Raw genomic sequence first — 72,089 nt, 5'->3', positions numbered from 1 at the left:
AAACTGATATATAAAAATTAAAATAAGTTTACAATCCCTATAAATTACAGATACTTTTTGGAATTATTTCTCTCTACATTTGTGCATTTCCATTTTATATGTATGCTTTTTTCTTGAATCAAGACTTGAGTTTTCACCTTCGCTTCATTTCGTAGAAAAAAAAAAAGAGTTAAAAGGCAAATAAATCACAACAAAATGAAAATTTTAGAGTTTATGTATGGAAAGAATTTAAAGCGATAATAAATATAAGCGAAGAAAATTTATTCGCACACCACAAATGAACACAAAAGTTTTGTTGTCCAAGTGCGGGAAATTCCACTAGTTCAACCCTAATAGGTCAGAATTTTATAAGAAAAATATTTTTGTACACATGTTTTAAAAAATAGATATGCATGCTTGAAACATGTTTAAGATGCAATTGACCTATGGATCCAAACCTTTTAAAGAGAATAACATTAAATTCCCTAGTGAACGTTCGGTGGGATATTTACCCGAGTCAAACAAGCCATTATTTTGCCCTTTCACAAAAGTCTAACCTAACGATCAAAGATGATTGTAAAGTGATTTATCTTGCGTAACGGGCAATATTTTTGTAAGGAATACATTATGGATTGGGAGTCAACACTCAGTTAAAACTCCCCCTTTTCGCGACGATTGAAAAACCTTATATATGACAACTAAGGAGAGTTTACAATCCCACAAAATTATAGGCACTTTTATGAATTTTCTCTCTATACATTTATCCATAGTGCATTTCCTTTTTGGATGTATACTTTTTTCTTAAATAAAAACTTGAGTTCGCCTCCCCCTTTTCGCGACGATTGCAAAACCATATATATAAAAACTAAGGAGAGTTTACAATCCCAAAAAATTATAGGCACTTTTTGGAATTTTCTCTCTGTACATTTGTCCATAGAGTATTTCCTATATGGATGTATACTTTTTTCTTAAATAAAAACTTGAGTTTTCACTTTCCCTTCATCTCGTAACCAAAAAAAGAGATAAAAGGCAAATAGATCACAACAAAATGAAAATTTAAGAGTTTATGCATGGAAAGGATTTAAACCAGTAACAAATGAAAATAAATAAAATTTATTCATACACTAAAAATGAACACAATAGTTTTTTTATCCAAGTTTGGGAAATTCCACAAGTTCAACCCTAATAGTTTGGAATTTTATAAGATAGAGATTTTTCTACACATGTTTTACAAAATGGATATGCATGTTTGAAACATGTTAAAGATGCAAATGACCTATGGATCCAAACCTTTTTAAGAGGATAAGATTAAATTCTCAAGTGAACGTGCATTGAGATATTTACCCGAGTCAAACAAGCTATCAGATGATTGTAAAGTGATATATCATGCGTAATTGGTTATATTTTTGAAAGGAATGACTGATGGAATTGGATTCGACACTCAGTTAAAAATCCCCCGCCTCCCCCTTTTCCCGACGATTGCAAAACCTGATATATAAAAACTAAAATGAGTTTATAATCCCAAAAAATTATAGAGACTTTTTGGAATTATCTCACTGTATATTTCTGCATTGTGCATTTTCATTTTGGATGTATACTTTTTTCTTAAATCAAAACTTGAGTTGTCACTTTCCCTTCATATCTAAACAAAGAAAGAGCTAACAGGCAAATTGATCACAACAAAATGAAAATTTTAGAGTTTATGCATGGAAAGAATTTAAAGCAATAAAAAATGCAAGTAAAGAGAATTTATTCACACACCACAAATGAACACAAAAGTTTTGTTATCCAAGTTTGGGGAATTCCACTAGTTCAACCCTAATAGCTCGGAATTTTATAAGAATGATATTTTTCTACACATGTTTTTAAGAATGCATAAGCGTGCTTGAAACATGTTAAATATGCAAATGACTTGTGGAACCAAACCTTTTAAAGATGATAACGTGCGCTGAGATATTTACCCGAGTCAAACAATCCATTATTTTGCCCATTTACAAAGAGTTGACCTAATGATAATGAATGAATGTATAGTGAATTATCGTGTGTAACGGGCTATATTTTTTTAAGGAATGACTTAAGGATTGGGAGTCAACACTCAGTTAAAAATCCCCTCCCCCCTCCCCCATTTCCCGACGATTGTAAAAACTGATATGTCAAAACAAAAATAAGTTTATAATCCCTAAAAATTACAGACACTTTTTGGAATTATTTCTCTCTACATTTATGCATTGTGCATTTCCATTTTATATGTATGCTTTTTTCTTAAATCACAACTTGAGTTTTCACCTTCGTTTCATTTCGTAGAAAAAAAGAGGAGTTAAAAGGCAAATAGATCACAACAAAATGAAAATTTTAGAGTTTATGTATGGAAAGAATTTAAAGCGATAACAAATATAAGCGAAGAAAATTTATTCACACACCACAAATGAACACAAAAGTTTTGTTATCCAAGTGTGGGAAATTCCACTAGTTCAACCCTAATAGCTCGGAATTTTATAAGGAAGAGATTTTTTTACACATGTTTTAAAAAATAGATATGCATGCTTGAGAAATGTTTAAGATGCAATTGACCTATGGATTCAAACCTTTTAAAGAGAATAACATTAATCTCTCTAGTGAACGTGTGGTGGGATATTTACCCGAGTCAAACAAGCCATTATTTTGGCCATGTACAAAAGGCTGACCTAACGATCAAAGATGATTGTAAAGTGATTTATCATGCGTAACAAGCTATATTTTTGTAAGGAATGCGTTATGGATTGGGAGTCAACACTCAGGTAAAAATCCCTCGCCTACCCCTTTTCGCCACGATTGCAAAACCTTATATATAAAAACTAAGGAGAGTTTACAATCCCAAAAAATTATAGGCACTTTTTGAAATTTTCTCTCTGTACATTTGTGCATAGTGCATTTCCTTTTTGGATGTATACTTTTTTCTTAAATCAAAAATTGAGTTTCACTTTCCCTTCATGTTGTAAACAAAAAAAGAGATAAAAGGCATATAGATCACAACAAAATGAAAATTTAAGAGTTTATGCATGGAAAGAATTTAAACCAATAACAAATGCAAGAAAATAAAATTTATTCACACACCAATTGAACACAATAGTTTTGTTATCCAAGTTTGGGAAATTCCACTAGTTCAACCCAAATAGTTCAGAATTTTATAAGATAGAGATTTTTCTACACATGTTTGACAAAATAGATATGCATGTTTGAAACATGTTAAAGATGCAAATGACGCATGGATCCAAACCTTTTAAAGGGGATAAGATTAAATTCTTAAGTGAACGTGCATTGGGATATTTACCCGAGTCAAACATGCCATTATTTTGCCCATTTACAAAAAGTTGACATAACAATCATAGATGATTGTAAAATGATATGTCATGCGTAACTGGTTATATTTTCGAAAGGAATGACTGATGGAATTGGAGTCAACACTCAGTTAAAAATCCCCCGCCTCCCCCTTTTCTCGACGATTGCAAAACCTGATATATAAAAACTAAAATGAGTTTATAATCCTAAATATTATAGAGACTTTTTGGAATTATCTCTCTGTATATTTGTGCATAGTGCATTTCCATTTTGGATGTACACTTTTTTCTTAAATCAAAACTTGAGTTGTCACTTTCCCTTCATCTCGTAAACAAAGAAAGAGCTAACAGGCAAATTGATCACAACAAAATAAAAATTTAAGAGTTTATTCATGGAAAGAATTTAAAGCAATAAAAAATGCAAGTAAAGAAAATTTATTCACACACGAGAAATGAACACAAATGGTTTGTAATCCAAGTTTGGAAAATTCCACTCGTTCAACCCTAATAACTCGGAATTTTATAAGAAAGTGATTTTTCTACACATGTTTTAAAAAATGGATACACATTCTTGAAACAAGTTAAAGATGCAAATGAGTTGTGGATCTAAATCTTTTAAAGAGAATAACATTAAATTCTCAAGTGAACGTGCACTGGGATATTTACCCGAGTCAAACAAACCATTATTTTGCCCATATACAAAAAGCTGACCTAACGATCATAGATGATTGTAAAGTGATTTATCATGCGTAACGTGCTCTATTTTTTGTGCGGAATGACTTATGGATCGGGAATCAACACTCTGTTAAAAATCCCTCGCCTCCCCCTTTTCCCGACAATTGCAAAACCTGATATATAAAAACTAAAAAGAGTTTACACTCCCTAAAAATTAAACAAAACTTTTGGAATTATCTCTTTCTACAATTTTGCATTGTGAATTTCAATTTTGGATGTATACTTTTTTCACAAATAAAAACTTGAATTTTCATTTTCCCTTCATCTCATAAACAAAAAAAGAGAAAAAAGGTCAATAGATCAGAACAAAATGAAACTTTTAGAGTTTATGTATGGAAAAAATTTAAAGCAATAACAAGCGCAAGTAAAGAAAATTTATTCACACACCACAAATGAACATAAAAGTTTTCTTATCCATGTTTGGGAAATTGCACTAGTTCAACCCAAATAGCTCTGAATTTTATAAGAAAGAGATTTTTCTACACATGTTATAAAAATTGGATACGCATGCTTGAAACATGTTAAAGATGCAAATGACCCATGGATCGAAACCATTTAAAGAGAATAACATTAAATTCACAAGTGAAGGTGCGGTGGGATATTTACCCGAGTCAAACAAGCCATTATTTTGCCCATTTACAAAAAGCTGACCTGACGATCAAAGATGATTGTAAAGTGATTTATCATGCGTAACGGGCTATATTTTTTTAAGGAGAGACATATGGATTGGGAGTCAACACTCAGTTAAAAATCCCCCGCCTCCCCCTTTTCTTGACGATTGCAAAACCTGATATATAAAAACTAAAAAGAGTTTACAATCCCTAAAAATTACATAATTTTTTTTGAATTATCTCTCTCTAAATTTGTGAATAATGCATTTTCATTTTGGATGTATAGTTTTTTCTTAAATCAAAACTTGAGTTTTAACTTTCTCTTCAACTCGTATACAAAAAAAGAGATAAAAGGCAAATAGATCACGACAAAATGAAAATTTTAGAGTTTATGTATGGAAAGAATTTAAAGCAATAACAAATGTATATAAAGAAAATTTATTCACACACCACAAAAGAACACAAAAGTTTTGTTATCCAAGTTTGAAAAATTCCACTAGTTCAATCCTAATTGCTCGGAATTTTATAAGAAAGAGATTTTACTACACATGGTTCAAAAAATGGATATGCATGCTTGAAACATGTTAAAGTTGCAAATGACCAATGTATCGAAACCATTTAAAGAGAATAATATTAAATTCTCAAATTAACGTGCAGTGGATATTTTCCCGAGTCAAACAAGCCATTATTTTTCTCATTTACAAAAAGCTGACCTATCGTTCATAGATGATTATAAAGTGATTTATCATGCGTAACGGGCGATATATTTGTAAGGAATGACTTATGGATTGGGAGTAAACACCCAGTTAGAAATCCTCCACCACCCCCTTGTCCTGATGAATTGTAAGGAATGACTTATGGATTGAGAGTCACCACTTAGATAAAAATCCCTGCCTTCCCCTTTTCCCAACGATTGTAAAACCTGATATATATATATAAACTAAAAAGAGTTTACAATCCTTGAAAATTACAGAAACTTTTTGGAATTATCTCTCCCTACTTTTTTGCATAGTGCATATCCATTTTGGATGTATACTTTTTTCTTAAATCAAAACTTGAGTTTGCACTCTCTCTTCATCTCGTAAACAAAAAAAGAGATAAAACAAAAATAGATCACAACAAAATGAAAATTTTAGAGTTTATGTAAGGAAAGAATTTAAAGCAATAACAAATGTAAGTAAAGAAAATTTATTCACACACCACAAATGAACAAAAAGTTTTGTTTTCCAAGTTTGGGAAATTCCACTAATTCAACCCTAATAGCTTGGAATTTTATAAGGAAGAGCTTTTTCTACACTTGTTTTAAAAAATGGATATGCATGCTTGAAACATGTTAAAGATGCAAATGACATATGGATCCAAACCTTTTAAAGAGAATAACATTAAATTCGCAAGTGAACATGCGGTGGGATATTTACCCGAGTCAAACAAACCATTATTTTGCCCAATTGCAAAATGGTGACCTAAAGATTAAAGATGATTGTAAATTGATTTTTCATAAGTAACGGGCTTTAATTTTTTAAGGAAGGACTTATGGATTAGGAGTTAATACTCAGTTAAAAATCCCTCGCCTCCCCCTTTCGCAATGATTGCAAAACCTGATATATAAAAACTAAAAAGAGTTTATAATCCCGAAAAATTATAGACACTTTTTGGAATTTTCTCTCTATAAATTTGTGCATAGTGCATTTCCATTTTGGATGTATAATTTTTTCTTAAATCAAAACTTGATTTTTCACTTTCCCTTCATCTCATAAACAAAAATAGATCACAACAAAATTAAAATTCAAGAGTTTATGTTAGGAAAGAATTTAAAGCATTAAAAAATGTAAGTAAAGAAAATTTATTCACACACCGCAAATGAACAAAAAAGTTTTGCTATCCAAGTTTTGGAAATTCCACTTGTTCAACCCTAACAGCTTGGAATTTTATAAAAAAAAAGAGATTTTTCTACACATCTTTTAAAAAATGGATATGCACGCTTGAAACATGTTAAAGATGCAAATGACCTATGCATCCATACCTTTTAAAGAGAATAACATTAAATTCCCAAGTGACGGTGTAGTGGGATATTTACCCGAGTCAAACAAGCCCTTATTTTGCCCATTTAAAAAATGTAGACCTAAGGATCGTAGATGATTGTAAAGTGATTTATCATGCGTAACGGGCTATATTTTTCTTAGGAATGACTTAGGGATTGGGAGTCAACACGTAGTTGAAAATCCTTTGCCTCCCCCTTTTTCTGACGATTGCAAAACCTGATATATAAAAACTAAAAAGAGTTTACAATCCAAAAAAATTATAGACACTTTTGGGAATTATATCTCACTACATTTGTGCATTGTGCATTTCCATTTTATATGTATACTTTTTTCTTAAATTAAAACTTGAGTTTTCACTTTCCCTTCATTTCGTAGACAAAAAAAGAGATAAAATGCAAATTGATCACAACAAAATAAAAATTTTAGTTTATATATGGAAAGAATTTAAATAAATAAAAAATGTAAGTAAAGAATATTAATACACACACCAGAAATGAACACAAAAGTTTTGTAATCCAAGTTTGGGAAATTCCACTTGTTCAACCCTAATAGCTCATAATTTTATAAAAAAGAGATTTTTCGACAGATGTTTTAAAAAATGGATGTGCATGCTAGAAACATGTTAAACATGTAAATGACCTATGGATCGAAACCTTTTAAAGAGAATAACATTAAATTCTCAAGTGAAGGTGCGGTGGGATATTTACCCGTGTCCAACAAGCCATTATTTTGCCCATTAACATAAAGCTGACGTAATGATCATAGATGATTGTAAAGTGATTTATCATGCGTAATGGGCTATACTTTGGGAAATAATAACTTAAGGATTGGGAGTCAACACTCAGTTAAAAATCTCCCGCCTCCCCCTTTTCCCGTCGATTGTTGAACCTGATATATAAAAACTAAAAAGAGTTTACAATCCCTAAAAATTACAGATACTTTGGAACTATCTCTCTCTCTACATTTGTGCATTATGTATTTCCATTTTTGATGTACACTTTTTTTTGATATCAAAACTTGAATTTTCACTTTCCCTTCATCTTGTAGACAAAAAAAGAGATAAAAGGCAAATAGATCTCAACAAAATGAAAATTTTCGAGTTTATGTATGGAAAGAATTTAAAGCAATAAAAAATGGAAGTAAAGAAAATTTATTCAGTCACAAGAAATGAACACGAAAGTTTTGTTATCCAAGTTTGGAAAAATCCACTAGTTCAACCCAAATAGGTCATAATTTTATCAGAAAGGAATTTTTGTACACATGTTTTAAAAAATGGATTGGCATGTGGGGAACATGTTAAAGATGAAAATGACCTTTGGATCCAAACCTTTTAAAGAGAATAACAATAAATTCTCAACTGAACATGCTGTGGCATATTTACCCGAGTCAAACAAGCCATTGTTTTGCCGATTTACAAAAAGCTGACCTAACGATCATAGATGATAGTAAGTGATTTATCAAGCGTAACGGGCTATATTTTTGTAAGGAATGACTTATGGATTGGGAGTCAACAGTCAGTTAAAAATCCCCTGCCTCCCCCCTTTTCCTGACGAGTGCAAAACCTGATATATAAACACAGAAAAGAGTTTGCTATCCCCAAAAAATACAGACACTTTTTGGATTTATCTCTCTCTACATTTGTGCATCGTGCATTTCAATATTGGATGTATAGTTTTTTCTTAAATAAAAACTTGAATTTTCACTTTCCCTTTATCTCGTAAACAAAAAAAAAATATAAAAGGGAAATAGATCCCAACAAAATGAAAATTTTAGAGTTTATGTTTGGAAAGAATTTAAAGCAATAACATATGTAAGTATATAAGACAAGTTTTGTTATCCAAGTTTGGGAAATTCGACTAGTTCAACCCTAATAGCTCGGAATTTTTTAAGAAAGAGATTTTTTGACACATGTTTTAAAAAATGGATATGCATGCTTGAAACCTATTAAAGATGCAAATGACCTATGGATCGAAACCATTTAAAGTGAATAACATTAAATTCTGAAGTGAACGTGCGGTGGGATATTTACCTGAGTCAAACAAATCATTATTTTTCCAATTTACAAAAAGTTGACTTGACGATAAAAGATGATTGTAAAGTGATTTATTATGTCTAACGGGCTATATCTTTGTATGGAATGACTTATGGATTGGGACTCAACACTCAGTTAAAAATCCCCCGCCTCCTCCTTTTCGCGACAACTGCAAAACTTGATATATAAAAACTAAATAGAGTTTACAATCACTAAAATTTACATAATATTTTTTGAATTATCTCTCTCTACATTTTTACTTAGCGCATTTCCATTTTGGATGTATTCTTTTTTCTTAAATCAAAACTTGAGTTTTCACTATCTCTTCTTCTCGTAAACAAAAAAAAAAAAGATAAAAGGCAAATAGATCACAACAAAATGAAAATTTTGGAGCTTATCTATGGAAAAATTTAAAGCAATAACAAATGTAAGTAAAGAAAATTTATTCACACACACAAATGAACACCTTTTGTTTTCCAAGTTTGGGAAATTCCACTAGTTCAACCCTAATAGCTCAGAATTTAAAAAAAAGAGATTTTTCTACATATGTTATAAAAAATGGAAATGAATGCTTGAGACATGTTAAAGATGCAAATACCCTATGGATCCAAACCTTTGAAAGAGAATAACATTAAATTCTCAAGTGACAGTGCGGTGGGATATTTCCCAAAAAAATACAGACACTTTTTGGAAATATATCTCTCTACATTTGTGTATTGTGCATTTTAATTTTATATGAGTACTTTTTTCTTAAATAAAAACAAGTTCACTTTCCTTTCATCTTGTAGACAAAAAAAGAGATAAAAGGCAAATTGATCACAACAAAATTAAAATTTTAGAATTTATGAATGGATAGAATTTAAAGCAATAACAAATGTAAGTAAAAAATATTTATTCACACACCCCAAATGATCAAAAAAGTTTTCTTTTCCAAGTTTGGGAAATTGCACTAGATCAACCCTAATAGCTCTGAATTTTATAAGAAAGAGATTTTTCTACACATGTTCTTAAAATTGGATATGCATGCTTGAAACATGTTAAAGATGCAAATGACCTAAGTATGGAAAACCATTTAAAGAGAATGACATTAAATTCTCAAGTGAAGGTGCGGTGGGATATTTACCCCAGTCAAACAAGCCATTATTTTGCCCATTTAAAAAAAGCTGACCTAACGATCAAAGATGATTGTAAAGAGATTTATCATGCGTTAAAAGCTATATTTTTTTAAGGAATGACTTATGGATTGGGAGTCAACACTCAGTTAAAAATCCCCCGCCTTCCCCTTTTCCCTACGATTGCAAAACCTGATATACAAAAAGAAAAAAGAGTTTATAATCCCTAAAAATTATAGACACTTTTTGGAATTATCTCTCTCTACATTTGTGTATAATGCATTTCCATTTTGGATGTATACCTTTTTCTTAAATCAAAACTTGAGTTTTCACTTTCTCTTCATCTCGTAAACAAAACAAGAGATAAAAGGCAAATAGATCACAATAAAATGAAAATTTTAGAGTTTATGTATGGAAAGAATTTAAAGAAATAACATATGTAAGTAAAGATAATTTATTCACACACCACAAATGAACACAAAAGTTTTGTTATGCAAGTTTTGGAAATTCCACTGGTTCAACCCTAATTGCTCGAAATTTTTTAAGAAAGAGATTTTTCTACACAAGTTTTTAAAAAATGGATATGCATGCTTGAAACATGATAAAGAGAATAACATTAAATTCTCAAGCGACAGTGCGGTGGGATATTTACCCGAGTCAAACAAGCCATTATTTTGCCAATTTACAATAAGCTGACTTAACGATCATAGATGATTGTAAAATGATTTATCATGCGTAATTGGCTATATTTTTGTTAGGAATGACTAATGGATTGGGAGTCAACACTCAGTTAGAAATCCCATGCCTCCCTCTTTTCCTGATGATTGCAAAAAACAGATATATAAAAACTAGAAAGAGTTTACAATCCTAAACATTACAGACACTTTTTTGAATTATATCTCTCTACAATTGTGTATTGTGCATTTCCATTTTAGATGTATACTTTTTTCTTAAATAAAAACTTGATTTTTCACTTTCCCTTCATCTCGTAAACAAAAAAAAAGAGATAAAACGCAAATAGATCACAACAAAATGAAAATTTTAGAGTTTATTTTTGGAAAGAATTTATAACATTGAGAAATGTAAGTAAAGAAAATTTATTCACAAACCACAAATGAATAAAAAAGTTTTGTTATCCTAGTTTGGGAAATTCCACTAGTTCAACCCCAATAGCTCGTAATTTTCTAAGAAAGAGATTTTTCTACACATGTTTTAAAAAATGGATATGAATGCTTGAAACTTATTAAAGATGCAAATGACCTATGGATCGAAACCTTTAAAAGAGAATAACATTAAATTCTCATGTGAAGGTGCAGTGGGATACTTACCCGAGTCCAACAAGCCATTAGTTTGCCCATTTACATAATGCTAACCTATCGATCATAGATGATTGTAAAGTGATTTATCATGCGTAACGGGCTATAATTCTGTTATTTATGACTAATGGATTGGGAGTCAACACTTAGTTAAAAATCCCCCGCCTCCCCCTTTTCCCGACCATTGCAGAACCTGATATATAAAAGCTAAAAAGAGTTTACAATCTATAAAAATTAATGAAACTTTTTGGAAATCTCTCTCTACATTTGTACATTGTGAATTTCATTTTTAGATGTATACTTTTTTCTTAAATCAAAACTTGAGTTTTCACTTTCCCTTCATCTCGTAGACCAAAAAAGAGATAAAAGGCAAATAGATTACAACAAAATGAAAATTTTAGAGTTTATGTATGGAAAGAATTTGAAGCAGTAAAAAATGGAAGTAAAGAAAATTTATTCACACAAAAGAAATGAACACAAATGTTTTGTTATCCAAGTTTGGAAAATTCCACTAGTTCAACCCAAATAGCTCGTAATTTTATCAGAAAGTGATTTTTCTACACATGTTTTAAAAAATGGATATGCATGTTTGAAACATTTTAAAGATGCAAATGACCTATGGATCCAAACCTTTTAAAGAGAATAACATTAAATTCTCAAGTGATCGTGCGGTGGCATATTTACCCGAGTTAAATAAGCCATTATTTTGACCATTTACAAAAAGTTGCCCTAATGATCATAGATGATTGTAAAGTGATTTATCAAGTGTAACGGACTATATTTTTTTAAGTCATGACTTATGGATTGGGAGTCAACAGTCAGTTAAAAATCCCCCGTCTCCCCCTTTTCCCGATGATTACAAAACCAGATATATAAAAACTGAAAAGTGTATACAATCCCTAAAAATTACAGACACTTTTTGGATTTATCTCTCTAGATTTGTGCATAGTGCATTTCCATTTTGGATGTATTGTTTTTTCTTAAATCAAAACATGATTTTCACTTTCCCTTCATCTCATAAACAAAAAAAGAGATAAAAGGCAAATAGATCCCAACAAAATGAAAATTTTAGAGTTTATGTATTGAAAGAATTTAAAGCAATAACATATGTAAGTAAAGAAAATTTATTCACACGCCACAAATGTAGAAAAATTTTTGTTGTCCAAGTTTGGGAAATTCCACTAGTTCAACCCTAATAGCTTGGAATTTTTTAAGAAAGATATTTTTCTACACATGTTTTAAAAAATGGATATGCATGCTTGAAACTTGTTAAAGATGCAAATGACCTATGGATCGAAACCATTTAAAGAGAATAACATTAAATTCTCAAGTGAGCGTGCGGTCGGATATTTACCCGAGTCAAACAAATCTTTATTTTGCCAATTAACAAAAAGTTGACTCAAAGATCAAAGATGATTGTAAAGTGATTTATCATGCATAAGGGGCTATATTTTTGTACGGAATGACTTATGGATTGGGAGTCAACAATCAGTTAAAAATCCCCCGCCTCCCCCTTTTCCCGACTATTACAAAACTTGATATATAAAAACTAAAAAGAGTTTACAATAACTAAAAATTACATAATTTGTTAAGAATTATCTCTCTCTACATTTGTGCATAGTGTATTTCCATTTTGGATCTATACTTTTTTCTTAAATCATAACTTGAGTTTTCACTATCTTTTCATCTCGTAAACAAAAAAAAAAAAAAAAAAGGCAAATAGATCACAACAAAATGAAATTTTTAGAGCTTATGTATGGAAAAATTTTAAGAAATAAAAAATTTAAAGTAAAGAAAATTTATTCATACTCCACAAATGAACACGTAAGTTTTATTATCCAAGTTTGGGAAATTCCACTAGTTCAACCCTAATAGCTCAGAATTTTAAAAGAAAGAGATTTTTCAACACATGTTTTAAAAAATGGATATGAATGCTTGACACATGTTAAAGATGCAAATGACCTATGGATCCAAACCTTTTAAAGTGAATAAAATTAAATTCTCAAGTGATAGTGCGATGGGATATTTACCTGAGTCAAACAAACCATTATTTTTCCCATTTACAAAAATTTGACCTAATGATCATGGAAGATTGTAAAGTGATTTATCATGTGTAACGGGTTATATTTTTAACAGGAATGACTTATGGATTGGGATTCAACACCCCCCCCCCCCCCCCCCCCCCCCCCCCTCCTTGCCCTTTTTTCGATGATTGCACAACCTGATATATAAAAACTAAAAAGATTTTAATATCCTTAAAAATTACATACACTTTTTGGAATTATATCTCTCTACATTTATGCATTGTGCATTTTCATTTTAGATGACTACTTTTTTCTTAAATCAATACTTGAGTTTTCACTTTCCCTTCATCTCGTAGACAAAAAAAGAGATAAAAGACAAATAGATCACAACAAAATGAAAATTTTATAGTTTATGTATGGATAGAATTTAAAGCAATAAAAAATGTAAGTAAAAAATATTTATTCACACACCACAAATGAAGACAAAAGCTTTGTTAACCAAGTTTGGGAAATTCCACTAGTTCAACCCTAATTGCTCGGAATTTTATAAGAAAGAGATTTTTCTACACATGTTTTAAAAAATGGATATTCTTGTTTGAAACAAGGTAAAGATGCAAATGACCTATGGATCCAAACCTTGTAAATAGAATAACATTAAATTCTCAAGTGCACGTGCGATGGGATATTTACCTGAGTCAACAAGCCATTATTTTGTTCATTAATAAAAAGCTGACCAAACGAGCATAGATGATTGTAAAGTGATCTTTTATGAGTAACGGGCTATAATTTTGTAAGGAACGACTTATGGATTGGGAGTCAACACTCAGTTATAAATCCCCCCCCCTCCCCCTATTCCCGACAATTGTAAAACCTGATATATAAAACCTAAAAAGAGTTTACAATCCCTAAAAATTATAGACACTTTTTGGAATTATCTCTCTCTACATTTGTGCATTGTGCCTTTCCATTGTAGATATTACTTTTCTCTTATATCAAAACTTGAGTTTTCACTTTCCCTTCATCTCGTAAACAAAAAAAGAGATAAAATGCAAATAGATCACTACAAAATTAAAATTTTAGAGTTTATGTATGGAAAGAATTTAAAGCAATAACAAATGTAAGTAAAGAAAATTTATTTACACACCACAAATGAACACAAAAGATTTTTTATCCAAGTTTGGGAAATTCCACTAGTTCAACCCTAATTGCTCAGAATTTTATAAGAAAGAGATTTTTCTACACATGTTTTAAAAAATGGATATGCATGCTGAAACATGATAAAGATGCAATGACCTAAGGATCCAAACCTTTTAAAGAGAATAACATTAAATTCTCAAGTGACGATGCGGTGGGATATTTACTCGTGTCAAACAAGCCATTATTTTGCCCATTAACAATAAGTTGACCTAACGATCATAGATGATTGTAAAGTGATTTATTATGCGTAACGGGCTATATTTTTCTTTGGAATGACTTATGGATTGGGAACACTCAATTAAAAATCCCCTGCCTGCCCCTTTTCGTAACGATTGCAAAACCAGATATATAAAAACTAAAAAGAGCTTACAATTCCTAAACATTACAGACACTTTTTTGAATTATATCTCTCTACATTTGTGTATTGTGCATTTCCATTTTGGATGTATACTTTTTTCTAAATCAAAACTTGATTTTTCACTTTCCCTTCATCTCGTTGACCAAAACAAGAGATAAAACCCAAATAGATCACAACAAAATGAAAATTTTAGAGTTTATGTATGGAAAGAATTTATAGAAATGAGAAATGTAAGTAAAGAAAATTTATTCTCACACCACAAATGAATAAAAAAGTTTTGTTATCCATGTTTGGGAAATTCCACTAGGTCAACCCTAATAGCTTGTAATTTAATAAGAAAGAGATTTTTCTACACATGTTTTATAAAATGGACATGAATGCTAGAAACTTGTTAAAGATGCAAATGACCTATGGACCAAAACCTTTAAAAGAGCATAACATTAAATTCTCAAGTGAAGGTGCGGTGGGATACTTACCCGAGTCCAACAAGCCATTACTTTTCCCATTTACATAATGCTAACCCAACGATCATAGACGATTGTAAAGTGATTTATCATGCATAACGGGCTATACTTTTGTAATTTATGACTAATGGATTGGGAGTCAACACTTAATTAAAAATCCCCTGCCTCCACCTTTTCCCGATGATTGCAGAACAAGATATATAAAAATTAAAAAAGAGTTTAAAATCTCAAAAAATAAGTGACACTTTTTGGAATTATCTCTCTCTACATTAGTGCATTGTGAATTTCTATTTTAGATGTATACTTTTTTCTTAAATCAAAACTTGAGTTTTCACTTTCCCTTCATCTCGTAGACAAAAAAAGTGATAAAAGGCAAATAGATCACGACAAAATGAAAATTTTAGAGTTTATGTATGGAAAGAATTTAAAGCAATAACAAATGGAAATAAAGAAAATTTATTCGCACTCAAGAAATCAACACAAATTTTTTGTTATCCAAGTTTGGAAAATTCCACTAGTTCAACCCAAATAACTCGTAATTTTATCAGAAAGAAATTTTTGTACACATGTTTTAAAAAATGGATATGCATGTTTGAAACATGTTAAAGATGCAAATGACCTATGGATCCAAACCTTTTAAAGAGATTAACATTAAATTCTCAAGTGAACGTGCGGTGGCATATTTACCCTAGTCAAAGAAGCCATTATTAGTCCCAATTACAAAAAGTTGACCAAACGATCATAGATGACTGTAAAGTGATTTATCAAGTGTAACGGGTTATATTTTTGTAAGGAATGACTTAAGGATTGGGAGTCAACAGTCAGTTAAAAATCCCCCGCCTCCCCCTTTTCCCGATGAGTGCAAAATCTAATATATAAAAACTGAAAAGAGTTTACAATCCCTAAAAATTATAGACACTTTTTGGATTTTTCTCTCTCTACATTAGTGCATAGTGTATTTCCATTTTGGATGTATAGTGTTTTCTTGAATAAAAACTTGATCTTTCACTTTCCCTTCATCTCGTTAAAAAAAAAGAGATAAAAAGAAAATAGATCCCAACAAAATGAAAATTTTAGAGTTTATGTATGGAAAGAACTTAAAGCAATAACATATGTAAGTAACAGAAATTTATTCACACACCACAAATGAACACGAAAGTTTTGTTATCCAAGTTTGGGAAATTCCACTAGTTCAACCCTAGTAGCTCGGAATTTTTTAAGAAAGATTTTTCTACACATGTTTTAAAAAATGGATATGCATGCATGAAACATGTTAAAGATGTAAATGACCTATGGATCGAAACCTTTTAAAGAGTATAAAATTAAATTCTCAAGTGAACGTGAGGTAGGATATTTACCCGAGTCAAACAAATCATTATTTAGCCAATTTACAGAAAGTTGACTTAATGATCAAAGATGATTGTAAAGTGATTTATCATGTGTAACGGGCTATATTTTTGTTAGGAATGACTTATAGATTGGGAGTCAACACTCAGTTAAAAATCCCCCGCCTCCCCCTTTTCCCGATATTGCAAAACCTGATATATAAAAACTTTATAGAGTTTACAATCACTAAAAATTACATATTCTTTTTTGAATTATCTCTCTTTACATTTGTGCATAGTGCCTTATCATTTTGGATGCATACATTTTTCTTAAATCAAAACTTGAGTTTTCATTATCTCTTCATCTCGTAAACAAAAAAAATGATAAAAGTGCTTGAAATATGTTAAAGATGACAACAAAATAAAAATTTTAGAGCTTATGTATGGCAAAATTTAAAGAAATAACAAATGTATGTAAATTAAATTTATTCACACACCACAAATGAGCACATAAATTTTGTTATCCAAGTTTGGGAAATTCCACTAGTTCAACCCTAATAGCTCGAAATTATAACAGAAAGAGATTTTTCTACACATGTTTTAAAAAATGGATAAGAGTGTTTGAAACATGTTAAAGATACAAATGACTTATGGATCCAAACCTTTTAAAGAGAATAACATTAAATTCTCAAGTGACAATGCAGTGGGATATTTACCCTAACCAAATCCCATTTACAAAAAGCTGACCTAACAATCACAGTTGATTGTAAAGGGATTTATAATGTGTAACGGGCTATATTTCTAATAGGAATAACTTATAGATTTGGATTCAACACTCAGTTAAAAAGTCCCCCCCCCCCCCCCCGCCCCCCCCCCCCTCCCACTCCCTTTTTCCGACGATTGAAAAACCTGATATATAAAAACTAAAAAGAGTATAAAATCCCTCCAAATTACAGACACTTTTTAGAATTATATCTCTCTACATTTGTGCATTGTGGACTTTCATTTTAGATGGGTAATTTTTTCTTACATCAAAACTTGAGTTTTTACTTTCGCTTCATGTCGTAGACAAAAAAAGAGATAAAAGGCAAATAGATATCAACAAAATGAAAATTTTAAAGTTTATGTATGGATAGAATTTAAAACTATAACAAATGCATGTGAAAAAGATTTATTCACACACCTAAATTGAACACAAAAGTTTTGTTAACCAAGTTTGGGAAATTCCACTAGTTCAACCCTAATTTCTCTGAATTTCATATGAAAGAGATTTTTCTACACATGTTTTAAAAAGTGGATATGCATGTTTGAAACATGGTAAAGATGCAAATGACCTATGGATCCAAACATTTTAAATAGAGTAACATTAAATTCTCTAGTGAACGTGCGGTGGGATATTTACTCCAGTCAAACAAGCCATTAATTTGCCCATTAACAAAAAACTTGACCAAACGATCATAGATGATTGTAAAGTGATCTATCATGCGTAACGGGCTATAGTTTTATAAGGAATGACTTATGGATTGGGAGTCAACCGTCAGTTAAAAATCCCCCGCCTCCCCCTTTTCCTGACAATTACAAAACCTGATATATAAACACTATTAAGAGTTTACAATCACTAAAAATTACATAATCTTTTATGAATTATCTCTCTCTACATTTTTTCATAGTGCATTTCCATTTGGGATGTATACTTTTTTCTTAAATCAAAACTTGTGTTTTCACTTTCCCTTCATCTCGTAAATTAAAAAAGAGATAGAAGGCAAATAGATCACAATAAAATGAAAATTTTAGAGTTTATGTATGGAAAGAATTTAAAGGAATAACATATAAAAGTATACAAAATTTATTCATACACCATAAATGAACACAAAAGTTTTGTTATCCAAGTTTGGGAAATTCCAATAGTTCATCCCTAATTGATCGTAATTTTTTAAGAAAAAGACTTTTCTACACAGGTTTTAAAAAAATGGATATGCATGCTTGACACATGTTAAAGACCTATGGATCGAAACCTTTTAAAGAGAATAACATTAAATTCTCAAGTGAAGGTTCGGTGGGATATTTACACGAGTGAAACCAGCCTTTATTTTTCCCATTTACATAAAGCTGACCTAATGATCATAGATGATTGTAAAGTGATTTATCATGTGTAAAGGGCTATATTTTTGTAAGGAATGACTTATAGATTGGGAGTCAACACCTAGTTAAAAATCCCCTGCCTCCCCCTTTTCCCGACGATTGCAAAACTGTATAAATAAAAACTAAAAAGAGTTTAAAATACCTAAAAATTACGGACACTTTTTAGAATTATCTCTCTCCACATTTGTGCATAGGGCATTTCCATTTTGGATGTATACTTTTTTCTTAAATCAAAACTTGAGTTTTCACTTTGCATTCCTATCGTATATAACAAAAGAGATAAAAGGCAAATAGATCAAAACTAAATGAAAATTTTAGAGTTTACGTATGGATAGAATTTAAAGAAATAACATATGTAAGTAAAAAAAAATTATTCACACACCACAAATGAAGACAAAAGTTTTGTTATCAGACTTTGGGAAATTCCACTAGTTCAACCCTAATAGCTCATTATTTTTTAAGAAAGAGATTTTTCTACACATGTTTTAAAAAATGAATATGCATTCTTGAAACATGTTAAGGATGCAAATGACATATGGATCCAAACCATTTAAAGAGAATAACATTAAATTCACTAGTGAACATGCGGTGGGATATTTACCCGAGTCAAACAAGCCAATATTTTGCGCAATTAGAAATGGTGACCTAAAGATCAAAGCTGATTGTAAAGTGATTTATCATAAGTAACGGGTTTTATTTTAGTAAGGAAGGACATATGGATTAGGTGTTAATACTCAGTTAAAAATCCCTCACCTCCCCCTTTTCGCGAAGATTGCAAAACTTGATATATAAAAACTAAAAAGAGTTTACGATCCCAAAAAATTATAGACACTTTTTGGAATTTTCTCTCTATAAATTTGTGCATAGTGCATTTCCATTTTGGATGTATACTTTTTTCTTAAATCAAAACTTGAGTTTTCACTTTCCCTTCATCTCGTAAACAAAAAAAGAGATAAAAGGCAAATAGATCACAACAAAATGAAAATTTTAGAGTTTATGCTTGGAAAGAATTTAAACCAATAACAAATGCAAGTAAAGAAAATTTATTCACACACCACAAATGAACACAAAAGTTTTGTTATCCAAGTTTGGGAAATTCCTCTAGTTCAACCCTAATAGTTTGGAATTTTATAGGACTGAGATTTTTCTACACATGTTTTACAAAATGGATATGCCTTCTTGAAACATGTTAAAGATGCAAATAACCTATGGATCCAAACCTTTTAAAGAGGATAAGATTATATTCTCAAGTGAACGTGCATTGGGATATTTACCGGAGCAAACAAGCCATTATTTTTCACATTTACAAAAAGCTTACCCAACTATCATGGATGATTGTAAAGTGATTTATCATGCGTAACTGGCTATATTTTTTAAAGAAATGACTTATGGAATTGGAGTCAACACTCAGTTAAAAATCCCTCGCCTCCCCCTTTTTTCGACGATTGCAAAACCTGATATATAAAAAATAAAATGACTTTATAATCCCAAAAAATTATAGACACTTTTTAGAATTATCTCTCTTTATATTTTTGTGTAGTGCATTTCCAATTTGGATGTATACTTTTTTCTTAAATCAAAACTTGAGTTGTCACTTTCCCTTCATCTTGTAAACAAAAAAAGAGAAAAAAGGCAAATTGATCACAACAAAATGAAAATTTTAGAGTTTATGCATGGAAAGAATTGAAAGCAATAGCAAATGCAAGGAAAGAAAATTTATTCACACACCACAAATGAACACAAAACTTTTGTTATCCAAGTTTGAGAAATTCCACTAGTTCAACCCTAATAGCTCGGAATTTTATAAGAAAGAGATTTTTCTCAACAAGTTTTGAAAAATGGATATGCATGCTTGAAACATGTTAATGATGGAAATGACCTATGGATCCAAACCTTTTAAAAAGGATAACAATTAATTCTCAAGTGAACGTGCACTAGGATATTTACCCGAGTCAAACAAGCAATTGTTTTACCCATTTAAAAACAGTTGACCTAATGATAATAGATGATTGTAAAGTGATTTATCTTGCGTAACGAACTATATTTTTGTAAGGAATGACTTATGGATTGGGAGTCAACACTCAGTTAAAAATCCCCCCCCCTCCCCTCCCCCTTTTACCAACGATTGCAAAACCTGATATATAAAAACTAAAATGAGTTTACAATCCCTAAAAATTACGGAAAATTTTTGGAATTATTTCTCTCTACATTTGTGTACTGTGCATTTCCATTTTAAATGTATACTTTTTTCTTAAATCAAAACTTGATTTTTCACTTTCCCTTCATCACGTAGACAAAGAAAGAGTTAAAAGGCAAATAGATCACAACAAAATGAAAATTTTTGAGTTTATGTAGGGAGAGAATTTAAAGCAAGAACAAATGTTAGTAGAGAAAATTTATTCACAAACCACAAATGAACACAAAACTTTTGTTAGCCAAGTTTGGGAAATTTCACTAGTTCAACCCCAATGGCTCGGAATTTTATAAGAAAGATATTTTTCTACACATGTTTTAAAAAATGGATATGAATTCTTGAAACATGTTAAAGATGCAAATGACCTATGCATCGAAACCTTTTAAAGAGAATAACATTAAATTCTCAAGTGAACGTGCGTTGGGATATTTACTTGAGTCAAACAAGCCATTATTTTGACCATTCACATAAAGCTGACCTAACTATCATAGATGATTGTAAAGCATTTTATCTTGCGTAATGGTCTATATTTTTGTATGGAATGACTTATGGATCGGGTGTCAACACTCAGTTAAAAATCCCGCCTCCCCCTTTTCCCGATAATTGTAAAATCAGATATTTAAAAAAAAAAAGAGTTTACAATTCCTAAAAATTAAACAAATTTTTTGGAATTATCTTTCTCTACATTTGGGCATTGTGCATTTACATTTTGGATGTATAATTTTTTCTAAAATAAAAACTTGAATTTTCACTTTCCCTTCATCTCATAAACAAAAAAAGTGATAAAAGGTAAATAGATCATAACAAAATGATAAATTTTAGAGTTTATGTATAGAAAACATTTTAAGCAATAACAAGCGTAAGAAAAAAAAATGTATTCACACACCACAAATGAACACAAAAGTTTTCTTATCCAAGTTTGGGAAATCCACTAGTTCAACCCTAATAGCTCGAAATTCATAAGAAAGAGTTTTTTCAACACATGTTTTAAAATTTTGATAAGCATGCTTGAAACATGTTAAAGATGCAAATGACCTATGGATCAAAACCATTTAAAGCGAATCACATTAAATTCTCAAGTGAAGGTGCGGTGGGATATTTACCTGAGTCAAACAAGCCATTATTTTGCCCATTTACAAAAAGCTGACCTAACGATCAAAGATGATTGTAAAGTGATTTATCATGTGTAACGAGCTATATTTTTGTAAGGAATGACTTATGGATTGGGAGTCAACACTCAGTTAAAAATCCCCCACCTCCCCCTTTTCCCGATATTACAAAACCTAATATATAAAAACTTAAAAGAGTTTACAATCACTAAAAATTACATATTCTTTTTTAAATTATCTCTCTCTACATTTGTGCATAGTGCCTTATCATTTTGGATGTATTCATTTTTCTTAAATCAAAACTTGAGTTTTCACTATCTCTTCATCTCGTAAACAAAAAAAAAGATAAAAGGCAAATAGATCACAACAAAATGAAAATTTTAGAGCTTATGTATGGAAATTTTAAAAAAAATAACAAATGTAAGTTAAGTAAATTTATTCACACACCACAAATGAGCACATAAGTTTTGTTATCCAAGTTTGGGAAATTCCACTAGTTCAACCCTAATAGCTCAAAATTATAACAGAAAGAGATTTGTCTACACATGTTTTAAAAAATGGATAAGAATACTTGAAACATGTTAAAGATACAAATGACTTATGGATCAAAACCTTTCAAAGAGAATAACATTAAATTCTCAAGTGACAGTGCGGTGGGATATTTACCCGAATCAAATCCCATTTACAAAAAGCTGACCTAATGATCATAGATGATTGTAAAGTGAATTATCATGTGTAACAGGCTATATTTTTAACAGGAATGACTTATGGATTGGGATTCAACACTTAGTTAAAAATCCCCCCCCCCCCCCTCCCTTTTTCTGACGATTGAAAAACCTGATATATAAAAACTAAAAAGAGTTTAAAATCCCTCCAAATTACAGACACTTTTTGGAATTATATCTCTCTAAATTTGAGCATTGTGAATTTTCATTTTAGATGAGTACTTTTTTCTTAAATCAAAACTTGAGTTTTCATTTTCGCTTTATCTGGTAGACAAAAAAAGAGATAAAAGGCAAATAGATATCAACAAAATGAAAATTTTATAGTTTATGTATGGATAGAATTTAAAACAATAACAAATGCAAGTGAAAAATATTTATTCACACACCAAAAAAGAACACAAAAGTTTTGTTAACCAAGTTTGAGAAATTCCACTAGTTCAACCCTAATTTCTCAGAATTTTATGTGAAAGAGATTTTTCTACACATGTTTTAAAAAGTGGATATGCATGTTTGAAACATGGTAAAGATGCAAATGACCTATGGATCCAAAAATTTTAAATAGAATAACATTAAATTCTCAGGTGAACGTGCGGTGGGATATTTACTCGAGTCAAACAAGCCATTATTTTGCCCATTAACAAAAAAGCAGACCAAACGATCATAGATGATTTTAAAGTGATTTATCATGCGTAACGGGCTATAGTTTTGTAAGGAATGACTTATGGATTGGGAGTCAACACTCAGTTATGTATGGAAAGTGATTTTAGAGTTTATGTATGGAAAGAATTTATAGCAATGAGAAATGTACGTAAAGAAAATTTATTCACAACCCACAAATGAATAAAAAAGTTTTGTTATCCAAGTTTGGGAAATTCCACTAGTTCAACCCCAATAGCTCGTAATTTAATAAGAAAGAGATTTTTCTACACATGTTTTAAAAAATGGATATGAATGCTTGAAACTTTTGATGCAAATGACCTATGGATCAAAACCTTTAAAAGAGAATAACATTAAATTCTCAAGTCAAGGTGCAGTGGGATACTTACCCGAGTCCAACAAGCCATTATTTTGCCCATTTACATAGAGCTAACCTAACGATCATAGATTATTGTAAAGTAATTTATCATACGTAACGGGCTATACTTTTGTAAGTTATGACAAATGGATTGGGAGTCAACCCTTAGTTAAAAATCCCCCGCCTCCCCCTTTTCCCGACAATTGCAAAACCTGATATATAAAAACTAAAAAGAGTTTATAATCTCTAAAATTAATGAAACTTTTTGGAATTATTTCTCTCTACATTTGTGCATTGTGCATTTCATTTTTAGATGTATACTTTTTTCTTAAATCAAAACTTGAGTTTTCACTTTCCCTTCATCTCGTAGACAAAAAAAAAGAGATAAAAGGCAAATAGATCACAACAAAATGAAAATTTTAGAGTTTATGTCTGGAAAGAATTTAAAGCAATAACAAATGGAAGTAAAGAAAATTTATTCACACACCACAAATGAATAAAAAAGTTTTGTTATCCAAGTTTGGGAAATTCCACTAGTTCAACCCCAATAGCTCGTAATTTAATAAGAAAGAGATTTTTCTACACATGTTTTAAAAAATGGATATGAATACTTGAAATTTGTTAAAGATGCAAATGATCTATGGATCAATACCTTTAAATTAAATTCTCAAGTGAACGTGCGGTGGGATATTTACCTGAGTCAAACAAACCATTATTTGGCCCATTCACAAAAAGCTTACCTAACAATCATAGATGATTGTAAAGTGATTTATCTAGCGTAACAGGCTGTACTTTTGTAAGGAATGACTTATGGATTGGGAGTCAACTATCAGTTAAAAATCCCCCGCCACCACCTTTTCCCGACGATTGCAAAACCTAATATAAAAAAACTAAAAAGAATTTACTAACCCTAAAACTTATAGAGATTTTTATGAATTATTTCACTCTACATTTGTGCATTGTGCATTTCCAGTTTAGATGTATACTTTTTTCTTCAATCAAAACTAGTGTTTTCACTTTCTCTTCATCTCGTTGACAAAAATAGAGATAAAAGACAAATAGATCACAACAAAATGAAAATTTTAGAGTTTATGTGTGGAAAGAATTTAAAGCAATAACAAATGTAAGTAAAGAAATTTTATTCACACTACAAATGAAAACAAATGTTTTGTTATCCAAGTTTGGGAAATTCCACTAGTTTAACACTAATAGCTCGAAATTTTATTAGAAAGAGATTTTTCTACACATGTTTTAAAAAATGAATATGCATGCTTCAAACATGTTAAAGATGCAAATGACCTATGGATCCAAACCTTATAAAGAGAATAACAATAACTCTCAAGTGAAGGTGCGGTGGGATATATTTACTCAAGTCAAACTAGCTATTATTTTGCCCACTTACAGAATGCTGACCTAACGATCATAGATGATTCTAAAGTGATTTATCATGCGTAACGGGCTATATTATTTGTAAGGAATGACTTATGGATTGGGAGTCAACACTCAATTAAAAATCCCCCGCCTCCCCCTTTTCCCGACGGTTGCAAAACCGTATATATAAAAACTAAAAAGAGTTTAAAATCCCTAAAAATTACGGACACTTTTTGGAAGTATCTTTCTCCACATTTGTGCATAGTGCATTTCCATTTTGGATGTATACTTTTTTCTTAAATCAAAACTTGAGTTTTCACTTTCCCTTCATCGTATACAACAAAAGAGATAAAAAGCAAATATATCAACACAAAATGAAAATTTTAGAGTTTATGTATGGAAATAATTTAAAGAAATAACATATGTAAGTAAAAAAAAATTTATTCACACACTACAAACGAAAACATAAGTTTTGTTATCGGACTTTGGGAAATTCCACTAGTTCAACCCTAATAGCTCAGTATTTTTCAAGAAAGAGATTTTTCTACACATGTTTTAAAAAATGGATATGCATGTTTGTAACATGTTAAAGAGGAAAATGACTATGGATCAAAACCATTTAAAGAGAATAACATTAAATTCTCAAGTGAACGTGCGGTGGGATATTTACCCGAGTCAAACAAGCCATTATTTTGCCCATTTACAAAAAGTTGATGTAACAATCAAAGATGATAGTAAAGTGATTTATCATGCGTAACAGGCTATATTTTTGTATGGAATGACTTATGGATTGGGAGCCAACACTCAGTTAAAAATCCCCCACCTCCCCTTTTCCCAACGATTGCAAAACCTGATATATAAAAACTAAAAAAAGTTTACAATCACTAAAAATTACATAAACTTTTTATGAATTATCTCTCTCTAAATTTTTTCATAGTGCAATTCCATTTTGGTTGTATACTTTTTTCTTAAATTAAAACTTGAGTTTTCACTTTCCCTTCATCTCGTAAACTAAAAAAGAGATAAAAGGCAAATAGATCACAACAAAATGAAAATTGTAGAGTTTATGTATGGAAAGAATTTAAAGAAATAACATTTATAAGTATAGAAATTTTATTCACACACCACAAATGAACACAAGTTTTTTTATCCAAGTTTGGGAAATTTCACTGGTTCAACCCTATTTGCTCGTAATTTTATAAGAAAAAGATTTTTCTACACATGTTTTAAAAAAGGGATATGCATGCTTGAAACTTGTTAAAGATACAAATGACCTATAGATCTAAACCTTTTAAAGAGAATAACATTAAATTCTCAAGTGAGGGTTCGGTAGGATATTTACCCGAGTGAAACCAGCCATTATTTTGCCCATTTACATAAACCTGACCTAAGGATCATAGATGATTGTAAAGTGATTTGTCATGCGTAAAGGGCTATATTTTTGTAAGGAATGTCTTATGGATTGGCAGTCAACACTCAGTTAAACATCCCCCGCCTCCGCCTTTTCCAGATGATTACAAAATCGTATATATAAAAACTAAAAAGATTTTATAATCCCTAAAAATTACAGACACTTTTTGGAATTATCTCTCTCTAAATTTTTGTAATGTGTATTTCCTTTTCAGATGTATACTTTTTTCTTAAATCAAAACTTGAGTTTTCACTTTCCCTTCATCTCGTAAACAAAAAAAGAGATAAAAGGCATATAGATCACAACAAAATGAAAATTGTAGAGTTTAAGTATGGAAAGAATTTAAAGCAATAAAAAATGTATATAAAGAAAATTTATTCACACACCACAAATGAACACAAAACTTTTGTTATCCAAGTTTGGGAAATTCCACTAGTTAAACCCTTGTAGCTCTTGATTTTATGAGAAAGATATTTTTCTACGCATGTTTTAAAAAATGGATATGCATGCTTGAAACATGTTAAAGATACAAATGACCTATGGATCGAAACATTTCAAAGAGAATAATATTAAATTCTCAAGTGAAGGTGTGGTGGGAAATTTACCCGAGTCAAACAAGCCATTATTTTTCCCATTTACAAAAAGTTGACCTAACGATCATTGATGATTGTAAAAATATTTATCATGCCTAACGGGATATATTTTTGTAAGGAATGACTAATGGATTGCGAGTCAACACTCAGTTTAAAGTCCCCCGCTTGCCCCCTTTCTCGACGTTTGCACAACCTGATAAGTTAAAACTAAAAAGAGATTACAATCCCTAAAAATTACAGAAATTTTTTCGAATTATCTCTCTCTACATTTTTGTATTGCCCATTTCCATTTTAGATGTATACTTTTTTCTTAAATCAAAACTGGAGTTTTCACTTTCCCTTCATCTCATGGACCAAAAAAGAGATAAAAGGCCAATGGATAAAAAAAAATGAAAATTTTAGAGATTATGTATGGAAAGAATTTAATGCAATAACAAATATAGGTAAAGAAATTTTAGTCACATACCACAAATGAACACAGAAGTTTTGTTATCCAAGTTTGGAAAATTCCACAAGTTCAACCCAAATAGCTCGTAATTTTATAAGAAAGAGATTTTTCTACACAAGTTTTAAATAATGGATTTGGATGCTTCAAAAATGTTAAAGATGCAAATGACCTATGGATCCAAACCTTTTAAAGAGAATAACATTAAATTCTCAAGTGAAGGTTCGGTGTGATATTTACCGGAGTCAAACAAGCCACTATTTGGCCCATTTACAAAAACATGACCTAACGATCATAGATGATTGTAAGGTGATTTATCATGCATAACAGACTATATTTTTTTAAGGAATGACTTATGGATTGGGAGTCAACAACACTTAGTTAAAAATCCCCCGTCTTCCCCTTTTCCTGGCGATTGCAAAACCTGATATATAAAAACTAAAAAGAGTTTACAATCCCTAAAAATTATAGAAACTTTTTGGAATTATCTCTCTCTAAATTTGTCCATTGTGCATTTCCATTTTAGAAGTATACTTTTATCTTAAATCAAAACTAGAGTTTTCACTTTCCTTTCATCTCGTTGACAAAAAAAAAAAAAAAAAGAGATAAAAGGCAAATAGATCACAAGAAAATAAAAGTTTTTGAGTTTATGTATGGAAATAATTTAAAGCAATAACAAATGTAAGTAATTAAAATTATTCAGACACCACAAATGAACACAAAAGTTTTGTTATCCAAGTATAGGAAATTCTACTAGTTCAACCCTAATAGCTTGGAATTTTATAAGAAAGAGATTTTTCTACACATGTTTTAAAAAATGGATATGCATACTCGAAACATGTTAAAGATGCAAATGACCTATGGATCCGAAAATTTTAAGGAGAATAACATTAAATTCTCAAGTGAAGGTTCGGTGGGATATTTACCCGAGTCAAACAACCCATTATTTTGCCCAGTTACGAAAAGCTGACCTAATGATCACAGATGATTGTAAAATGATTTATCAAGCATAACGAGCTATATTTTTGTAACGAAAGACTTATGGATTGGGAGTCAACACTCAGTTAAAAATCCCCCGCCTCCCCCCTTTCCTAACGATTGTAAAACCTTATATATAAAAACTAAAAAGAGTTTACAATCCGTAAAAATTACAGATACTTTTTGGGATTATCTTTCTCTACATTTTAGTATTGTGCATTTCCATTTTAGATGTATACTTTTTTCTTAAATCAAAACTTGAGTTTTCACTTTCCCTTCATCTCGTAGACAAAAAAGAGATAAAAGGCAAATAGAACATAGCAAAATGAAAATTTTAGAGTTTATGTATGGAAAGAATTTAAAGGAATAACAAATGTAAGTAAAGAAAATTTATTCACACACCACAAATGAACACAAAAGTTTTGTAATCCAAGTTTGGGAAATTCCACAAGTTTAACCCTAATAGCTCGGAAATTTAAAAGAAAGAGATTTTCTACACATGTTTTAAAAAATGGATATGAATGCTTGAAATATGTTAATGATGCAAATTACCTATGGATCCAAACCATTAAAAGAGAATAACATTAATTCTCAAGTGAAGGTGTGGTGTGATATTTACCCGAGTCAAACAAGCCGTTAATATGCCCATTTACAAAAAGCTGACCTAACGATCATTGGTGATTGTAAAGTGATTTATAATGCGTAACGGGCTATATTTTTGTAAGGAATGACTTATGGATTGGTACTCAACACTCAGTTAAAAATCCCCCGCCTCCCCATTTTCCCAATGATTGCAAAACCTGATATATAAAAACTAAAAAGAGTTTACAATCTCTAAAAATTACAGACACTCTTTGGAATTATCTCTCGCTACATTTGTACAATGTGCATTTCCATTTTTTATGTTGCTTTTTTCTTAAATCAAAACTTGAGTTTTCACTTCCCTTCATCTCGTAAACAAAAAAAGAGATCAAAGGCAAATAGATCACAAAAAAATGAAAATTTTAGAGTTTATGTATGGAAAGAATTTAAAGCAATAAAAAATGTAAGTAAAGAAAATTTATTCACACACCACAAATGAACACAAAAGTTTTGTTATCCAACTGTGGGAAATTCAACTTGTTCAACCCTAATAGCTCGAAATTTTATAAGAAAGAGATTTTTCTACACATGTTTTAAAAAATGGATATGCATGCTTGAAACATGTTAAAGATGCAAATGACCTATGGATCCAAACTTTTTAAAGAGAATAACATTAAATTCTCAGGTTAAGGAGCGGTGGGATATTTACCCGAATCAAACAAGCCATTATTTTCCCCATTTAGAAAAAGCTGACCTAACGGTTATTGATGATTGTAAAGTGATTTATCATGCGCAACGGGCTATATTATTGTAAGGATTAACGTATGGATTGGGAGGCAATAGTCAGTTAAAAATCCCCCACCTCCCCCATTTCCCGACGATTGCAAAACTTGATATATAAAAACTAAAAAAAGTTTACAATCCCTTAAAATTACAGACACTTTTTGGAATTTTCTCTCTCTAAATTTGAGTGTAGTGCATTTCCATTTTGGATGTATACTTTTTTCTTAAATCAAAACTTGAGCTTTCACTTTCCCTGCATATCGTAAACAAAAAGAGAAAAAAGGCAACTAGATCACAATAAAATGAAAATTGGAGAGTATATATGGAAAGAATTTAAAGCAATAACAAATTTAAGTAAAGAAAATTTATTCACACACCACAAATGAACACAAAAGTTTTGTTATCCAAGTTTTGGAAATTCCACTAGTTCAACCCTAATAGCTTAGAATTTTATAAGAAAGACATTTTTCTACACATGTTTTAAAAAATGGATATGCATGCTTGAAATATGTTAAAGATTCAAATGTCCTATGGAGCCAAACCTTTTAAATAGAATAACATTAAATTTTCAAGTGAAGGTTCGGTGGGATATTTACTCGAATCAAACAAGCCATTATTTTGACCATTGAGATAAAGCTTACCTAACGATAATAGATGATTGTAATGTGATTTATCAAGCGTAACTGGCTATATTTTTGTAATAAATGACTAATGGATTGGGAGTCAACACTCAATTAAAAATCCCCCACCTCCCTCTTTTCCCAACGATTGCAAAACCTGATATATAAAAACTAAAAAGAGTTTACAATCCCAAAAAATTATGAACACTTTCAAGGATTATCTCTCTCTACATTTGTGCCTTGTGCATTTCCTTTTTAGATATAAACTTTTTTCTTAAATCAAAACTTGAGTTTTCGCTTTCTCTTCATCTCGTAGACAAAAAAAGTGATAAAAGGCAAATAGATCACAACAAAATGAAAATTTTAGAGTTTATGTATGGAAAGAATTTCAAGCAATAAAAAATCTAAGTAAAGAAAATTTATTCACACACCACAAATAACACTAAACTTTTGTAATCTGAGTTTGGGAAATTCCTATAGTTTTACCCTAAAAGCTCGGAATTTTATAAGAAAGAGATTTTTCTACACAGGTTTTAAAAAATGGATATGCATGCTTGAAACATGTTAAAAATACAAATAACCTATGTATCCAAACTTAAAAGAGAATAAAATTAAATTCTCAAGAGAAGGTGTTGTGTGATATTTACCCTAGTCAAACAAGCCATTATTTTGCCCATTTACAAAAAGCTGACCTAACGATCATAGATGATTGTAAAGTGATTTATCATGCATACCAGGCTATATTTTTGTAAGGAACGACTTATCAATTGGGAGTCGTCACTCAGTTAAAAATCCCCCGCCTCCCCATTTTCCCGATGATTGCAAAACCTGATATATAAAATCTAAACAGAGTTTGCAATCTCTAAAAATTACAAACACTTTTTTGAATTATCTCTCACTACATTTGTGCATTGTGCATTTCCATTTTTTATGTTAATTTTTTCTGAAATCAAAACTTGAGTTTTCAATTTCCCATCATCTCGTAAACAAAAAAAGAGATCAAAAGCAAATAAATCACAACAAAATGGAAATTTTACAGTTTATGTATGGAAATAATTTAAGGCAATAACAAATGGAGGTAAAAAAAATTTATACACACACCACAAATGAACACAAAAGTTTTGTTATCCATGTTTGGGAAATTGCACTCGTTCAACCCTAATAGCTCAGAATTTTATAAGAAAGATTTTTGTACACATGTTTTAAAAAATGGATATGCATGCTTGAAACATGTTAAAGATGCAAATGACCTATGGATCCAAACATTTTAAAGAGAATAACATTAAATTCTCAAGTCAAGGTGTGGTGGGATATTTACCCGAGTCAAACAAGCCATTATTTTTCCCATTTACAAAAAGTTGACCTAACGATGATTGATGATTGTAAAGTGATTTATCATGCATAATGGGCAATATTTTTGTAAGGATTGACTTATGGATTTGGAGTCAACAGTCAGTTAAAAATCCACCACCTTCCCTTTTTCCCGATGAAGGCAAAACCTGACTTATAAAAACTTAAAAGAATTTACAATCCCTTAAAATTACACGCAATTTTTGGTATTATCTCTCTCTAAATTTGTGCATAGGGCATTTTCATTTTGGATGTACACTTTTTTCTTATATCAAAACTTGAGTTTTCACTTTCCTTTCATCTCGTAAACAAAAAAAGAGATAAAAGGCAAATAGATCACAACAAAATGAAAATTGGAGAGTTTATGTATGGAAAGAATTTAAAGCAATAACAAATGTAATTAAATAAAATTTATTCACAAACCACACATGAACAAAAAAATTTTGTAATCCAAGTTTGGGAAATTCCACTAGTTTAACCATAATAGCTCAAAATTTTATAAGAAAGAAATTTTTCTACACATGTTTTAAAAAATGGATATACATGCTTGAAAAATGTTAAAGATTCAAATGACTTATGGATCAAAGCCATTTAAAGAGAATAACATTAAATTCTCAAGTGAAGGTGTGGTGGGATATTTAATTGTGTCAAACTAGCAATTATTTTGCCCATTTACTAAAAGTTGACCTAACGATCAAAGATGACTGTAAAATGATTTATCATGCATAACGGGCTACATTTTTTAAAGGAATGACTTATGGATTTGGAGTCACCACTTAGTTAAAAATCCCCCACTTCCCCCTTTTTCCCGATGATTGCAAAACCAGATATATAAAAACTAAAAAGAGTTTACAATCACTAAAAATTACCTAATGTTGTTGGAATTATCTCTCTCTACATTTGTGCGTAGTGCATTTCCATTTTGGATGTATACTTTTTTCTTAAATAAAAAACTTGAGTTTTCACTTTCCCTTCATCTCGTAAACAAAAAAAGATAGAAGGCAAATAGATCACAACAATATGAAAATTTTAAAGCTAATGTATGGAAAGAATTTAAAGCAATAACAAATGTAAGTAAAGAAAATTTATTCACACACCACAAATGAACACAAAAGTTTTGTTATCCAAGTTTTGGAAATTCCACTAGTTCAACCTTAACAGCTCGGACTTTTAAGAAGGAGATTTTTCTACACATGTTTTAAAAAATGGATATGTATGCTTGAAAAATGTTAAAGATGCAAATGACCTATGGATCAAAAGATTTTAAAGAGAATAACATTAAATTCTCATGTGATAGTGTTGAGGGATTTTTAACCGAGCTAAACAAGCCATTATTTTTCCCATTTACAAAAAGCTGACCCAACGATCAAAGATGATTGTAAAGTGATTTTTCAATGCTTTATGGGCTATATTTTTTGTAAGGAATGACTTATGGATTGGGTGTCAACACTCAGTTAAAAATCCCCCGCTTCCCCCTTTTCCCGATGATTGCAAAACCTGATATATAAAAACTAAAAAGAGTTTTCAATCCCTAAAAATTACAGACACTTTTTGGGATTATCTCTCTCTACATTTGTGCATTGTGCATTTCTGTAAACTTTTTTTCTTAAATCAAAACTTGTGTTTTCAGTTTCCCTTCATCTCTTAAACAAAAAAAGAGATAAAAGCCAAATAGATCACAACAAATTGAAAATTGGAGAGTTTATGTATGGAAAGAATTTAAAGCAATAACATATGTAAGTAAAGAAAATTTATTCATAAACCACAAATGAACAGAAAACTTTTGTTATCCAAGTTTAGGAAATTCCGCTAGTTCAACCCAAATAGCTCAGAATTTTATAAGAAATAGATTTTTCTACACATGTTTTAAAAAATGGATATCCATGCTTGAAATATGTTAAAGATTGAAATGACATATGGATCAAAACCATTTAAATAGAATAACAATAAATTCTCAAGTGAACGTGCTGTGGGATATTTACCCGAGTCAAACTTGCCATTATTTTGCCCATTTACAAAAAGCTAACCTAACGATCCAAGATGATTGTAAATTGATTTATCATGACTAACGGGCTATATTTTTTTAAGGAATGACTTATGGATTGGGAGTAGACACTCTGTTAAAAATCACCCGCCTCCCCCTTTTCCCGATGATTGCAAAACCTGAAATATAAAAACTTAAAAGTTTTTACAAACCCTAAAAAGTACAAACACTTTTTGGAATTATGTCTCGCTACATTTGTGCATTGTGCATTTCCATTTTTTATGTTATTTTTTTCTTAAATCAAAACTTGAGTTTTCACTTTCCCTTCATCTCGTAAAAAAAAAAAAGAGATCAAAGGCAAAGAGATCACAACAAAATGAAAATTTTAGAGTTTATGCGTGGAAAGAATTTAAAGCAATAAAAAATGTAAGTAAAGAAAATTTATTCACACACCACAAATGAACACAAAAGTTTTGTTATCCAAGTTTGGGAAATTCCACTCGTTCATCCCATATTGCTCGAAATTTTATAAGAAAGAGATTTTTCTACATATATTTTAAAAAATGGATATGCATGCTTGAAACATGTTAAAGATGCAAATGACCTATGGATCCAAACCTTTTAAAGAGAATAACATTAAAGTCTCAAGTGAAGGTGGGGTGGGATATATACCCGAGTCAAACAAGCCATTATTTTGCCCAATTAAAAAAAGTTGACCTAACGATGATTGATGATTGTAAAGTGATTTATCATGCGTAATGGGCTATTTTTTTTGTAAGGATTGACTTATGGATTGGGAGTCAACACCCAGTTAAAAATCCCCCACTTCCCCCTTTTCCCGACGATGGCAAAACTTGATATATAAAATATAAAAATATTTTATAATCCCTTAAAATTACAGACAATTTTTTGAATTAGCTCTCTCTACATTTGTCCATAGTGCAATTCAATTTTGGATGTATACTTTTTTCTTAAATCAAAACTTGTGTTTTCAGTTTCTCTTCATCTCGTAAACATAAAAAGAGATAAAAGGCCAATAGATCATAACAAAATGCAAATTGGAGAGTTTATGTATGGAAAGAATTTAAAGAAATAACATATGTAAGTAAAGAAAATTTATTCACAAACCACAAATGAACACAAAAATTTTGCTATCCAAGTTTGGGAAATTCCACTAGTTCAACCCTAATAAGTCGATATTTTATAAGAAATAGATTTTTCTACACATGTTTTAAAAAATGGATATCCATGCTAGAAAAATGTTAAAGATTCAAATGACCTATGGATCAAAACCATTTAAAGAGAATAACATTAAATTATCAAGTGAACGTGCGGTGGGATATTTACCCTAGTCAAACTTGCCATTATTTTGCCCATTTACAAAAATCTGACCTAACGATCAAAGATGATTGTCAATTGATTTATCATACGTAACGGGCTACAGTTTTGTACGGAATAACTTATGGATTTGGAGTCAGCACTCTGTTAAAAATCCCCCACCTCCCCATTATCTCGACAATTGCTAAACCTGATATATAAAAACTAAAAACAGTTTACAATCACTAAAAATTACATAATCTTTTTGGAATTATCTCTCTCTACATTTGTGCGGAGTACATTTCCATTTTGGATGTATACTTTTTTTATTAAATCAAAACTTGAGTTTTCACTTTCCCTTCATCTCGTCAAGAAAAAAAAAAAGATAAAAGGGAAAAAGATACCAACAAAATGAAAATTTTAGAGCTTATGTATGGAAAGAATTTAATGCAATAACAAATGTAAGTAAAGAAAATTTATTCACACACCACAAATGAACACAAAAGTTTTGTTATCCAAGTTTGGGAAATTTCACTAGTTCAACCGTAATAGCTCGAAATTTTAAGAAAGAGATTTTTCAACACATGTTTTAAAAAATGGATATGTATGCTTGAAACATGTTAAAGATGCAAACGAACTATGGATCCAAACCTTTCAAAGAGAATAACATTAAATTCTCAAGTGATGGTGCGGTGGGATATTTACCCCAGTCAAACAAGCCATTATTTTCGCCATTTAAAGAAGTTGACCTAACGATCAAAGATGATTTTAAAGTGATTTAACATGTGTAATGGGCTATATTTTTGTAAGGAATGACTTAAGGATTGGGTGTCAAAACTCAGTTAAAAATCCCTTGCCTCCCCCTTTTCCCGATGATTGCAAAACCTGATATATAAAAACTAAAAAGAGTTTACAATCCCTAAAAATTACTGAAACTTTTTTGAATTATATCTCTCTACATTTGTGCATTGTGCATTTCCATTTTGGATGTATACTTTTTTCATAAATCAAAATAAGAGATAAAAGGCAGATTACAACAAAATCAATATTTTAGAGTTTATGTATGGAAAGAATTTAAAGCAATAACAAATGTAAGTAAAGAAAATTTATTCACACACCACAAATGAACACAAAAGTTTTGCTATCCAAGTTTGGGAAATTCCTCTAATTCAACCCTAAGAGCTTGTAATTTTATACTAAAAAGATTTTTCTAGACATGTTTTAAAAAATGGATATGCATGCTTGAAATATGTTAAAGATGCAAATGACCTATGGATCAAAACATTTTAAAAAGAATAACACTAAATTCTCAAGTGAAGGTTCGGTGGGATATTAACCCGAGTCAAACAAGCCATTATTTGGCCCATTTACAAAAAGTTGACCTAACGATTATAGATTATTGTAATATGATTTATCATGTGTAAACAACTATTCTTTTCACGGAATGACTGATGGATTGGGAATCAACACTCAGTTAAAAATCCCCCGCCTCCCCCTTTTCCCGACGATTGCAAAACCTAATATATAAAAACTAAAAATAGTTTACAATCCCTAAAAATTATGGACACTGTTTGAAATTATCTCTCTCCAAATTTGTGCATTGTGCATTTCCATTTTAGAAGTATACATTTTTCTTAAATCAAAACTTGAGTTTTCACTTTCCCGTCATCTCTTTGACAAAAAAAAAAAAGAAGTAAAAGGCTAATAGATCACAACAAAATTAACATTCTTGAGTTTATGTATGGAAATAATTTAAACCAATAACAAATGTAAGTAAAGAAAAATTATTCAAATACCACAAATGAACACAAAATTTTTGTTATCCAAGTTTGGGAAATTCTACTAGTTCAACCCTAATAGCTCAGAATTTTATAAGAAAGGGATTTTTCTACACATGTTTTAAAAAATGGATATGCATGCTTCAAACATCTTCAAGATGCAAATGACCTATGGATCCAAACCTTTTAAAGAGATTAACATTAAATTCTCAAGTGATGGTTCGGTGGGATATTTGCTTGAGTCATACAAGCCATTATTTTGGCCATTTACAAAAAGTTGACCTAACGAACATAAATGATTGTAAAGTGATTTATCAAGCATTACGGGCTATATTTTTGTAAGGAATGACTTATGGATTGGGAGTCAATACTCAGTTGAAAATCCTCTGCCTCCCCCTTTTCTCGACTATTACAAAACTTGATATATAAAAACTAAAATGAGTTTACAATCCCTAAAATTACAGACACTTTTTTGGATTTTCTCTCTCTACATTTTTGCATTGTGCATTTCCATTTTAGATGTAATTTTTTTTCTTAAATCAAAACTTGAGTTTTCATTTTTCCTTCATCTTGTAGACAAAAAAGGAGATAAAAGGCAAATAGATCACAACAAAATGAAAATGGTAGAGTTTATGTTTGGAAAGAATTTAAAGAAATAATAAATGTAAGTTAAGAAAATTTATTCACACACCACAAATGAACACAAAAGTTTTGTTATCCAAGTTTGGGAAATTCCACTAGTTCAACCTAATAGCTCGGAATTTTATTAGAAAGAAATTTTTCTACACATGTTTTCAAAAATGGATAAGCATGCTTGAAACATATTAAATATGGAAATGACCTATGGATCCAAAATTTTTTAATAGAAAACATTAAATTCTCAAGTAACGGTGCGGTGGGATATTTACTGTGTCAAACAAGCCATTATTTTTCCCATTTACAATAGGCTAACCGAACGATCATAGATGATTTTAAAGTGATTTATCATGCGTAATGGGATTTATTTTTGTAAGGAATGACATACGGATTTGGAGTCAACACTAAGTTAAACATCCCCCGCCTCCCCCTTTTCCCGATGTTTCCAAAACCAGATATATAAAAACTAAAAAGAGTTTATAATCCCTAAAAATTACAGACACTTTTTTGAATTACATCTGTCTACATTTGTGCATTGTGCATTTCCATTTTAGATGTATACTTTTTTCTTGAATCAAAACTTGAGTTTTCACTTTCCCTTCATCACGTAGACAAAAAAAGAAATAAAACGCAAATAGATCACAACAAAATGAAAATTTAAGAGTTTATGTATTTAAAAAATTTAATGCAATAACAAATGTAAGTAAAGAAAAAATTTATTCACACACTAGAAATGAACACAAAAGTTTTTTTATCCAAGTTTGGAAAATTCCACTAGTTCAACCCTTATGGCTTGTAATTTTATAAGAAAGAGATTTTTCTACATAAGTTTTAAAAAATGGATATGCATGCTTGAAAAATGTTAAAGATTCAAGTGAGCTATGGATCCAAACCTTTTAAAGAGAATAACATTAAATTATCAAGTGACAGTTCGGTGGGATATTACTCGAGTCAAACAAGCCATTATTTTGTCGATTTACAAAAAGCTGACCTAACGATCATAGTTGATTGTAAAGTGATTTATCAAGCGTAATGGGCTATATGTTTGTAAGGAATGGCTTATGGATTGGGAGTCAATACTCAGTTAAAAATCCCACGCCTCCCCCTTTTTCCGACGATTGCAAAACCTAATATATAAAAACTAAAAAGAGTTTACAATCCCTAAAAATTAGAGTCACATTTTGGAATTATCTCTCGCTACATTTGTGCATTGTACATTTCCATTTTGGATTTATACTTTTTTCTTAAATCAAAACATGCATTTTCTCTTTCCCTTCATCTCGTAGACAAAAAAAAAGATAAAAGGCAAATAGATTACAACAAAATCAAAATTTTAGAGTTTATGTATGGAAAGAATTTAAATAAATAACAAATGTAAGTAAAGAAAACGTATTTACCCACCAGAAATGACCACAAAAGTTTTGTTATCCAAGTTTATGAAATTCCACTAGTTGAACTCTAATAGCTTGGAATTTTATAAGATAGAGATTTTTCTTCACATGTTTTAAAAAATGGATATGCATGCTTGAAACATGTTAAAGATGCAAATGACCAATGGATCCAAACACTTTAAAGAGAATAAGATTAAATGCTCAAGTGAATGTGCGGTGGGATATTTACCCGAGTCAAAGAAACCATTATTTTGCACATTTACAAAAAGCAGACCTAACGATCATAGTTGAATGTAAAGTGATTTATCATGCATAACGGGCTATATTTTTGTAAGGAATGACTTATGGATTGGGAGTCAACGGTCAGTTAAAAATCCCCCGCCTCCCTCTTTTCCCGACGATTGCAAAACCTTATATATAGAAACTAAAAAGAGTTTACAATCACTAAAAATTACAGACACTTTTTGGAATTATCTCTCTCTACATTTGTGCGTTGCATTTCCATTTTGGATGTATACTTTTTTCTTAAATCAAAACTTGAGTTTTCACTTTCGCATCATCTCGTAAACAAAAAAAGAGATTAAAGGCAAATAGATCACACCAAAATGAAAATTTTAGAGTCTATATATGGAAAGAATTTAAAGAAATAACTTATGTAAGTAAAGAAAATTTATTCACACACAAAAAATGAATACAAAAGTTTTTTTATCCAAGTTTGGGAAATTCCACTAGTACAATCCTAATAGCTCGAAATTTTATAAGAAAGAGATTTTTCAACACATTTTAAAAAAATGAATATGCATGCTTGAAACCTGTTAAAGAAGCACATGACTTATGCATCGAAACCATTTAAGGAGAATAACATTAAATTCTCAAGTGAACGTGCTGTGAGATATTTACCCGAGTCAAAGTGGCCATTATTTTGACCATTTACAAAAAGCTAATCTAATGATCAAAGATGATTGTAAATTGATTTATCATGCGTAACGGGCTATATTTTTTTAAGGAATGACTTATGGATTGAGAGTCAACACTCAAAAAATCCCCCACCTCCCTCCATTTCCCGACGATTGCAAAACTTGGTATCTAAAAACTAAAAAGAGTTTACAATCTCTAAAAATTACATAATATTTTATGAATTATCTCTCTCTACATTTGTGCATAGTGCATTTCCATTTTGGATGTATACTTTTTACTTAAATCAAAACTTGAGTTTTCACTTTCCCTTCATCTCGTAAACTAAAAAAGAGATAAAAGGCAAATAGATCACCAAAAAATGAAAATTTTAGAGTTTATGTACAGAAAGAATGTAAAGAAATAAAAAATGTAAGTAAAGAAAATTTATTCACACACCACAAATGAACACAAAAGTTTTCTTATCCCAGTTTGGGAAATTCCACTAGTTCAACCCAAATAGCTCAGAATTTTATAAGAAAGAGATATTTCTACACATGTTTTAAAAAATGGATATGCAGGCTTGAAACATGTTAAAGATGCAAATGATAGATGGATCCAAACCTTTTAAATAGAATAACATTAAATTCTCAAGTTAAGGTGCGATGGGATATTTAACCGAGTCAAACAAGCCATTATTTTTCCCATTTACAAAAAGGTGACCTAACGATCATAGTTGATTGTAATGTGATTTATTATGCATAACAAGCTATATTTTTTTGTAAGAAATGACTTATGGATTGGGATTTAACACTGAGTTAAAAATCCCCCGCCTCCCCCTTTTCCCGACGATTGCAAAACCTGATTTATAAAAACTAAAAAGAGTTTACAATCCCTAATAATTACGGACACTTTTTTGAATTATCTCTCTGTACATTTGTGCATAGAGCATTTCCATTTTAGATGTATACTTTTTTCTTAAATCAAAACTTGAGTTTTCGCTTTCCCTTCATCTCGGAAAAGAAAAAAAAGAGTTAAAAGGCAAATATATCACAACAAAATGAAAATTTTAGAGTTGATGTATGGAAAGAATATAAATCAATAACAAATGTAAATAAAGAAAATTTATTCACTCACCACATATGAACACAATTTTTGTTATCCAAGTTTGGGAAATTCCTCCAGTTCCACTCTAATAGCTCGGAATTTTATAAGAAAGAGATTTTTCTATACAAGTTTTAAAAAATGGATATGAATGTTGAAACTTGTTAAAGATGCTAATGTCCTATGGATCCAAACCTTTTAAAGAGAATAACATGAAATTCTCAAGGGAAGGTGCGGTGGGATATTTACCTGAGTGAAATATGTCATTATTTTGCCGATTTACAAAAAGCTAACCTAATGATCATAGATGATTGTAAAGGGATTTATCAAGCGTAATGGGCTTTATTTTTTTAAGGAATGACTTATGGATTGGGAGTCAACACTCAGTTAAAAATCCCCCTCCTGCCCCTTTTCCCGATGATTTCAAAACCTGATATATAAAAACTAAAAAGAGTTTACAATCCATAAAAATTACAGAAACTTTTTGGAATTATCTCTCTCTACATTTGTGCATTTGTGCATTTCCATTTTTTATGTTACTATTTTATTAAATCAAAACTTGAGTTTTCACTTTCCCTTCATCTAGTAAACAAAAAAAGAGATAAAAGGCAAATAGATCATACCAAAATTAAAATTTTAGAGTTTATGTATGGAAAAAATATAAAGCAATAACAAATGTAAGTAAAGAAAATTTATTCACACACCACAAATGAACACAAAAATTTTGTTATCCAAGTTTAGGAAATTCTACTAGTTCAACCCTAATAACTCGTAATTTTATTAGAAAGAGATTTTTCTACACATGTTTTAAAAAATGGATATGCATGCTTGAAACATGTTAAGGATGCAAATGACCTTTGGATCCAAACCTTTTAAAGAGAATAAAAATAAATTCTCAAGTGAAAGTGGGGTGGGATATTTACCCGAGTCAAACAAGCCATTATTTTGCACATTTACATAAAGCTGACCTAACGATCATAGATGATTGAAAAGTGATTTATCATGCATAACGGGCTATATTTTTGTAAGGAATAACTTATTGATTTGAAGTCAACACTCAGTTAAAAATCCCCCCCCCCCCCCCCCCCCTTTTCCCGACGATTGCAAAACTTGATATATAAAAACTAAAAAGAGTTTACAATCCCTAAATATTACGGACAATTTTTGGAATTATCTCTCTCTAAATTTGTGCAAAGTGCATTCCCATTTTAGATGTATACTTTTTTCTTAAATCAAAACTTGAGTTTTCACTATCCCTTCATCTCGTAAACAAAAAAAGAGATAAAAGGCATATACATCAGAACAAAATGAAAATTGTAGAGTTTATGTACGAAAAGGTTTTTATGCAATAACAGATGTAAGTAAAGAAAATTTATTAGTTCATCACAAATGAACACAAAAATTTCTTATCCAAGTTTCGGAAATTGCACTAGTTCAACCCTAATAGCTCAGAATTTTTTGTGAAAGAGATTTTTCTACACATGTTTTAAAAAAAGGATATGCATGCTTGGAACATGTTAAAGCTACAATTGACCTATGGATTCAAAATTTTTAAAGAGAATAACTTTAAATTCTCAAGTGAAGGTGCGGGATATTTACCCGAGTCAACACAAGCCATTATTTTGCCCATTTACAAAAAGCTGACCTTACGATCATAGATGGTTGCAAAGTGATCAATCTTACGTAACCGGCCATATTTTTCTAAGGAATGACTTATGGATTCGGAGTCAACACTCAGTTAAAAATACCTAGCCTCCCCCTTTTCCCGACGATTGCAAAACCTGATATATAAAAATTTAAAAGAGTTTACAATGCCTAAAAAATACAGACATTTTTTGGAATTATCTCTCTGTACATTTTTGCATTGTGCATTTCAATTTTAGATGTATACTTTTTTCTTAAATCAAAACTTGATTTTTCACTTTACCTTCATCTCGTAACAAAAAAAAAGAGATAAAGGCAAACAGATCACAACAAAATCAAAATATTAGAGTTTATGTATGGAAAGAATTTCAGCAATAACAAATGTAAGTGAAGAAAATATATTCACACACCACAAAAGAAAAAAAGCATTTTGTTATCCAAGTTTGGGAAATTCCACTAGTTCAACCCTAATTGGTCTTAATTGTATTAGAAGGATATTTTTCTACACATGTTTTAAAAAATGGATATGCATGCTTGAGACATGTTAAAGATGGAAATGACCTATGGATTGACACCATTTAAAGAGAATAACAATAAATTCTCAAATGAAGGTGCAATGGGATATTTATCCGAGTCAAACAAGCCATTATTTTGCCCATTGACAAAAAGCTGACCTAACGATCATAGATGATTGTAAAGTAATTTATCATGTGTAACGGGCTATATTTTTGTAAGGAATGACTTATGGATTGGGAGTCAACACTCAGTTAAAAATCCCCCGCCTCCCCTTTTTCCCGATGAATGCAAAACCTGAAATATAAATTTAAAAAAGACTTTACAATCCCTAAAAATTACAAACACTTTTGAAATATCTCTCTCTACATTTGTGATTTTTTTTTAAAATTTTAGATGTATACTTTTTTCGTATATCAAAACTTGATTTTTCACTTTCCCTTCATCTCATAAACAAAAAAAGAGATAAAAGGCTAATAGATGACAACGAAATAAAAATACTAGAGTTTATGTATGGAATGAATTTAAAGCAATAAAAATGTAAGTAAATAAAATATATTCACACAACACAAATGAACAAAAATGTTTTGTTATCCAAGGATGGGAATTCCACGAGTTCAACCCTAATAGCTCTTAATTTTATATCAAAGAGAATTTTCTACACGTTTAAAAAAATGGATATGCATGCTTGAAACATGTTAAAAATGTAAATTATAACATTAAATTCTCAAGTGAAGTTGCGGTGGGATATTTACCCGAGTCAAACAAGCCATTATTTTGCCCATTTACCAAAAGCTGACCTAACGATCATAGATGATTGTAAAGTGATTTATGATGCGTAACGGCTATATTTTTTTAAGGAATGACTAATGGATTGGGAGTCAACGCTCAGTTAAAAATCCTTTGTTTCCCCCTTTTCCCGACAATTGCAGAACCTGATATATAAAAACTAAAAACAGTTTTCAATCCCTAAAAATTACAGACACTTTTTGGATTATCTCTCTCTATATTTGTGCATTGAGCAGTTCCATTTAGATGTATACTTTTTTCTTAAATCAAAACTTGGGTTTTCAGTTTCCCTTCATCTCGTAGACAAAAAAAGAGATAAAAGTCAAATATATCACAAGAAAATGAAAATTTTAGAGGTTATGTATAGAAAAAATTTAAACCAATAACAAATGTAAGTAAAGAAAATTTATTCATACTCCACAAATGAACACAAAATTTTTGTTATCCAAGTTTGGGAAATTCCACTAGTTCAACCCTATTAGCTCGGAATTTTATAAGAAAGAGATTTTTCTTCACTTTTTTATAAAAAGGGATATGCAAGCTTGGAACATGATAAAGATGGAAATGACCTATGGATTGAAACCTTTTAAAGTGAGTAACATTAAATTCTCAAGTGCAGGTGCGATGGGATATTTACCCGAGTCATATAAGCCATTATTTTTTCCTTTTACAAAAGGGTGGCATAAGGATCATAGATTGTAAAGTGATTTATCATGTGTAACAGGCTATATTTTTGTAAGGAATGACTTATGGATCGGGAGTATCCAAGTGTTGGAAATTCCTCAAGTTCAACCCTAATTTCTCAAAATTTTATAAGAAACACATTGTTCTACACATATTTTAAAAAAGGGATATGTTTGCTTGAAACATGTTAAAGATGCAAAAGACCTATGCATCCAAACCTTTTAAAGAGAATAACATTTAATTCTCAAATGAAGGTACAGTGGGATATTTACCCGAGTCAAACAAGCCATTATTTTACCCATTTACAAAAAGCCAACCTAACGATCATAAATGATTGTAAAATGATTTATCATGCGTAATGGGCTATATTTTTCTAAGGAATGACTTGTGGATTGGGAGTCAACACTTAGTTAAAAATCCGCCACCTCCCCCTTTTCTCGACAAATGCAGAACCTGATATATAAATCCTAAAAAGAGTTTACAATCCCTAAAAATTCCAGACACTTTTTGGAATTATCTCTCTCAAAATTTGTGAGTAGAGCATTTCAATTGTAGATGTATTCTTTTTTCTTGAATCAAAACTTGAGTTTTCACATTCCTTTCATCTCGTAAACAAAAAAAGAGATAAAAGGCAAATAGATCAGAACAAAATGAAAATTTTAGAGTTTATGTATGGAAAGAATTTAAAGCAATAACAAATGTAAGTAAAGAAAATTTATTCACACACCACAAATGAACACTTAAGTTTTTTTATCGAATTTTAGGAAATTCTACTAGTTCAACCCTAATAGCTCAAAATTTTATAAGAGAGATTTTTCTCAACATGTTTTTAAAAATGGATATGCAAGCTTCAAACATGATAAAGATGCAAATGACCTAGGGATCAAAACCTTTTAAAGAGAATTACATTAAATTCTCTAGTCAAGGTGCGGTTGGATATTTACCCGAGTCAAACCAGCCATTATTTTGCCCTTTTACAAAAAAGTTGACCTAACGATCATAGATGATTGTAAAGAGATTGATCATGCATAAAGGTCTATATTTAGGTAATAAATGACTAATGGATTGGGTGTCAAAACTCAGTTAAAAATTCCCCGCCTCCCCCTTTTCTCGACGATTGCAAAACCTGATATATAAAACCTAAAAGGAGTTTACATTCCCTAAATATTATAGACATATTTTGGAATTATCTCTCTCTACATTTGTGCAATGTGCATTTCCAATTGATATGTATACATTTTTCTTTAGTCAAAACTTGATTTTTCACTTTTCCTTCATCTCGTAAACAAAAAAAGAGATAAAAGGCAAATAAATCATAACAAAATGAAAATTTTAGAGTTTATCTATGGAAAGAATTTAAAGCGATAAAAAATGTAAGTAAATAAAATTTATTCACACACCAAAAATGAACACAAAAGTTTTGTTATCAAAGTTTGGGAAATTCCACTTGTTCAATCCTAATAGATAGAAATTTTATAAGAAAGAGATTTTTCTACACATGTTTTTAAAAATGGATATGCATGCTTGAAACATGTTAAAGATGCAAATGACCTATGGATCGAAACCTTTTAAAGTGACTAACATTAAATTCTCAAGTGAAGGTCTGGTGGGATATTTACCCGAGTCAAACAAGCTATTATTTTGCCCATTTACAAAAAGCTGACCTTACGATCATAGATGATTCTAAAGTGATTTATCATGCGTAACAGGCTATTTTTTTGTAAGGAATGACTTATGGATTGGGAGTCAACACTCAATTAAAAATCCCCCACCTCCCATTTTTCCCGACGATTGCAGAACCTTTTATATAAAACCAAAAAAGAGTTTACAATCCCTAAAAATTAAAGACACTTGTTGGAATTATCTCCCTCTACATTTGTGAATTGTGCATTTACTTTTTAGATGTATAATTTTTGCTTAAATTAAAACTTGAGGTTTCACTTTCCCTTCATCTCGTAAACAAAAAAAGAGATAAAAGGCAAATACATCACAACAAAATTAAAATTTTAGGGTTTATGCGTGGAAAGAATTTAAAGCAGCAACAAATGTAAGTAAAGAAAATTCATGCACACACCACAAATGAACACAAAAGTTTTGTTATCCTAGTTTAGGAAATTCCACTACTTCAACCCTAATAGCTCGGAATTTTATAAGAAAGAGATTTTTCTACACATGTTTTAAAAAAAGCATATGCAAGATTTAAACATGTAAAAGATGCAAATGACCTGAAACCTTTTGAAGAGAATAACATTAAATTCTCAAGTGAAGGTGCGATGGGATATTTACACGAGTCAAACCAGCCATTATTTTGCCCATTTACAAAAAAGTTGTCAGAATGATCATAGATGATTGTAAAGTGATTTATCATGCGTAACGGTCTACATTTTTGTAAGGAATGACTAATGGATTGGGAGTCAACACTAAGTTAAAAATCCCACGCCTCCCGTTTTTCCCGACGATTGCAAAACCTGATATATAAAACCTAAAAAGAGTTTACAATCCCTAAAAGTTACTAACACTTTTTGGAACTATCTCTCTCAACATTTGTGCAATGTGCAATTCCGGTTTAGATGTATACTTTTTTTTTAAATCAAAACTTTAGTTTTCGCTTTCCCTTCATCTCGTAAAAAAAAATAAAAGAGATCAAAGGCAAATAGATCACAACAAAATTGAAATTTTAGAGTTTATGTATGGTAGGAATTTAAAGCAATAACAAATGTAAGTAAATAAAAATTTATTCACACACCACAAATGAACACAAAAGTTTTGTTATCCAAGTTTGGAAAATTCCCCTAGTTCAACCCTAATAGCTTGGAATTTTATAAGAAAGAGATTTTTCTACAAATGTTTTAAAAAATGAATATGCAAGATTGAAACATGTTAAAGATGCAAATGACTTATGGATCCAAACCATTTAAAGAGAATAACATTAAATTCTCAAGTGAAGGTGCGGTGGGATATTTACCCGAGTCAAACAATTCATTATTTTGCCCATTTACAAAAACCTGACCTAATGATCATAGATGATTTTAAAGTGATTTATCATGCGTAACATGCTATATTTTTGTATGGAAGGACTTATGGATTGGGAGTTAACACTCTGTTAAAAATCCCCAGCCTCCCCCTATGCTGACGATTGCAGAACCTCATATATAAAAACTAAAAAGTGTTTACAAACCCTAAAAATTACAAACACTTTTGGAATTATCTCTCTCATAATTTGTGCATTGTGCATTTCCATTTTATATGAATAATTTTTTTCGTAAATCAAAACTTGATTTTTCACTTTCCCTTCACCTCATCAACAAAAAAAAGAAAAGATAAAAGGCAAATAGATGACAACAAAATAAAAATTTTAGAGTTTATGTATGGAAATAATTTAAGATAATAACAAATTTAAGTAAAAAAAATTTATTCACACACTAGAAATGAACACAAAAGTTTTCCTATCCAAGTTTTGGAAATTCCTTTAGTTCAACCCTAATAGCTCTATATTTTATATGAAAGAGATTTTTCTACTCATGTTCTAAAAAAGGGATATGCATGCAAGAAACATGTTAAAGATTCAAATGACCTATGTATCCAAACCTTTTAAAGAGAATAACATTAAATTCTCAAGTGAAGGTGCGGCGGGATATTTACCCGAGTCAAACAAGTCATTATTTTGCCCATTTACAAAAAACTGACCTAACGATCACAGATGATTGTAAAGTGATTTATCATGCGTAACAGTTTATATTTTTGTAAGGAATGACTAATGAATTAGGAGTCAACACTCAGTTAAAAATCCCCCGCCTCCCCCTTTTCCCAACAATTGCAAAACCTGATATATAAAAACTAAAAAGAGTTTACAATCCCTAAAAATTACAGACACTTTATGGAATTATCTCTCTCTACATTTGTGCACTGTGCATTTCCATTTTAGATGTATACTTTTTTCTTAAATCAAAACTTGGGTTTTCAGTTTCCCTTCATCTCGTAGACAAAAAAAGAGATAAAAGGCAAATATATCAGAAGAAAATGAAAATTTTAGAGGTTATGTATAGAAAAAATTTAAAGCAAAAACAAATGTAAGTAAAGAAAATTTATTCACACACCACAAATGAACACAAAAGTGTTGTTATACAAGTTTGGGAAATTCCACTAGTTCAACACTAATAGCTCGAAATTTTACAAGAAAGAGATTTTTCTACACTTGTTTTAAAAAATGGATATGCATGCTAGAAACATGTTAAATATGCAAATGACCTAAGGATTGAAACCATTTAAAGAGAATAACATTAAATTCTCAACTGAAGGTGCGATGGAATATTTATCCGAGTCAAACAAGTCATTATTTTGCCCATTTACAAAAGCTGACCTAACGATCATAGATGATTGTAAAGTGATTTCTCATGCGTAACGGGCTACATTTTTTTAGGAATGACTTATGGATTGGGAAACAACACTCAGTTAAAAATCCCCCGCCTCCCCCTTTTCCCGAAGATTTCATAACCTGATATATAAAAATTAAGAAGAGTTTACAAACCCTAAAAATTACAGACACTTTTTGGAATTATCTCTCTCTACATTTGTGCATTGTGCATTTCCATTTTATATGTATACTTTTTTATTAAATCAAAACTTGAGTTTTCACCTTCCCTTCATCTCGTAAACAAAAAAAGACATAAAAGGCAAATAGATCACAACAAAATGAAAATTTTAGAGTTTATGTATGGAAAGAATTTAAAGTAATAAAAAATTTAAGTAAAGAAAATTTATTCATACACCACAACTGAACACAATAGTTTTCATATCCAAGTTTAGGAAATTCCACTAGTTCAACCCTAATAGCTCAGAATTTTATAAGAGAGAGATTTTTCTACACCTGTTTTAAAAAATGGATATGCAAGCTTGAAAAATGTTAAAGATGCAAATGACCTATGGATCGAAACCTTATAAAGAAAATAACATTAAATTCTCAAGTGGATGTGTGGTGGGATATTTACCCTAGTCAAACCGGTCATTTTTTTGCCCATTTACAAAAAGATGACCTAACGATCATAGATGATTGTAAAGTGATAGACCATGAGTAACGGGCTATATATTTGTAAGTAATGACTAATGGATTGGGAGTCAACACTCAGTTAAAAATCCCCTGCCTTCTTCTTTTCCTGACGATTGCAGAACCAGAAATATAAAACCTAAAAAGATTTTACAATCCCTAAAAACTAAAGAATCTTTTGGAAATTATCTCTCTGTACATTTCTGAGTTGTGCATTTCCATTTTAGATGTATACTTTTTTTTAAATCAAAACTTGAGTTTTCACATTCCCTACTTCTCGTAAACAAAAAATGAGATTAAAGGCAAATAGATCGCAACAAAATGAAAATTTTAGAGTTTATGTATGGATAGAATTTAATCGAAAAACAAATGTAAGTAATGAAAATTTAGTCACACACCACAAATGAACACAAAGTTTTGTAATACAAGTTTAGGAAATTCCACTAGTTCAACCCTAATGCTCAGAATTTTATATGAAAAAGATTTTTCTACACATGTTTTAAAAAATGGATATGCAAGATTGAAAGATGTTAAAGATGCAAATGACCTATGGATCAAAACCTTTTAAAGACAATAACATAAAATTCTCAAGTGAAAGTGCGGTGGGATATTTACCTTAGTTAAACCATCCATTGCTTTGCCCATTTACAAAAAGCTGACCAAACGATCATAGATGATTGTAAAGTGATTTATCATGCGTAACGGGCTATATTTTTGTAAGGAATGAGTAATGGATTGGGAATCAACTCTCAGTTAAAAATCCCTGCCTTCCCCTTTTCCCGACGATTGCAAAACCTGATATATAAATACTAAAGAGAGTTTACAATACCTAAAAATTACTGACACTATTTGGAATTATCTCTCTCTACATTTACGCACTGTGCATTTCCATTTTAGATGTATACTTTTTTCTAAAACCAAAACTTGTGTTTTCACTTTCCCTACATCTTGTAAACAAAAAAAGAGATAAAAGGCAAATTGATCACAAAAAATGAAAATTTTAGAGTTTATGTAGGGTAGCAATTTAAAGCAATAACAAATGTAAGTGAAGAAAATTTATTCATACACCACAAATGAACACAAAATTTTTGTTATCCAAGTTTGGGAAATTCTACTAGTTTAACCCTAATGGCTCAGAATTTTGTAAGAAAGAGATTTTTTTACATATGTTGTAAAAAATGGATATGAATGCTCGAAACATGTTAAAGATGCAAATGACCTATGGATTGAAAAATTTTAAATTGAATAACATTAAATTCTCGAGTGAACGTGCAAGGAGATATTTACCTGATTCAAAAAAGCAATTATTTCGGCAATTTACAAAAAGTTGACCTATCGATCATAGATGATTGTACAGTGATTTATCATGCGTAACGGGTTATATTTTTTTAAGGAATGTCTTATAGATTGGGATTCAACACTCAGTTAAAAATTCCCCGCCTCCCCCTTTTCGCGATGATTGCAGAACCTGATATTTAAAAAGTAAAAAGAGTTTGCAATCCATTAAAATTACATACACTTTTTGGAATTATCTCTCTCTACATTTTTGGATTGTGCATTTCCATTTTAGATGTATACTTTTTTCTTAAATCAAAACTTGTGTTTTTACTTTATAGATAAAAGGCAAATAGATCACAACGAAATAAAAATTATAGATTTGATGTATTGAAAGAATTTAAAGCAATAAAAAATGTATGTAAAGAAAATTTATTCACACACCACAAATGAACACAAAATTTTTTTTATCCAAGTTTAGAAAATTCCACTAGTTCAACCTTTATAGCTCGTAATTTGAATCGAAAGAGATTTTTCTACACATGTTTTAAAAAATGGATATGCATGCTTGAACCATGTTAAAGATTCAAATGACCTATGGATCCAAACAATTTAAAGAGAATAACATTAAATACGCAAGTGAAGGTGCGGTGGGATATTTACCCAAGTCAAACAAGCCATTATTCGGCCCATTTACAAAATGCTGACCAAACGATCATAGATGATTTTAAAGTGATTAATGATATGTAAAGGGCTATATTTTTGTAAGGAATGACTTAAGGGTTGGGAGTCAACACTCAGTTAAAAATCCCCCGCCTCCCCCTTTTCCCGAAGATTAGAGAACCTGATATATAAAACCTAAAAAGAGTTTACAATCCCTAAAAATTACAGACACTTTTTGGAATTATCTCTCTCTACTTTTGTGAATTGTGCATTTCCATTTTAGATACATACTTTTTTCATCAATCAAAACTTGAGTTTTGACTTTCCCTTCATCATGTTAACTAAAAAAGAGATAAAAGGCAAATAGATCACAACAAAATGAAAATTTTAGAGTTTACGTATGGAAAGAATTTAAAGCAAAAACAAATGTAAGTAAAGAAAATTTATTCACATACCACAAATGAACAAAAAAGTTTTGTTATCAAAGTTTTGGAAATTCCACTAGTTGAACCCTAATAGCTCGGAATTTTATAAGAAAGAGATTTATCTACACATGTTTTTAAAAATGGATATGCAAGCTTGAAATATGTTAAGGATGCAAATGACCTATGGATCGAAACATTTTAAAGAGAATTACATTAAATTCTCAAGTGAAGGTGTGATTGGATATTTACCCGAGTCAAACCAACCATTATTTTGCCCTTTTATAAAAAAGCTGACCTAACGATCATAGATGATTGTAAAGTGATTTATCATCTGTAACGGTCTATATTTTTTTAAGGAATGACTAATGGATTGGGAGTCAACACTCAGTTAAAAATTCCCCACCTCCCCCTTTTCCCAACGATTGCAAAACATGAAATATAAAAATTAAAAAGTGTTTACAATCCATAAAAATTATAGACATTTTTTGGAATTATCTCTCTCTACATTTGTGCATTGTGCATTTCCATTTGATATGTATACTTTTTTATTTAATCAAAACTTGAGGTTTCACTTTTCCTAAATCTCGTAAACAAAAAAAGAGATAAAAGGCAAACAAATCACAACAAAATGAAAATTTTAGAGTTTATGTATGGAAAGAATTTAAAGCAATAACAAATGTAAGTAAAGAAAATTTATTCACACACCACAAATGAACAAAAAAATTTTGTTATTAAGTTTGGGAAATTCCACTACTTCAACCCTTATAGCTCGGAATTTTATAAGAAAGAGATTTTTCTACACATGTTTTAAAAAATGGATATGCAAGATTGAAACATGTTAAAGATGAAAATGACCTATGGATCGAAACTTTTTAAAGAGAATAACATTAAATTCTCAAGTGAAGGTGCGATGGGATATTTACCCGAGTCAAACCAGCCATTATTTTGCCCATTTACAAAAAAAAGCTGTCATAACGATCATAGATGATTGTAAAGTGATTTATCAGGCATAACAGTCAATATTTTTGTAAGGAATGACTAATGGATTGGGAGTCAACACCCAACGCCTCCCTTTTATCCCGACGATTGCAAAACCTGATGTATAAAACGTAAAAAGAGTTTACAATCCCTAAGAGTTACTAATACTTTTTAGAATTATCTCTCTCTACATTTGTGCACTGTGAAATTCTGGTTTAGATGTATACTTTTCTCTTAAATAAAAACTTTAGTTTTCACTTTCCCTTCTTCTCGTAAAAAAAAAAAGGGATAAAAGGCAAATAGATCACAACAAAATTGAAATTTTGGAGTTTATGTATGGTAGGAATTTAAAGCAATAACAAATGTAAGTAAAGAAATTTTTTTCACACACCACAAATGAACACAAATTGTTTGTTATCCAAGTTTGAGAAATTCCACTACCAATAGCTTGGAATTTTATAGGAAAGATATTTTTCTACACATGTTTTAAAAAATGGATATGCATGCTTGAAACATGTTAAAGATTCAAATGACTTATGGATCCAAACCTTTTAAAGAGAATAACATTAAATTCTCAAGTGAAGGTGCGACGGGATATTTACCCGAGTCAAATAAGCCATTATATAGCCCATTTACAAAAAGCCGACCTTACGATCATAGATGATTGTAAAGTGATTTATCATGTGTAACGGGATATATTTTTGTAAGGAATGACTTATGGATTGGTAGTCAACACTCAATTAAAAATCCCCCGCCACCCCCTTTTCCCGACAATTACAGAACCTTATATATAAAACCAAAGAAGATTTTACAATCCGTAAAAATTATAGACACTTGTTGGAATTATCCCTCTTTAAATTTCTGAATTGTGCATTTCCATTTTATATGAATAATTTTTTCTTAAATAAAAACTTGAGTTTTCACTTTCCCTTCACCTCATAAACATAAAAAGATATAAAAGGGAAATAGATGACAACAAAATGAAAATTTTAGTGTTGATGTATGGAAAGAATTTAAAGCAATAACAAATGTAAGTAAAGAAAATTTATTCTCACACCAGAAATAAACACAAAAGTTTTCCTATCCAAGTTTGGGAAATTCCACTAGTTCAACCCTAATAGCTCTATATTTTATAAGAAAGATATTTTTCTACTCATGTTTTAAAAAATGGATAGGCATGCATGAAACATGTTAAAGATTCAAATGGCCTATGGATCCAAACCTTTTAAAGAGAATAACATTAAATTCTCAAGTGAAGGTGGGGTAGGATATTTACCCGAGTCAAACAAGTCGTTATTTTGCCCATTTACAAAAACCTGACCTAACGATCATAGATGATTGTAAAGTGATTTATCATGCGTAACAGTCTATATTTTTTTAAGGAATGACTAATGGATTAGGAGTCAACACTCAGTTAAAAATCCCCCGCCTCCCCCTTTTCCCGACTATTGCAAAACCTGATATATAAAAACTAAAAATAGTTTACAATCCCTAAAAATTACAGACACTTTATGGAATTATCTCTCTCTACATTTGTGCACTGTGCATTTCCATTTTAGATGTATACATTTTTCTTAAATCAAAACTTGAGTTTTCACTTTCCCTTCATGTCGTAAACGAAAAAAGAGAGAAAAGGAAAATAGATCACAACAAAATGAATAGTTTAGAGTTTATGTAGGGTAGGAATTTAAAGCAATAACAAATGTAAGTAAAAAAAAATTATTAACACACCACAAATGAACCTATCGATCAAAGTTGATTTTAGAAGGATTTATCATGCGTAACGGGCTATATTGCTGTAAGGAATGACTTATGGATTCGGAGTGAACACTCAGTTAAAAATCCCGCGTCTCCCCCTTTTCCTGAGGATTGCTGAACCTGATTTACAAAAACTAAAAAGAGTTTACAATCCCTAAAATCACTCTCTACATTTTTTGCATTGTGCATTTCCTTTTAAGATGTATACTTTTTTCTTTAATCAAACCTTGAGTTTTCACTTTCCCTTCATCTCATAAACAAAAAAAGAGATAAAAGGCATATAGATCACAAGAAAATGCAAATTTTACAGTTTATGTATGGAAAGAATTTAAAGCAATAAAAAATATAAGTAAAGAAAATTTATTCACACACCACAAATGAACACAAAAGTTTTGTTCTCCAAGTTTATAGAATTCCACTAGTTCAACCCAATAGCACAGAATTTTATAAGAAAGAGACTTTTCTACACATGTTTTAAAAAATGGATATGTATGCTTGAAAATGTTAAAGATGCGAATGACCTATGGATGAAAACCATTTAAAGATAATAACATTAAATTCTCAAGTGAAGGTCCGGAGGGATATTGACCCTAATCCAACAAGCCATTATTTTGCCAATTTACAAAAAGCTAACCTATCGATCGTAGTTGTTTGTAAAGTGATTTATCATGCGTAACGGGCTATATTTTTGTAAGAAATGACTTATGGATTGGGAGTCAACACTCAGTTGAAAATCCCCTTCCTCCCCCTTTTCCTGACGATTGCAGAACCGAATATATAAAACTAAAAAGAGTTTACAATCCCTAAAAATTTTGAATTATCTCTCTCTATATTTGTGCATTGCGCATTTACACTTTAGATGTATACTTTTTTCTTAAATCAAAACTTGTGTTTTCACTTTCCCTTCATATCGTAAACAAAAAAAAGTGATAAAAGGCAAATAGACAAAATGAAAATTTTATAGTTTATGTATAGAAAGAATTTAAAGCAAAAAAAAAATATTACTAAAGAAAATTTACTCACACACCACAAATGAACACTAAAGTTTTGTTATCCAAGTTTGGTACATTCCACTAGTTCAACCCTAATTTCTCAGAATTTTATAAGAAATATTTTTCTACACATGTTTTAAAAAATTGATATACATGCTTGAAACATGTTAAAGATGCAAATGAGCTATGCATCCAAACTTTTTATGAGAGTAACATTAAATTCTCAAGTGAATGTGCGGCGAGATATTTACCCTAGTCAAACAAGCCATTATTTTGAACATTAAGAAAAAGCTGACCTAACGATCATAGATGATTGTAAAGTGATTTAACATGTGTAATGACCTATATTTTTTTTAAGGAATGACTTATGGATTGGGAGTCAACACTATGTTAAAAATCCCCCGCCTCCCCCTTTTCCTGACAATTGCAAAACATGATATATAAAAACTAAAAAGAGTTTACAATCCCTAAAAATTACAGACACTTTTTGGAATTATCTCTCTCTACATTTGTGTACTGTGCATTTCCAATTTAGATCTATACTTTTTTCTTAAATCAAAACTTCAGTTTTCACTTTCCCTTCATCTCGTAAACAAAAAAAGAGATAAAAGGCAAATTGATCACAACAAAATGAAAATTTTAGAGTTTATGTATGGAAAGAATTTAAAGCAATAAAAAATGTAAGTAAAGAAAATTTATTCACACACCACAAATGAAAACAAAAGTTTTTTGTCCAAGTTTGGGAAATTCCAGTTGTTCAACCCTAATAGCTCTTAATTTTATAAGAAAGATATTTTTCTACACATGTTTTAAAAAATGGATATGCATGCTTGAAACATGTCAATGATTAAATGACCTATGGATCCAAACCCTATAAGGAGAATAACATTAGATTCTCAAGTGAACGTGTGGTGGGATATTTACCCGAGTCAAACAAGCCATTATTTTTCCCATTTACAAAAGGCTTACCTAACGATCATATATGATTGTAAAGTGATTTATGGAATAGGAGTCGACACTCAGTTAAAAATCCCCCGCCTCCCCCATCTCCCAACGATTGCAGAACCTGATATACAAAAACTAAAAGGATTTTACAATCCTAAAAAATTACAGACACTTTTTGGAATTATCTCTCTCTACATTTGTGCATAGTGCATTTCCATTTTGGATATTTACTTTTTTCTTAAATCAAAACTTGAGTTTTCACTTTCTCTTCATCTCGAAAACAAAAAAACAGATAAATTGCATATAGATTACAACAAAATAAAAATTTTAGAATTTATGTATGGGAAGAATTTAAAGAAATAAAAAATGTAAGTAAAGAAAGTTTATTCAAACACCAAGAATGAACACAAAAGTTTTCTTATCCAAGTTTGGGAAATTCCACTAGTTCAACCCTAACAGCTCGAAATTTTATGAGAAAGAGATTTTTCTACACATGTTTTAAAAAATGGATATGCATGCTTGAAACATGTTAAAGATGCAAATGACCTATGGATCCAAACCTTTTAAAGAGAATAACATTAAATTCTCGAGTGAATGTGCGGTGGGATATTTACCCGATTCAAACAAGCCATTATTTTGCCCTTTTACAAAAAAGTGACCTAACGATAATAGATGATTGTAAAGTAATTTATCGTGCGTAATGGGCTATATTTTTGTAAGAAATGACATAAGGATTGGGGGTCAACACTCAGTTAAAAATTCCCCGCCTCCCCCTTTTCCCGACTATTGCAGAACCTGATATTTAAAAACTAAAAAGAGTTTACAATCCCTAAAAATAACAGACACTTTTTGGAATTATCTCTCTCTACAATTGTTCATTGTGCATTTCTATTTTAGAGGTATACTTTTTTCTTATATCAAAATTTGAGTTTTCACTTTCCCTTCAACTCGTACCCAAAAAAAAAGATAAAAGGCAAATAGATCACAACATAATGAAAATTTTAGAGTTTATGTATCGAAAGAATTTAAAGCAATAAAAAATGTAAGCAAAAAAAATTTATTCACACATCACAAATGAACAAAAAAGTTTTGTTATACAAGTTTGGGAAATTCTACTACTTGACTCCTAGTAGCTCGGAATTTTATAAGAAAGAGATTTTTCTACACGTGTTAAAAAATGGACACGCATACTTGAAACTTGTTAAAGAGGCAAATGACCTATGGATGCAAACCTGTTAAAGGGAATAACATTAAATTCTTGAGTGAACGTGCGGTGGGATATTTACCCGAGTCAAACAAGCCATTATTTTGCCCATTTACAAAAAGCTGACCTAACGATCACAGATGATTGTAAAGTGTTTTATCATGCGTAACGGGCTATATTTTTGTAAGGAATGATTTATGGATTTGGAGTCAACACTCAGTTAAAAATCCCCCGCCTCCCCCATTTCCCGACAATTGCAGAACCTGATATAGAAAAACTACAAAGATTTTACAATCCCTAAAAATTACAAACACATTTTCGAATTGTCTGTCTCTACATTTGTGCATTGTGCATATACATTTTATATGTATCCTTTTAACTTAAATCAAAACTTGATTTTTCACTTTCCCTTCATCTTGTAAGCAAAAAAAAAAGAAGATCAAATGCAAATAGATAACAACACAATGAAAATTTTAGAGTTTTTGTATCGAAAGAATTTAAAGCAATAAAAAATGTAAGTAAATAAAATTTATTCACACACCACAAAGGAACACCAAAGTTTTGTTATCCAAGTTTAAGAAATTCCACTAGTTCAACCGTAAAAGCTCGGAATTTTTAAAGAAAGAGATTTTTCTACACATGTTTTGAAAAATGGATATGTATGCTTGAAAATGTTAAAGATTAAAATGACCAATGGATGAAATCCTTTTAAAGAGATTAAGATTATATTCTTAAGTGAACGTGCGGTAGGGTATTTACCCGAGTCAAACAAGTCATTATTTTGCCCATTTACAAAAAGCTGACCTAACGATCACAGATGATTGTAAAGTGATTTATCATGCGTAACAGGCTATATTTTTGTAAGGAATGACTTATGGATTTGAAGTCAACACTCAGTTAAAAATCCCCCGCCTCCCCCTTTTTCCGACGATTGCAGAATCTGATATATAAAACCTAAAAAGATTTTACAATCCCTAAAATTACAAACACTTTTTGGAGTTATCTCTCTCTACTTTTGTGAATTGTGCATTTCTATTTTAGATGTATACTTTTTTCATAAATTAGAACTTGAGTTTTGACTTTCCCGTCATCTAGTTAACCAAAAAAAGAGATAAAAGGGAAATAGATGACAACAAAATGAAAATTTTAGAGTTTGTGTATGGAAAGAATTTAATGCAATGACAAATGTATGTAAAGAAAATTTATTCACACACAACAAATGAACACAAAAGTTTTGTTATCCAAGTTTAGGAAATTCCACTATGTCAACCCTAATAGCTCAGAATTTTATAAGATAGAGATTTTTCTACACATGTTTTAAAAAATGGATATGCAAGCTTGAAACATGATAAAGAAGCAAATGACCTATGGATCTAATCCTTTTAAAGTGAATAAGATTAAATTCTCAAATGAAAGTGCGGTGGGATATTTTACCTGAGTCAAACTAGCCAATTTTTTGCCCATTTAAAAAAAACTGACCTAACCATCATTGATGATTGTAAAGTGCTTTATCAAGCGTAACGGACTATATTTTTGTAAGGAATGACTAATGGATTGGAAGTCAACGCTCACTTTAAAATCCCCAGCCTCTACCTTTTCCTAATCATTACAAAACTTGATATATAAAAACTAAAAAGAGTTTACTATCCCTAAAAATTACAGACACTTTTTGGAATTATCTCTGTCTACATTTGTGCACAGTGCATTTCCTTTTTAGATGTATACTTTTTTCTTAAATCAAAACTTGACTTTTCACTTTCCCTTCATTTCGTAAACGAAAAAGAGAGAAAAGGCAAATAGATCACAACAAAATGAAAATTTTAGAGTTTACGTAGGGTAGGAATTTAAATCAATAAAAAATTTAAGTAAATAAAATTTATTCACGCACCACAAATGAACACAAATATTTTTTTATCCAAGTTTGGGAAATTCCAGTATTTCAACCCTAATAGCTTGGAATTTTATAAGAAAGCAATTTTTCTACACATGTTTTAACAAAATGGATATGGATACTTGAAAAATGTTAATGATGCAAATGACATATGGATCCAAACGATTTAAAGAGAATAACATTAAATTCTCAAGTGAAGGTGCGGGGGGATATTTACCAGAGTCAATCAAGCCATTATTTTGCCTATTTACTAAAAGCTAACCTTTCGATCAAAGTTGATTGTAAAGTGATTTACCATGCGTAACGAGCTATATTTTTGTAAGGAATGACTTATGGATTCAGAGTAAACGCTCAGTTAAAAATCCCACGCCTCCCCCTTTTCCCAACGATTAATGAACCTGATATACAAAAACTAAAGAGAGTTTTCAATCCCTAAAAATTATAGACACTTTTTTGAATTATCACTTTCTACATTTTTTCATTGTGCATTTCCTTTTTAGATCTATACTTTTTTCTTAAATCAAAACTTGAGTTTTCACTTTCCCTTCATCTTGTTAACAAAAAACGAGATAAAAGGCATATAGATCACAAGAAAATCCAAAATTTACATTTTATGTATGGAAAGAATTTAAAGCAATAACAAATGTAAGTAAAGAAAATTTATTCACACACCACAAATGAGCACAAAAGTTTTGTTCTCAAAGTTTATAAAATTCGACTAGTTCAACCCTAATAGCGCGGAATTTTATAAGAAAGAGATTTTTCAACAAATGTTTTAAAAAATGGATATGCTTGAAAATGTTAAAGATGCAAATGACCTATGGATGAAAACCTTTCAAAGAGAATAACGTTAAATTCTCAAGTGAAGGTCCGGTAGGATATTTACCCTAGTCAAACAAGCCATTATTTTGCCCGCTTACAAAAAACTGACTTGACTATCCTAGATGATTGTAAAGTGATTTATCATGCGTAACGGGCTATTATTTTATAAGGAATTACTTATGGATTGGGAGTCAACACTCAGTTAAAAATCCCCCGCCTCCTCGTTTTCCTAACGATTGCAGAACCTGACATATAAAACCTAAACAGATTTTACAATCCCTAAAAATTGCAGACACTTTTTTGAATTATCTCTATCTAAATTATTGAATTGTTCATTTCCATTTTAGATGTATACTTTTTTTTAAAATCAAAACTTGAGTTTTCACTTTCCCTTTATCTCGTAAACAAAAAAAGAGAGCAAAGGCAAATAGATCAAACCAAAATGAAAATTTTAGAGTTTATGAAGGGTATGAATTTAAAACAATAACAAATTTAAGTAAAGAAAATTTATTCAAACACCACAAATGAACACAAAACTTTTGTAATCCAAGTTTGCGAAATTCTACTAGTTCAACCCTAAAAGCTCAGAATTTTATAAGAAAGAGATTTTCTACACATGTTTTAAAAAATGGATATGGATGCTTGAAACATGTTAAAGATGCAAATGACATATGGATACAAACCTTTTAAAGAGAATAATGTTAAATTCTCAAGTGAAGATGCGGGGGGATATTTACCAGAGTCAATCAAGCCATTATTTTGCCAATATACAAAAAGTTAACCTTTCGATCGAAGTAGATTGTAAAGTGATTTATCATGCGTAACGGGCCATATTTTTTTAAGAAATGACATATGGATTGGGAGTCAACACTCATTTAAAAATCCCCCGCCTCCCCCTTTTCCCGACGATTGCTGAACCTACTATATAAAAACTAAAAAGATTTTACAATCTTGAAAAATTATAAACACTTGTATGGAATTATCTCTCTCTACATTTTAGCATTGTGCATTTCCTTTTTAGATTTATACTTTTTTTCTTCAAGCAAAACTTGAGTTTTAACTTTCCCTTCATCTTGTTTACAAAAAAAGTGATAAAAGGCATATAGATCACAAGAAAATACAAATTTTACAGTTTATGTATGGAAAGAATTTAAATCAATAAAAAATTTAAGTAAAGAAAATTTATTGACACACCACAAATAAACACAAAAGTTTTGTTCTCCAAGTTTAGGAAATTCTACTAGTTCAACTCAAATAGCGCGGAATTTTATAAGAAAGAGATTTTTCTCCACATGCTTTAAAAAAAGGATATGCATGCTTGAAACATGTTAAAGATGCAAATGACCAATGGATGAAAACCTTTTAAAGAGAATAACATTAAATTATCAAGTGAAGGTGAGGTGGGATATTTACCCAAGTCAAACAAACCATTATTTTGCCCACTTACAAAAAGTTGACCTAACGATCATAAATGATTGTAAAGTGATTTATCAAAGGTAACGGGATATTATTTTGAAAGGAATTACTTATGGATTGGAAGTCAACACTCAGTTAAAAATCCCCCGCCTCCCTGTTATCCCGACGATTGCAGAACCTGACATATAAAACCTAAAAAGAGTTTACAATCCCTAAAAATTACAGACACTTTTTGGAATTATCTCTCTCTAAATTTTTTAATTATGAATTGCCATTTTAATTGGATACTTTTTTCTTAAATATAAACTTGAGTTTTCACTTTCTCTTTATCTTGTAAACAAAAAAAGAGAGCAAAGGCAAATAGATCAAACAGAAATGAAAATTTTAGAGTTTATGTAGGGTAGGAAGTTAATGCTATTAACAAATGTCAGTAAAGAAAATTTATTCACACACCACAAATGAACACAAAAGTTTTGTTATCCAAGTTTGCGAAATTCCATTAGTTCAACTCTTATAGCTCAGAATTTTATAAGAAAGAGGTTTTTCTACACATGTTTTAAAAAATTGATATAGATACTTGAAACAGGTTAAAGATGCAAATGACCTATGAATCCAAACCATTTAAAGAGAATAACATTAAATTCTCAAGTGAAGGTGCAGGGGGATATTTACCCGAGTCAATCAAGCCATTATTTTGCCAATTTACAAAAAGCTGACCTATCGATCATAGTTGATTATAAAGTGATTTATCATGCCTAACGGGCTAACTTTTTTTAAGAAATGACATATGGATTGGGAGTCAACACTCATTTAAAAATCCCCTGCCTCCCCCTTTTCCCGACGATTGTTGAACCAACTATATAAAAACTAAAAAGAGTTTACGATCCCTAAAAATTACAGACACTTTTTTGAATTATCTCTCTCATCATTTTTGCATTCTGCATTTCTTTTTTAGATGTATAGTTTGTTCTTAAATCAAAACTTAAGTTTTCACTTTCCCCTCATCTCGTAAACAAAAAAAGAGATAAAAGGCAAAAAGAACACAACAAAATGAAAATTTGAGAGTTTATGTAAGCAAAGAATTTAAAGCAATAACAAACGTAAGTAAAGAAATTTTATTCACACACCAAAAATAAACAAAAAATTTTTGTTATCCATGTTTAGGAAATTCCACTTGTTCAACCCTAAAAGGTCGAAATTTTATACTATAGAGATTTTTCTACACATGTTTTAAAAAATGGATATGCATGCTTGAAACATGTTAAAGATGCAAATGACCTATAGATCCAAACCTTTTCAAGAGAATAACATTAAATTCTCAAGTGAACGTGCGGTGGGATATTTACCCGAGTCAAACAAGCCATTATTTTGCCCATTTAGAAAAAGCTGACCTAACGATCATCGATGATTGTAAAGTGACTCATCATGCATAATGGGCCGTATTTTTGTAACGAATGACTTATGGATTGGGAGTCAACACTCTGTTAAAAATCCCCTGCCTCCCTCTTTTCCTGACTATTGTAGAACCTAATATATAAAAACTAAAAAGAGTTTACAATGCCTAAAAATTATTGACACTTTTTGGAATTAACTCTTTGTACATTTGTGATTTGTGCATTTCCATTTTAGATGTATACTTTTGTCCTCAATCAAAACTTGAGTTTTCACTTTCCTTTCATCTCGTAAACAAAAAAAAGAGATAAAAGGCAAATAGATCACAAAAAAATGAAAAATATAGAGTTTATGTATCAAAAGAATTTAAAGCAATAACAAATGGAAGCAAAGAAAATTTATTCACACACCACAAATGAACAGAAAAGTTTTGTTATCCAAGTTTGGGAAATTCCACTAGTCCAACCCTAATAGCTCGGAATTTTATAAGAAATAGATTTTTCTACACATGTTTTAAAAAATGGATATGCATACTTGAAACATGTTAAACATGCAAATGACCTTGGATCCAAACCTTTTAAAGAGAATAACATTAAATTCTAAAGCAACGTTCAGTGGGATATTTACTTGAGTTAAACAAGCCATTATTTTGCCCATTTACAAGAAGTTGACAAAACGATCACAGATGATAGTAAATTGATTTATCATGCGTAATGGGCTATATATAGGTAAGGAATGACTTATGGATATGGAGTCAACACTCAGTTAAAAATCCCCCGCCTCCCCCATTTTCCGACTATTGCAGAACCTGATATATAAAAATTTAAAACAGTTTACAATCCCTAAAAATAACAGACACATTTTGGAATTGTCTCTCTCTGCAATTATACATTCTGCATTTCCATTTTAGATGCATTTAAATCAAAACTTGAGTTTTCACTTTCCCTTCATCTTGTAAAAAAAAAAAATAGGGATAAAAGACAAATAGATCACAACAAAATGAAAATTTTAGAGTTTATGTATCGAAAGAATATAAACCAATAACAAATGTGAGTAAATAAAATATTTTCACACACCACAAATAAACACAAAACTTTGTTATCCATGTTTGGGAAATCCTACTAGTTCAACTCTAATAGCTCAGAATTTTATAGGAAAGAGTTTTTCTACACAATTTTTAAAAAATGGATATGCATGCTTGAAACATGATAAAGATACAAATGACCTATAGATCCAAACCTTTTAAAGAGAATAACATGAAATTCTCAAGTGAATGTGCGGTGGGATATTTACCCGTGTCAAAATGGCCATTATTTTGCCCCTTTACAAAAAGTTGACCTAACAATCATAGATGATTGTAAAGTGACTTATCATGCATAACAGACTATATTTTTTTAAGAAATGACTTATGGATTGGGAGTCAACACTCAGTTAAAAGTCCCCCACCTCCCCCTTTTCCCGGTGATGGCAGAACCTGATATATAAAAACTAAAAAGCTTTTACAATCCCTAATAATTACTGAAACTTTCTGGAATTATCTTTCTCTACATTTGAGCAATGAGGATTTCCATTTGAAGTGTATACTTTTTTCTTAAATCAAAACTTGAGTTTTCACTTTCCCTTCATCTCGTAAACAAAAAAAGAGATAAAAGGCAAATAGATCACAACAAAATGAAAATTTTGAGTTTATGTATGGAAAGAATTTAATGCAATAAAAAATTTAAGTAAATAAAATTTATTCACACACCTCAAATGAACACAAAAGTTTTGTTATCCAAATTTGGGAAATTCCACCAGTTTAACCCAAAAAGCTTGGAATTTTATAAGAAAGAGATTTTTCTACACATGTTTTGAAAATGGATATGCATGCTTGAAACATGTTAAAGATGAAAATGACCAATGGATCTAAACCTTTTGAAGAGAATAACATTAAATTCTCCAGTGAACGTGCGATGGGAAATTTATCTGAGTCAAACAAGCCATTCTTTTGCCCATTTACAAAAAGCTGACCTAACGATCATACATGATTGTAAAGTAATTTATCTTGTGTAATGGGCTATATTTTTGTAAGGAATGACCTATGGATTGGCAGTCAACACTCAGTTAAAAGTCCCCCACCTCCCCCTTTTCCCAACAATTGCAGAACCTGATATAGAAAAACTAAAATGAGTTTACAATCCCTAAAAATTACAAACTCTTTTAGGAATTATCTTTCTCTATATTTGTGCTTTTTGCATTGCCATTTTATATGTATACTTTTTTCTTAAATCAAAAATTGAGTTTTCACTTTCCCTTCTTCTCGTAAACAAAAAAAGAGATAAAAGGCAAATAGATCATAACAAAATGAAAATTTTAGAGTTTATGTATCGAAAGAATTTAATGCAATATCAAATGTAAGTAAAGAAAATTTATTCACACACCACAAATGAACACAAAAGTTTTGTTTTCCAAATTTTGGAAACTCCACTAGTTCAACCCAAAAAGCTCAAAATTTAATAAGAAAGAGAATTTTCAACACATGTTGTAAAAATGGATATGCATGCTTGTAACTTGTTAAAGATGCAAATGACCAATGGATCCAAACCTTTCAAAGAGAATAACATTAAATTGTCAACTGAACGTGGTGGGATATTTATAAAGTCAAACAAGCCAATATTTTTCCCATTTACAAAAAGCTGACCTAACGACGATCATAGATGATTGTAAGGTGACTTGTAATGCGTAACGGGCTATATTTTGTAAATAATCACTTATGGATTGGTAGTCAACACTCAGTTAAAAATCTCATGCCTCCCCCTTTTCCCGACGATTGCATAACCTGATATATAAAAACTAAAAAGAGTTTACAATCCCTAAAAATTACAAATACTTTTTGGAATTATCTCTCTTTACATTTTTGCATTGTGTATTTTCATTTTAGATGTATACTTTTTTCTTAAATCAAAACATGAGTTTTCACTATACCTTCATCTCGTAAACAAAGAAAGAGATCAAAGGCAAATAGAACACAAATAAATGAAAATTTTAGTGTTTATGTATGGAAAGAATTTAAAGCAATAACCAATGTAAGTAAAGAAAATTTATTCACACAACACAAATGAACACAAAAGTTTTCTTATCCAAGTTTGGGAAATTCCACTAGTTCAACCCTAATAGCTCGTAATTTTTTAAGAAAGTGATTTTTCTACACATGATTTAAAAATAGATATGCATGCTTGAAACATGTTAACGATGCAAATGACCAATGGATATAAACCTTTTAATGAGAATAACATTAAATTCTCAAGTGAACGTGTGGTGGGATATTTACCTGAGTCAAACAAGCCATTATGTTGCCCATTTACGAAAAGTTGACCTGCCGATCAGAGATAATTTTAAAGTGACTTATCAAGCGTAACAGGCTATATTTTTTTAAGGAATGAAATATGGATTGGGAGTCAACACTCAGTTAAAAATCCCCGCCTCCCCCTGTTCCGGACAATTGCAAAACCTGGTATATAAAAACTAAAAAGGGTTTACAATCCTTAAAAATTACAGACACTTTTTCAAATTATCTCTCTCTACATTATTGCACTGTGCGTTTCCTTTTTAGATGTATACTTTTTTCTTAAATCAAAACTTGAGTTTTCACTTTCCCTCCATCTCGTAAACAATAAAAAGAGATAAAAGGCAAATAGATCACAACAAAACTAAAATTTTAGAGTTTATGTATGGAAAGAATTTAAAGCAATAAAAAATTTAAGCAAAGAAAATTTATTCACACACGATAAAAGAACACAAAAGTTTTGTTCACCAAGTTTCAAAAATTTCACTAGTTCAACCCTAATAGCTCGAAATTATATAAATAAGAGATTTTTCTACACATGTTTTAGAAAATGGATATGCTTGCTTGAAACTTGTTAAAGATGCACTTGACTATGGACCAAACCTATTAAAGAGAATAATGTTAAATTCTAAAGTGAAGGTGTGGTGGGATATTTACCCGAGTTAAACAAGCCATTATTTTGCCCATTTACAAAAAGCTGACTAACGATCATAGATGATTGTAAAGTGATTTATTATGTGTAATGGGCAATATTTTTGTAAGGAATGACTTATGGATTGGGAGTCAATACTCAGTTAAAAATTCCCTACCTCCTCCTTTTCCCGACGATTGCAGAATCGGATATATAAAAACTAAAAAGAGTTTACAATCCCTAAAAGTTACAGACACTTTTTGGAATTATCTCTCTACATTTGTGCATTGTGCATTTAAATTTTTTATGTATACTATTTTCTTAAATCAAAACTGGAGTTTTCACTTTCCTTTCATCTCGTAAACAAAAAAAAGAGAAAAAAGACAAATAGACAAAATGAAAATTTTAGAGTTTATGTATGGAAAGAATTTAAAGCAATAAACAAATGTAAGTAAAGAAAATTTATTCACACACCACAAATGAACACAAAAGGTTTGTTATCCAAGTTTTGGAAATTCCACTACTTCAACCCTAATTGCTCGGAATTTTACAAGAAAGATTTTTCTACACATGTTTTAAAAAATTGACATGCATGCTTGACACATGTTAAAGATCCAAACAACCTATAGATCCAAACCTTTTAAAGAGAATAAAATTGAATTCTCATGTGAACGTGTGGTGGGATATTTAACCGAGTCCAACAAGCCATTACTTTGCCCATTTAATAAAAGTTGACTTAACAATCATAGATGATTGTAAAGTGACTTGTCATGCGTAAAAAGCTATATTATTTTAAGGAATGACTTATGGATTGGGAGTCAACACTTAGTTAAAAATCCTCCGCCTCCCCCTTTTCCCGACGAATGCAGAACTTGACATATAAAAACTAAAAAGAGTTTACAATCCTTGAAAATTACAAACACTTTTTGGAATTATCTCTCTCTACATTTGAGCATTGTGGATTTCCATTTACGATGTATACTTTTTTCTTAAATCAAAACATGAGTTTTCACTTTCCCTTCATCTCGTTAACATAAAAAGAGATAAAAGGCAAATAGATCACAACAAAATGAAAATTTTAGAGTTTATGTATGGAAAGAATTTAATGCACTAACAAATGTAAGTAAATAATATTCATTCACACACCACAAATGAACACAAAAGTTTTGTTATCCAAAATTTGGAAATTCAACTAGTTCAACCCAAAAAGCTCGGAATTTTATAAGAAAGAGATTTTTTTACACTTGTTTTAAAAATGGATATGCATGCTTGAAACATGTTAAAGATGAAAATGACCAACGGATCCAAACCTTTTAAAGAGAATAACATTAAATTCTCAAGTGAACGTGTTGTGGGATATTTACCCGAGTCAAACAAGCCATTATTTTGCTCATTTACAAAAAGCAAACCTAAGGATCATAGATGATTGTAAAGTGATTTACCATGCATAATGGGCTATATTTTTTTAAAGGAATCACTTATGGATTGGTAGACAACACTCAATTAAAAATCCCACGCCTCCCCCTTTTTTGGATGATTGCAGAACCTGATATAGAAAAACTAAAATGAGTTTAAAATCCCTAAAATTACAAACTCTTTTTGGAATTATCTCTCTCTATATTTTTTCTTTGTGCATTTCCATTTTAGATGTATAAATTTTTCTTCAATAAAAATTTGAGTTTTCACTTTCCTTCTTCTCGAAAACAAAAAAAGAGATAAAAGGCAAATAGATCACAACAAAATGAAAATTTTAGAGTTTATGTAAGGAAATAATTTAATGCAATAACAAATGTAAGTAAAGAAAATTTATTCACACAACACAAATGAACATAAAATTTTTCTTATGCAAGTTTGGAAATTCCACTAGTTCAACCCAAAAAGCTCGGAATTTTATAAGAAAGAGATTTTTCTACACATGTTTCAAAAATGGATATGAACGGTTGAAACATGTTAAAGATGCAAATAACCTCTGGATCCCAACCTTTTAAAGAGAATAACATTAAATTCTCAAGTGAACGTGCGGTGGGATAATTACCCAAGTCAAACAAGCCATTATTTTTCCCATTTACCAAAAATTGACCTAGCGATCATAGATGATTTTAAAGTGACTTATCATGCATAACGGGCTATATTTTCTTAAATAATCACTTATGGATTGGTAGTCAACACAGTTAAAAATCCCCCGCTTCACCTGTTTCCCGACGATTGCAGAACCTGATATATAAAAAATAAAAAGATTTTAAAATCCCTAAAAATTACAAACACTTTTTGTAATTATCTCTCTTTAAATTTGTGCATTGTGTATTTCCATTTTAGATGTATGTTTTTTTCTTAAATCAAAACATGAGTTTTCATTTTCCCTTCATCTCGTAAAAAAAGAAAGAGATCAAAGGCAAATAGAACACAAATAAACAAAAAATTTAGACTTTATGTATGGAAAGAATTTAAAACAATAAAAATGTAAGTAAAGAAAATTTATTCACACTCCACAGATGAACACAAAAGTTTTGTTATCCAACTTTGGGAAATTCCACTAGTTCAACCCTAATAGCTCGTAATTTTTTAAGAAAGTGATTTTTCTACACAAGATTTAAAAATAGATATGTATGCTTGACACATGTTAAAGATGCAAATGACCTATCGATCAAAACCTTTTAAAGAGAATAACATTAAATTCTCAAGTGAACGTGCGGTGGGATATTTACCCGAGTCAAGCAAGCCATTATTTTGCCTATTTACAAAAAGTTGACCTTATGATCATAGATGATGGTAAAGTGATTTACCATGCATAATGGGCTATATTTTTTTAAAGGAATCACTTATGGATTGGTAGTCAACACTCAATTAAAAATCCCACGCCTCCCCCTTTTCCGGATGATTGCAGAATCTGATATATAAAAACTAAAAAAGGTTTTACAATCCCTAAAAATTACAGACACTTTTTGGAATTATCTCTCTCTACATTTTTGCCTTGTGACTTTCCTTTTTAGATGTATACTTTTTTCTTAAATCAAAACTTGAATTTTCACTTTCCTTCCATCTCATAAACAAAAAAAGAGATAAAAGGCAAATAGATCACAACAAAATGAAAATTTTAGAGTTTATGTATGGAAAGAATAGAAAGCAATAACAAATATGAACGTGTCGTGGGATATTTACCCGAGTCAAACAAGCCATTATTATGCCCGTTTACAAAAACCTGACCTAACGATCATAGATGATTGTAAAGTGACTTATCATGTGTAACGGGCTATATTTTTTTTGTAAATAATCACTTATAGATTGGTAGTCAACACTCAGTTAAAAATCCCCCGCCTACCCGTTTGCCCGACGATTGCAGAACCTGATATATAAAAAGCTAAAAAGAGTTTACAATCCCTAAAAATTACAGACACTTTTTTGAATTATCTCTCTCTACATTTGTGCATTGTGCATTTAAATTTTTGATGTATACTTTTTTCTTAAATCAAAACTGGAGTCATCACTTTCCCTTCATCTCAGAAATAAGAAAAAGAGATAAAAGGCAAATAGACAAAATAAAAATTTTAGAGTTTATGTATGGAAATAATTTAAAGAAATAAACAAATGTAAGTAAAGAAAATTTATTCACACACCACAAATGAACAAAAAAGTTTTGTTATCCAAGTTTGGGAAATTCCACTACTTCAACCCTAATAGCTTTGAATTTTATAAGAAAGATTTTTCTACACTTGTTTTAAAAAATTGATATGCATGCTTGAAACATGTTAAAGTTGCAAATGACCTATGGATCCAAACCTTTTATAGATAATAACATTAAATTCTCAACTGAACCTGCGGTGGGATGTTTACCCGAGTCAAACAAGCCATTATTTTGCCCATTTACAAAAAGCTGACCTAACGTTCATATATGATAGTAAAGTGATTTATCATGTGTAACGGGATATTTTTTTTAAGGAATGACTTATGGATTGGGAGTCAACACTCAATTAAAAATCCACCGGCTCCCCCTTTTCCCGACAATTCCAAAACCTGATATAGAAAAACTAAAAAGAGTTTACAACCCCTAAAAATTATAGAAACTTTTATGAATTATCTCTCTCTACATTTGTGCATTGTGCATTTCCATTTTAGACGTATAATTTTTTCTTAAATCAAAACTTGAGTTTTCACTTTCCCTTTATCTCGTAAACAAAAAAAAAATATAAAAGGCAAATAGATCACAACAAAATAAAAATTTTAGAGTTTATGAATTGAAAGAATTTAAAGCAATAACAAATGTTAGAAAATAAAATTTATTCACACACCATAAATGAAAACAAAAGTTTTGTTATCCAAGTTTCGGAAAGTCCACTAGTTCAACCCAATAGCTCGGAATTTTATAAGAAAAAGATTTCGCTACACATGTTTTAAAAAAGGGATATGCATGCTTGAAACATGTTAAATATGCAAATGACCTATGGATCCAAACCTTTTAAAGAGAATAACATCAAATTCTCAAGTGAACGTGCGGTGGGATATTTACCCGAGTCAAACAAGATATTATTTTGCCCATTTACAAAAAGTTGACCCAACGATCATAGATGATTGTAAGTTTTTTTATCATGCGTAACGGGTTATATTTTTGTAATGAAAGACTTATGGATTGGGAGTCAAGACTCAATTAAAAATCCCCCGCCTCCCCCTTTTCTCAACAATTGCAGAACCTGATATATAAAAAGTAAAAAGAGTTTACAATCCCTAAAAATTACAGACACTTTTTGGAATTATCTCCATCTACATTTT

This window comes from Aristolochia californica, unplaced genomic scaffold (assembly GCF_029961685.1).
Source record: "Aristolochia californica isolate CCGP_79_NKW_82.1479 unplaced genomic scaffold, dmAriCali1.0.hap1 SCAF_4, whole genome shotgun sequence".
Lineage (NCBI taxonomy): Eukaryota > Viridiplantae > Streptophyta > Magnoliopsida > Piperales > Aristolochiaceae > Aristolochia > Aristolochia californica.
This window is presented reverse-complemented; position numbering follows the sequence as displayed.